At 40.9% G+C, this 60,948-nt stretch overlaps 1 protein-coding gene across 3 annotated transcripts; it reads left to right on the forward strand.

Annotated features, from left to right (window-relative positions):
- The first annotated feature begins 37,864 nt into the window (after positions 1 to 37,864).
- PRDX4 (peroxiredoxin 4) lies at positions 37,865 to 60,611 on the forward strand. 3 transcript variants are annotated; one of them, XM_035288476.3, is made up of 7 exons: positions 37,865 to 38,292; positions 45,423 to 45,540; positions 48,885 to 49,001; positions 52,778 to 52,900; positions 55,369 to 55,499; positions 56,644 to 56,678; positions 60,502 to 60,611. In XM_035288476.3, the coding sequence occupies exons 1-7, from the start codon at positions 38,094 to 38,096 to the stop codon at positions 60,550 to 60,552; spliced, it is 774 nt and encodes a 257-aa protein (XP_035144367.2). In that variant the 5' UTR covers positions 37,865 to 38,093; the 3' UTR covers positions 60,553 to 60,611. The 3 variants fall into 3 exon arrangements, with proteins under 3 accessions (XP_035144367.2, XP_002762771.3, XP_078218668.1); XM_002762725.6 differs by lacking the exon at positions 37,865 to 38,292 and adding an exon at positions 41,041 to 41,362; XM_078362542.1 differs by lacking the exons at positions 37,865 to 38,292; positions 60,502 to 60,611 and adding exons at positions 41,041 to 41,362; positions 60,208 to 60,273.
- The last annotated feature ends 337 nt before the right edge of the window (positions 60,612 to 60,948 follow it).

Genomic DNA, 60,948 nt, shown 5'->3' on the forward strand with positions numbered 1-60,948 from the left:
TCCTTAGAACTTCCATTTAGAATCATGCCATCCATGTAATAGTACCAAGACAGCTCTGGTAAGGTTTCAGTCTTTTCCACGTCTAGACTATATCCACTTGTGAAAAATCCTAAGAGAGTATAGATTCTCTGTGGCACCACGGTAAACATATATGTAATCCAAGGCCCATGAAGTCAATTGGACTCTGATCCCACGGATGCAGTGGTACTTGAATAAAGCATTAACATGTCCACCACCATTAGCCAGGAATCCCAGTCTTTGCAATGGATGAGAGAGCATCTTGATATCAGGAAACAAGTACAAAAAAAGTACAAGTAGAAAACAAGACTACTGTACAAGACTACAAGTACAAAAAAAACAAGTACAAGTACAAAAAAAGACTACTGTCAAATTAAGCTGATGGTACCAGCACAGTGAGGTGCGAAGAATCCTTGGCTTTTCCAGGGACATATAGGGCTACTGTAAAGTCATATAGTCTCATTAAGCACCTCTGCCTCTATTACGTCCTTGATCTGTATGGGAACCTCCTCCTTTCATCCTCCTCCCCCTGTCCCTGCCACAATGTAGTATCCTACACTGCTTTACTTATACTTTATCCATGGCTAAGCTGTGGAAACCTGGTGGGCTCCTGGTTGTCCACTAAACTTACCACCACTGAGATGGAGTAGTGACCGTGTTTTTAGGGACCATTTTCCAAGCATGGAAATAAAGGAAAATCCTGAGTTCCCTTAAGGGAAATTCCAGGCACCCAGCTAGCCCTGAGAAGTAAATAAGCAACCTGTTAAGCAAAAAGGTAATAGAAGCCTAAAACAACACCCAAGGAAGTTAGAGTCCAGAGATGTTTGATTCCTCTATAGAAATTAAAGATAATGTCTTAGCTGGGCACTGTGGCTCATGCCTGTAATCCCAGCACTTTGGGAGGCCAACGCAGGAGGATTGCTTGAGCTCAGGAGCTCGAGACCAGCCTGGGCAACATGGCAAAATCCCATCTCTACCAAAAGTACAAAAAAATTAGCCAGGCATGGTGGCACTTGTTTATAGTCCCAGCTACTCGGGAGGCTGAGGTGGGAGGATCGCTTGAGCTTGGGAGGCAGAGATTGCAGTGAGCCAAGATTACACCACTGCACTCCAGCCTGGGTAACAACTCCACCTCAAAAATAAAATAAAGATAATGTCTTAACATATGTACCTAAGTTGTCTTTCAAAAACTTGGACCCCTCCACACACATACTGAGGACACCCCACCAAATGGATCCACTGGCACACAGACTTCAAAATAAAGGGAAATTGAAGACTGTCCAATGGTGAATTCTGACTACTGTTGTCTGTTCTAAATTTCTTCCTGACAGGCTTGGAGTCACACTCCAAAGCCAATTAACACTTCTTTCTACTGACTCCAAACTTTTAAACAAGGCTTCTCTTCCTTAACCAACTGCAAATCAGAAAACATCTGAATTTACTTACAACTTGTAAACCCACTTCAACATATCCCACCCTTTTAGGCCAAAACCAAGTGTAACCTCAAGATACTGATTAATGATTTTGCCTGTAGCTTCTGCTTTTTTGAAATTTACCCCTACCTTTAAAAACTCTTATCTGCAAGCCATCAAAGAGGTCAGGATTTGAGCAATAGCTGCCTAGTTCTCCCTGCTTGGCATCCTGGAAATAAATGCCTTCTTTTCTATTGCTGCAAAAACTTCAATGTGGCCATCTGGCTTCACTACATCGGGCAAGCAGACTCCAATTTGGTTCTATAACACCGCTGTCTCAATCACGGCATTTCCCCATTGGAAACATCATTTATAATCAAGGGAAGAATTACACACACTTATCACAGCTCTTCCTACAATATACTCAATACTTTCAACATCTTGCATATACTGTTCCATAAGAGCCCACCCATACACTTACATCAGTCTAATTTGAGACTTATTTTCACATCCAAAGTGAAAATTTTACTCTGCCCATGGAGGCTTCAAGGCATTACAGTGACTTGTGCCTCAGCATCCATAAGAACTGAAAAAGTTTGGAAAGTGTTGTCAAGCCTCCAACACACTTTGACCAGTGGATAAAGCCTCTGGTTGCTATTAGAGAAGAATGGCCCTCCGCTTTACCCTAGACCTATTTGTTTTGGGGGGTTTTGTTTTGTTTTTGTTTTGTTTTTGAGATGGAGTCCCAGGCTGGAGTGCAATGGTGCAATCTTGACTCACTGCAACCTCTGCCTCCCAGGTTCCTCCTGCCTCAGCCTCCCAAGAGGCTGAGATTACAGGCATGTGCCAGCACACTCAGCTAATTTTTTTATTTTTAGTAGAGATGGGATTTCACCATGTTGGCCAGGCTGGTCTTAAACTCCTGACCTCAAGCAATTCGCCCACCTCGGCCTCCCTCCTAAAGTGCTGGGACTACAGGCATGAACCACCGTGCCCAGCTATTTGTTCTTGAAAGAGAAAAAGTCTGGGTATAAATGTGATATTGAAGGTGTTAGATCAATAACATTCCAAACAGCACAGACATTACCAAGGTTTCCTAGGTCTTCTTGGTCTCCCTCATATCATCAGCAATGTAGTCAAGGCCAGGTAAGCTTAAAATACTTGGTAGGGGGCCGGGTGCGGTGGCTCAAGCTGGTAATACCAGCACTTTGGGAGGCTGAGGCGGGTAGATCACGAGGTCAGGAGATCAAGACCAGCCTGGCTAACATGGTGAAACTCCGTCTCTACTTAAAAAAAAAACACTGGGTAGGTGATAAGGCAAAACAATGATCTCCACTCATTCCCTCCGACATGACTGCCAGTGCTCCCTCATCTGTTTGCTGAGGAGGAAACCTCTACAGACTCATTGGACTTTTACTCAAACCTATCCTTCCTGTCCCTTCCATTCCATTCATTGTAGAAGTAGACCTCAAAACATCTCTATATAATTGACTGCAATCTATCATCAGCTACTATTTTATGTGTGGTCATAGGTAATGGCCAGAGTAAGGCAGTTTCAATTTCCTGGTAACACAGATAGGTACTCAACAAATAGGAATTGCATTTCTTAGATTTATGTCTAACATGAACTATCAACTCAAGACAACACATGTCTCAGACAAAGGTGAAAGATCACATGGCCCTTATCATCAAAGAATTTATCAGTGTGGTCTATGAGTACCAATGTTGTGAACACTAAGGTGTTTTCTATTCTGCAGCACTAATCTGGTGGTGGGTAGGCAGCAAAAACCCCCATCCCAAAAGACCATGGAGAAGATGAAAAACTTCCTCATAAAAACTTTCAAGGGAGACAGGTAGGTGAGTGGAAGATGGCCTCAGCAATTCCTCACAAGCTTCCTATCCTCATGCATTCTGAGAAGATTGCAAGACATTCTGACACATTTAGATGAACCATGCTGAAGCTCTGCCCTATGTGGCCTATATGGATATGCATAGGGTCACCAGGACAAAATGTATATGCAGGCTGGGCGTGGTGGCTCACACCTGTAATTCCAGCACTTTGGGAGGCCAAGGTGGGTGAATCGTTTGAGGTCAAGAGTTCAAGACCAGTCTGACCAACATGGAGAAACCCCATCTCTACTAAAAATACAAAATTAACCGGGTGTGGTGGTGCATGCCTGTAATCCCAACTACTCAGGAGGCTGAGGCAGGAGAATTGCTTGAGGTGGAGGTTGCAGTGAGCTGAGATTGCATCATTGCACTCCAGCGTGGGCAACAAGAGTGAAACTCCATCTCAAAAAAAAAAAAAAGTACATGCAGTACCCTACACATGGATAACATCTGAGTGTTCCTCCTCCTGGAACATCTGTAAGTCAAAATATCTTCTCATTCATGGTGGAAGCTGGTGGTGTCCATTATCCACCATGTGTCCCTCTATAGAATTCTAAGTCGCATAACTGGAGATCCACCATGATGAATGAGGGGATGCAGGATGGTTTGAATGACACTAGTGAAACAGCATCAGTAATTTTCACTCACAGCCCTAAGTTATAGGAAAATCAGATTAGTGTCTGACTCATTAGAAATAGAATCTGGGGCTAGATCTACTCTTACCAGAATTTACATAAGGGGGCTAGTTGGGTAGTGACTTCTATCTCCTGTAGAAGAAAGGTTTATGTTCTCCATGTGGAAATATGGATGGTTAGAAAGGGAGTGGGATGGGATTTTCTCTACCATCAAGAGGAAAGGATGAAAAGAACTTGCTCTTTGCTTCAAATGTCAAAGACCATCTGAAGCCTTGTCTTACATGCCTGGAGTGTTAAAACACAAGGGTTAGTAATAAGTTCATACAAGTGAAATCAAGAACCTGGAGTTTAAGCTTCCCTGCCAGAAGATACAATAAGAGACTGGCTTGAGAGCAAACTATACCTTTGCCACATGCAGAGGAAAAGGCTGTAATTTCCAGTGTCACATGTGGAGGCTACAATACTGAATGGCTTCAAACTGTATTAAAATTGAAGTACCCAAGAGGAGCCCTTGGAAATAAAAGAGGAAGCCCTACAGAAAGGTGGGCCAAAAATTCCTAGGGACTAGGGCACATCTAGTGGCCAGGAAGAGGGAAAAAAAATTCCTGAAATCCTACCTTAAACAAGTCCTCTCATTTAAGAGATTTTTCAGAGGCTCTGTTATTGATTGTATCGTGTATTTCAAAAATTCAGATGTTGAATACCTAACATCTAGTATTTAAAAGCATAAATTTATTTGGAAACTGGGGGTTACAACTATAATCAAGATAAAATAAGGTTATTATAGTGTCCTTATTCTAATATGAATAGTGTCCTTATAAGAAGAAGAAATTTAGACGCAGACACAAATACAGGAGAATGCTATGTGAACATGAAGACAGCCATCTACAAGCCAAAATGAGATGGCTGGACCAGATCATTCCCTCATAGCCCTCAGAAAAAATAAACTCAGTCGATACCTTGAATTTCAACTTCTAATCAATGTACACATATAAGATTTGAGGGGGAGAGAGAAAATAATTATTAGAGAGTTGTTTGTATGATGAGTATTTTCTCCACATGCATCAGAGAGGATCAATGATTGCTTCCCACTTGATGCAAACCACTGACAATGAGATTCAGACAAGTTGACTGATGCTTATAAAGGTTGAGGGACACAGGAACTAGTATCTGACTTGCACAAGGAAAAACAAAAAGCTGAGACTGGTGGTGCCCCTGGAGTACAGTAAAAGTTCACCTAGTAAGTGAACAGCAATTCTACCATTTACAAAAGAAATATACTTGATTTCCAGAATCCATTTGTGAACCTGGGGGGAGAAAAAGAGCCTGAGAATAACTTTAAAGTAATATCAGCCAAGAGAACCACATGGAGGTTAAAAAAATAAAAGAGCTCGATACTGGTAGATACCACAAAAGGCCAAGGAACTATGTGGGGAGGGATGCAGTTAAGTCACCAGAGGAAAGACCCTGTATGGGGCAGGGGCATGATATCTGAAGTCCCCATGAGATCTCCACTCAGGACTTCTTATCCTGGAACCCCATACACACATTACAAAGCCAATCATGCAAGAGTGTGACTGTCTCCCTAAGCCTTTCTCTCACTCTCTCCAGATCCCATTGGAAGATAAAAATAAGCAAATACTCAACTAGGGTATAGACAGAGAAAATAAAGGCAAAAAAAATGGCTGCCATTTCCACTCCAACCCATATATGCACATCACTTGCAGGATTCCAATATTCAAGCAAGCCTCAGCTGGGAGTAGAAGATACTTCCCAAGATTCAGGAAATGATGTATTGATTATTATACTAGAATAAGCTTCTTACAAGATGGAAGTAGCCACAGGACATTTGGCTTTATGAGAGTAACAAGAAAAGCTATGAAAACAACCTGGGCTTTTTTCCCCAGACATGGAAAGAACAGGTTGGCAACATAGTTTGCATAGGAAAAAGAATGAAGTTGCTTTCTTTTCTTTTTTTTAGACTTCATTCACATGAGTTCAACAGGACTTAAATGAAGAAACAGTGATCAAATTCCAATCTGACTACGCTCCAAAGTTATATGACAACCTAGAAGTCATATTCGGGACTGCAGGAGAGTCATCCACTTTGCCACTTTTGATAGCAAAATCCCAGAGATAACCACACACTGTGACCTTTCAACCCTCCACAAATACATTTTTCTATTATTTTCTAAGGGACCTTTAAAATTACAAAAGAAATCACCTAGAACCCTGACATGTCACATTATAACAGGAAAATGAAGTAAAAATACAGAAACTGGTGTCCTGTGAAATGAAGGGCTCCCCACTAGTCTAGCCAGCCCTCTTTGACTAGATACCTGAAACTGCAGTGAAATCAACAGCTAACAAAAACTAAGTCTTTTTAGGAGACATTTAAATATAAAAAACAGGCTGCCTCCCAAAACCCACAAGTCCAAACATCACATATTCTCCACATTCATGAGAGAGAACAATAATTGCTTCCCCCTTGATGCAAACCACTGACAAAGAGATTCAGAAAAGTCGACTGATGCCCATGAAGGTTGAGGGGGACAGGAACTAGCATCTGAACCAGGCTTAAAAGTATGGGTCTATGTTCATCATGGATATTGGCCTGAAGTTTTCTTTTCTTGTTGAGTCTCTGCCGGGTTTTGGTATCAGGATGATGTTTGTCTCATAAAATGATTTGGGAAGGATTCCCTTTTTTTGGATTATTTGGAATAGTTTCAGAAGGAATGGTACCAGCTCCTCTTTGTGTGTCTGGTAGAATTCGGCTGTGAACCCATCTGGACCTGGACTTTTCTTGTGTGGTAGGCTCTTAATTGCTGCCTCAACTTCAGACCTTGTTATTGGTCTATTCATAGTTTCGGCTTCCTCCTGGTTTAGGCTTGGGAGGACACAGGTGTCCAGGAATTTATCCATTTCTTCCAGGTTTACTAGTTTATGTGCATAGAGTTGTTTGTAATATTCTCTGATGATGGTTTGAATTTCTGTGGAATCTGTGGTGATTTCTCCTTTATTGTTTATTATTGCATCTATTTGGTTGTTCTCTCTTTTCTTTTTTATCAGTCTGGCTAGTGGTCTGTCTATTTTGTTGATCTTTTCAAGAAACCAGCTCTTGGATTTATTGATTGTTTGAAGGGTTGTTCGTGTCTCTATCTCCTTCAGTTCTGCTCTGATCTTAGTTATTTCTTGTCTTCTGCTAGGTTTTGAGTTTTCTTGATCTTGCTCCTCTAGCTCTTTCCATTTTGACGATACGGTGTCAATTTTGGATCTCTTCACTCTTCTCATATGGGCACTTATTGCTATATATTTTCCTCTGGAGACTGCTTTAAATGTGTCCCAGAGATTCTGGTATGTTGTGTCTTCATTCTCGTTGGTTTTGAAGAACTTCTTTATTTCCGCCTTCATTTCATTGTTTATCCAGTCAACATTCAAGAGCCAGTTGTTCAGTTTCCATGAAGCTGGGTGGTTCTGAGTTAGTTTCTGAATTCTGAGTTCTAGTTTGATTGCATTATGGTCTGAGAGACTGTTTGTTATGATTTCAGTTGTTTTGCTTTTGCTGAGGAGTGCTTTACTTCCAATTATGTGGTCAATTTTAGAGTAGGTGTGATGTGGTGCTGAGAAGAATGTATATTCTGTGAATTTGGGGTGGAGAGTTCTGTAAATGTCTATCAGGTTTGCTTGTTCCAGGTCTGAGTTCAAGCCCTGGATATCCTTGTTGATTTTCTGTCTGGTTGATCTGTCTAATATTGACAGTGGAGTGTTAAAGTCTCCCACTATTATTGTGTGGGAGTCTAAGTCTCTTTTTAAGTCGTTAAGAACTTGCCTTATATATCTGGGTGCTCCTGTATTGGGTTCATATATATTTAGGATCGTTAGCTCTTCTTGTTGTATCGATCCTTTTACCATTATGTAATGACCTTCTTTGTCTCTTTTGATCTTTGTTGCTTTAAAGTCTATTTTATCAGAGATGAGAATTGCAACTCCTGCTTTTTTTTGCTGTCCATTTGCTTGGTAAATCTTTCTCCATCCCTTTATTTTGAGCCTTTGTATATCCTTGCCTGTGAGATGGGTTTCCTGGATACAGCACACCGATGGGTTTTGGTTTTTTATCCAATTTGCCAGTCTGTGTCATTTGATTGGTGCATTTAGCCCATTTACATTTAGGGTTAATATTGTTATGTGTGAATTTGCTACTGCCATTTTGATGCTAGCTGGCTGTTTTGCCCGTTAGTTGATGCAGATTCAAACTATACTACAAGGCTACAGTAATCAAAACAGCATGGTACTGGTACCAAAACAGAGATATAGACCAATGGAACAGAACAGAGGCATTGGAGGCAACACAACATATCTACAACCATACAATCTTTGATAAACCTGACAAAAACAAGCAATGGGGAAAGGATTCCCTGTTTAATAAATGGTGTTGGGAAAACTGGCTAGCCATGTGCAGAAAGCAGAAACTGGACCCCTTCCTGAAACCTTACACTAAAATTAACTCCAGATGGATTAAAGACTTAAACATAAGACCTGGCACCATAAAAACCCTACAAGAAAATCTAGGCAAAACCATTCAGGACATAGGAGTAGGCAAGGACTTCATGACCAAAACACCAAAAGTATTGGCAGGAAAAGCCAAAATAGACAAATGGGACCTTATCACACTCCACAGCTTCTGCATGGCCAAAGAAACAGTCACTAGAGTGAATTGGCAACCAACAGAATGGGAAAAAATTTTTGCAGTTTACCCATCTGACAAAGGGCTGATATCCAGAATTTACAAAGAACTCAAACAGATTTACAGGAAAAAAAACAAACAAGCCCATTCAAAAATGGGCAAAGGATATGAACAGACACTTTACAAAAGAAGACATATATGAGGCCAACAATCATATGAAAAAATGCTCATCGTCACTGGTCATCAGAGAGATGCAAATCAAAACCACATTGAGGTACCATCTCATGCCAGTTAGAATGGCGATCATTAAAAAATCTGGAGACAACAGATGCTGGAGAGGATGTGGAGAAAAAGGAACACTTTTACACTGTTGGTGGGAGTGTAAATTAGTTCAACCATTGTGGAAGACAGTGTGGCGATTCCTCAAGGACCTAGAAATAGAAATTCCATTTGACCCAGCAATCCCATTACTGGGTATATATCCAAAAGACTATAAATCGTTCCACTATAAGGACACATGCACACGAATGTTCATTGCAGCACTGTTTACAATAGCAAAGACCTGGAACCATCCCATATGCCCATCGATGATAGACTGGACTGGGAAAATGTGGCACATATACACCATGGAATATTATGCAGCAATCAAAAATGATGAGTTCATGTCATTTGTAGGGACATGGATGAATCTGGAGAACATCATTCTCAGCAAACTGACACAAGAACAGAAAATGAAATACCGCATATTCTCACTCATAGGCGGGTGATGAAAAATGAGAACACATGGACACAGGGAGGGGAGTACTACACACTGGGGTCTATTTGGGGGAATAGGGGAGGGACAGCGTGGGGGGTAGCTGGGGAGGGATAGCCTGGGGAGAAATGCCAAATGTGGGTGAAGGGGAGGAAGGCAGCAGAACACACTGCCATGTGTGTACCTTTGCAACTATCTTGCATGTTCTGCACATGTACCCCAAAACCTAAAATGCAATAAAATTTTTTAAAAGATAAATAAATAAATAAAAAGTATGGGGACGGCTAGGCACAGTGGCTCTCACCAGTTATCCCAGCACTTTGGGAGGCCAAGGCAGGCAGATCACGACTTCAGGAGTTGGAGACAAGCCTGCCAACATGGTGAAACCCCCATCTCTACTAAAAAAAATATACAAAATAAATTAGCTGGGCGTCATGGCACGCACCTATAATCCCAGCTACTTGGGAGGCTGAAGTAGGAGAATCGCTTGAACCTAGGAGGCAGAGGTTACAGTGAGCAGAGATCATACCACTGCACTCGAGCCTGGGCAACAGAGTGAAACTCTGTCTCAAAAAAAGAAAAGTATGGGGATATTATCACACTGGATATAATTCAATATATAAATTCTCACTAGAATAACCAAGAGAACTCAGGCCCAGAGAGAGTTAAATGTAATCACATATGTGGAAGGTGTGCATGATCTCTGACTACTCCTACCAGGATGGAATAAAGAAACACAGGTTTTACCCCACTTTACTCAACCTCATTTTCTCTCATGTATTCCTCTTTTCTCTGCTCCTTCCTCAATTTTCCCCTTGTTGTCTACTTTCCCCACATCTTTCCCATCATCACTCATTCTACTAGTGTTGTTTATAAAGAATACAGTGGTTCTCTGACTGCATTAATAGAGATGGGGTATTTATACAGAATTCAGTGGTTCTCTGACTCAGGTTAGGTCCCCAATGCTACAGGAGGCTTCTTAGGACTATACGGGTAGAGAGATTCTAAAAGAATCCCTTTTGTCATTCTTATCTTCTATGTGTATGTGTTCCTAAGTAATATCCACCTATAAAGAACCTGAGCCTCAACCAGTTTCTCCTCTCTTGCTTTTCATGATCTCCCTTTTCACTTTTCCTACTTAGCAACCATAAACGTCTCAGAAGGACAAATATTTGTAAATATTCACAAAAGTGCATTACATAAGAGTTTCACAAGTATAACACCAGGAGCATCAGAAACCATAAAAAATATCTGAATTGGGAATCAACATAATTAAAATCTTTTGTGCCAAAGGACATTATCAAGAAAGTTAAAAGACAATCCATGAAATCAGAGAAAATAATTGCAAATCATACATGTGATAAGGTTGTAACCAGAATAAATAAAATACTCTTAAAACTCTACAATAAAAGACAACCCAATTTTAGAATGGGAAAGTTTAGGAATACACATTTCTTCTAAAAGGATATACAAAGTCCTAAAAAGCAAATGAAAAGATGTTCAACATCATTAGTCATTAGGGAAATATAAATCAAAATCATACCACTTCACACCTGCTAAAATGGCTATAATCAAAAAACAGGGCCAATAACAAATGTTGGCAAGGATTTAGAGAAATTGAAAGCTTCATACATTGGTGACATGCAAATAGTGCAGCTGCTGCATAAAACACTTTGGCAGATCTGCACAAAGTCACAGAGTTACCATACCCCACAATTCCAGTTCTAGGTAACTACACAATAGAATTGAACATGTGTTTATAGAAAAACTCATTCTCAAATGTTCATAGCAGCATTATCTACAATAGCCAAAAGTGGAAACAAACTAATGTCCATTAACTGATAAATGTAGAGAGCAAATGTTTATACAATGAAATATTATGCACCCATAAAAAGAAATGAAGAATCAACACATGCTACAACATGGATGAACCTAGAAAACAATTATGTTACATGAGAAAAAGCCACTCACGAAAGGAGACACATTTTATGATTCCATGTATAGAAAATACCCACAATATGCAAATCCATAGAGTCAGATAGAAGATTAGTGGTTGTGTGGTAATGGGAAGTAGGGGCACTGAGAGTGACTGCTAATATGTACGGGGTGTCATTGCTGGGATAATGGAAATGTTCTGGAATGAGACAGTGGCAACTGTTGCATAACACTGTGATTATCTAAAAACCACTGAACTATACACTTTAAAATGCTGAACTGTATCTCAGAAAACTGCAAAATAAAACAATAAACATTTATCAAACTCATAGTTTATGTGTGGATCATGAATTCAGGAACGGCTGAGTTGAGTGGTACTGGCACAGGGTATCTCATGAGGTTACAGTCAAGAGGTCAACCAGGGCTACAGTGATCTGAATTGATTAGGGGGAAAATCTGCTTTCAAAATGGTACAGTCACAGGCTGGGAAGAAAGTGCTGGTAGGTTGTGGGAGACCTTAGATTCTTCCCACATGAGCCTCTCTGGGGGTTGCTGGAGTATCTTCAATGACTTGGTAGATGACTTTCCCCAGAATGAGTAATCCCAGTGAGAGACAGAGAGAAGCTATTCTTTTTATAATCAGGCCTCCGAAGTCACAAAACATTACCACCATCTTATATATTTATGAGAAGTGAGTCCCTAAGTCTGACCCACACTCAAGGTAAAGCATATTTATCCTATCATTCCAACTTGATCACATAAGGAAGGTATTATTCTCTCTCATCTACAGATGAAGAAACTGAAGCTCAGAGAGATCAAATAAATTTCCCAAGGCCACAAAACCAATAGGTGCTAGAGCTCATTTTTTGTTTTGTTTTTAATGTATTTTTTTTATTTTTATAGATTTAGAGGTGTATTAGATCTCACACTCTGTAAAGAAATACCTGAGAATGGGTAATTTATAAAGAAAAGAAGTTCAATGGCTGGGCGTGGTGGCTTACACCTATAATCCTAACACTTTGGGAGGCTGAGGTGGGCAGATCACCTGAGGTCAGGAGTTCGAGACCAGCCTGGCCAACATGGTGAAATCTCATCTCTACCAAAAATACAATAATTAGCCAGGCATTGTGGTGCATTACTATAATCCCAGCTACTCAGGAGGCTGAGGCAGAAGAATCACTTGAACCCAGGAGACGGAGGTTGCAGTGAGCCGAGATCACACTCCAACCTGGGCAGCAGAGCAAGACTCTGCCCCCCCCCCAAAAAAAAAAAGTTTAATTGGCTCACAATTCCACAGGTTGTACAAGAAGCATGAATCTGGCATTCTGTTGTGCTTCTGGGAAGGCCTCAGGAAACTTACAATCATAGCAGAAGACAAAGGGGGAGCAAGGAATCTCACATGGTGGGAGCAGGAGCAAGAGAAAGACAAGGAGAAATTGCTACACACTTTTAAATGACCAGATGTCTCGAAAACTCACTCATTATCACAAGAACAGCACTAAGAGGATAGTGCTAAACCATTTATGAGAAACTGTCCCCAAGGATCCAATCGCCTCCTACCAGGCCTCACCTCCAACATTAGGAATTACAATTCCTAATGACATGAGATTTGGGCAGGGACACAGATCCAAACCATATCAAGGGGGTACAAGTGCAGATTCCTTACATGCATATATTGCATGGTGGTAGAGTCTCGGCTCTTAGCATACCCATCACCCAAACAGTGAACATTGTATCCAACGAGCAATTTTTCAGCCCTCTCCCCTTCCCACCCTCGTATCTTCTGTAGTCTCCAATGTCTTTTATTCCACTCTATATATTTATGTGTACCCTTTGTTTAGCTCCCACTGAAAATGAGAATATGGGATATTTGACTTTCTGTTTCAAGAATTATTTTCCTTAGGATAATGGCCTTCAGTTATATCTATGTTGCTGCAGAAGACATGATTTCCTTCATTCTATCTATGGCTGACTAGTATTCCATGGTATATACATACCACATTTCCTTTATCCAATCATCCATTGATGGACACTTAGGTTGATTCTGTGTCTTTGCTGTTCTGAATGATGCTGCAACAAACATAATGCAGAGATCCTTTTTGAACATACAAATTGCTGACTCAAAACCTGTGCTCTTAACCTACATCAGTGATATTTCTTAAGCAGACATGCTATATGTGAAAGCAAAGATGCATGTGGCCCAAAGGACCAGTTAAATATTCATCTTTGGGGCTGAGGACCAAGCACGTGAATGGTTTTGAAGATCCCTTGGTGTTGCTGAGGTGTATCTTGGAACTGCCCCCTCTAATCCTGATAGGTTTGTATTACTCATATGGGTAGCTGATTCCAGCCAGATGCTATGTACCTTGATGGCAGAGTTCCCACCTTAACCTTCCTTGTAGAACCTACTGTGACAGTACAATATCTGCCCAAAGGAAGCAGGCACTTCTTAGAAGGATTCTGAGCAACCACCACCCAGGAAGACAGTTTCTAGGAGGTGCCAAGGAACTGAAGGAATCACTAGAGATGGCTGACCTGGATACTCTCTCTAGTAGGCAGGAGGCTCACCAGGGCCCACGTGGGGTCAGTACCTGCCACAGTCAGGGGCATCTCAATCCAACTCAGAGCAAAAGAGTGTCAGAAAATAACGCCCAGCACAAGGTTTCCCTCTCAACTCCCAAGTGGGTCCTTGTCTGTGAGTGATTTGAGGCCCCCTACACAACCAAATCCTCATCATAGCCAAAGAATATCAAAGAGTTTCAAAATGTTCACTAATAGCTAACCCCCTTTGGTGTTGTATGTTCCATAGTGGCCATGCAGGTGCTCTTCTGAAGCCTCTGCACAAAGATGTGTCCAGAGTAATGCACTTTGGACTTAAGACTTTTAGAATGAAAAATTTTATCAGCAGCGAATGTTTCTACCTGAAATCTTAGCCTCTTGGCTGGGAGGGGTGCCAGATCATTGGCTCCTCCTGGAAGAAGGCACTAGGACAACTGAAAGTGAAGGAGTCCTTACACCACCAACAGATGTCAATTGTTGACTGCTCAAATAAAGTGCTTTTCCAGCCCTGAGACTGGTGTTTTCTTGCCATTTGAACAGAGACTATTTTACTGAGAAAACAACGTTTATCAGCACTTTCTTTTAGACGTTTGAACCCAGTGTGTTTACCCTCTCCAAAGGAACCATATTTCAGATAAAATTTTCACTTTTCCAGAACTGTTTTACTAATTTTAAGGATGTTATCAATAGCCCGGTCACTGTGAAGATACAACATGTAACCTTTTGCTACCATCTAGTGGAATTACTGAACTTTACACTGAAACACTTCCTGCTTTAATACAGTCGTTCTACTACTTCATTACCTTTCCCCATTATGAAGAAACACCCCTAACAAAAACAGCAATATTTGTCCCCAGTGCCTTATCCCCTTTGGTGCTCTTCAATGAACACCATCTCCATATAGCATTTTGTATAAATGTAAAAGGTACAAGTGTAATTTTGTTCCATGCATAGATTGCATAGTGGTGAAGTCAGGGCTTTTAGAGTATCCATCACCCAAATAACATGCACTGTACCCATTAAATAATCTCTCACCATCCACCCCGTCCCACCTCCATAGTAGCTTTGAACTGAGCTTACAATAAACAAGTAGCATAAAGTTTACAAATCTATAAAATAACTGGGATACTTAAAGTCACTAGGAGAGAATGACAGAAAGATCAAAAGGAACTACAAGAAAGCTAGCATTGCAATGTGATGACTTTTCAGACTTCTCTGTCCTGAGGACATGATGTCAGCTAATGGAGAGAGGGCAGCTCCAATAATTCTCTATGCTAATCTACTCCAAATTTGATTACAATACTAAATTGCTATATGATGAATAGTAAAGCTATCTTACAGAGAGAAGGCTAGCTATTGATCAACATTCATACTCCCCTTCTTTTACAGAATTGGAAGTTTCACCTGAGGAAATGTCCAGCCTCCCTGCTACTGACTTTAGCCCCTTGCCCTTGCCTTTCCTCCTAGGGGCTGGCATGGTGGTGAGCAATCCCCAGCAGCGTGAAGGAAGCCAACAGTTTAATATGGCAGAGTAACAAGATAGCAGCCTGATGCCAGTCTGGAGTTCCCACTCAGAATTTTACATGAGAGAGAAAGGAACAAGTAGAGAGGTTAGGGCAGAAAGCTAGAAGCAATAGGAGAGGTCAAGAGGGAGATATTGATGGAGACATGTTCGCACTTGTGAGACTTCGCAAAGGAGGGACCTGAGACAAAGAGTTTAAAGACATATCCTTGGAAAACACCAAAACTTAGACGATAGGAAGAGAAAGACTAGTCATAGAAGGAACAATCAGAGCAACAAGATGAACAACAGAGAAGCACCAAAGTCATAGGCGTAGGGGACCATTAGTCTAAAAAGGCTTGAGAAAAGACTCATGGATCTATATATAACTGTGGGATGTCAGTATGACCGCTCCCTGTAGCTTTCCACCTTTTATAATCCTCCCATCACCTTACCTACACAGTATGCCCAGATCATCCTTATGTGGCTCACCAATTCCTTCCATATATACCTTGTACCATCTAAGAACATCTCCCACCCTCAGACATACTGGTCACACTAGGAACACATTATTATTCATCACCTTATAGTCACCATCATTATCACAATGTTCCATAATTGCCCACAGCCACTGAGCATGGCAAGGTGGAATAAGAAGTAATCAGGTCACACTATGAATAGAGCATCTAAGAGAGAATACTGGAATTCAACAGAGAAGTGACAGGAAATACCCAAGGTATGGAAGGAAAGGAGAGGTACGCAAACCAGTTCAGCCAGGATCAGATGGGAGCCCAGAGGCTACCCAGTGTGGAGAAAGGGTAAGTGAGAGATTCCCAGTGGTTCACATTCCCACTACAGACTCCTATAATGCTAGCCACAATAGAGCCCTACAACCCTCACAGGCCCTAAGACTAGCATGGGGAGCTGCCTGGAGACTTTGTGATGGCATTGCTCTAGAGAAGTTGCTCACGCTGGGTCCCACACACTCCCCAAGTCCTAAGCAGTTGTAACATGGCACCATTTTGAGAGTCCAACCCCCACCATACTGCATTCTCCCCTGGTACCCAACAGCCCCTGCATCTGCATATCCCTGGAGCCCCACTAACATCCCCTCACATCCACCCAGAGGTCTGTAGCAGCATGATACCAGCTAGACCCAGGAAAGCAGCAGGTTCCCCAGAACTATGGCACACACACTGCCCTGTACCCCAGGAATCAGCAGTGCAGTACACCCAGGAGGCTGTCCCCAAGACAAAGGGAGCCAAGTGACGTGCTCCTCAGAGCCTGAAACTCATCTGCCTGGAGCAACAGCTATTGATGGCAACCCCGCTCCCACCACCAGCAGGACTGCAGGGTACTTAAATGCACCCTGAGGTGATATTCTCCCCCACAGCAGCCACTGCCACTGCTGTCACCAAGGACCAAAGCATGTACCACTGACAGTGACATGGTCCCCTCTTCCCCCCTCCATCAGCAGCAGGGCCAACACACACTTGCATGCAGAGGACTGGCTCCCCTAGCTGCTGCTTATGCCACCACCATGGCAACCACTAACAGAACTGAAGCACAGGCTCCCCAGAGTCTAAGAGCTGCCTGCCTGCAGCTGGTGTCACTGACAGCAAACCCATCCTCCCCACAAACAGCAGGGCCACAGTGCATTTGCACATACTCTCTGATGATGGACTCTCCTCGCTTGCTGCCACTACTGTGCCACCATCCAAGCACATTGCTGGGGAACCTAGGGAATCCCCATGCCCTGCCCACCACAGCCTGTGTCCATTTGGACCACTGGGGAGGGCCTGAAGGCAGGCCTGCCCAGTCTGGCACCACCCACTTCAGTACCCAAACATACCACCTGGGGGCCTGCTCCCTCCACTACTGTTGGCATCTGTGTACTCCTCTTGGATACATGAAGACAGGCCCACCCAGTCTACTACTACCATCATAGCCAGCACCTACCTGCACACACCAACTAGGGGGCTGGGGATTGGCCCACCCAGCCTGTCATAGGCACCACTATCACAAGTGTTTGCCACGTAAGAGCCCAAGGGTTGTCTCACCACTGCTACAGCCACCATCCACGCCACACAATGAGTGGGAAAATGAGTGGGACACGGCCTATGAGTAATTTCTCATAGGCCTCACATTCACTCATGTTTCAGAACAATCTCCAGGCATTTCACCACACTCAAATGAGCCATGCTGCAAGATTGTCCTGACATGGCCTATATAGATACATGAAGCTCACCAAGACAAAATACACATGCCCCTATACATGGATAACAACAGAGCTTCCTCCTCCTAGGATATTCATAAGTCAAAAGGTCCCTCATTGTTGCAGGAAGCTGGTGCTATCTATCAACCACTATGTTTCTCTATAGAACTCTGATTTGCATGACTGAAGATTCATGATGGACTATGGGATGAATGATGGGATGGATGACACAAACGTAACAGCTCCCACAAGCTTCACTCATGGCCCTGAGTTACAGAGATACAAAGACTAATGTCCAACACATGTAGGAAGAGAATAGAATCTGGGGCTGGAGATGCCCCTGCCAGAATATGCAAAAGGGAGCTAGCTAGACAATGACCTGCACCTCTATCTCCTGCAGAAAAAAAGGCTTATGATCTCTATGTAGACATGTGGACTCTGAGAAAGAATGACAGGGTTTTTCTCCAACCAGAGGAGAAAAGACATAGAGAACTTCCCCCTTCCTTCAAGCAAATGGCAGAGTTTTAGAAAGCTTTTCTTATCTCACGTTCAGTCATGCATAGAACATCCAGGCAGAAAACCAATAAGGAAACAGCTGACTTGAACAATTTTATAGACCAAGTGGACCTAACAGAAATATACAGAACTTTCCACTGAACAGCAGAAGAATACATATCCTCCTCAAGTGCACGCAGAACATTCTCCAGGATAGATCACATGTTAGGTTACAAAACAAGTCTTAGAAAATTTAAGAAGATTGAAATCACACCAAGCATCTTCCCAGATCACAGTGGAATAAAACAAGAAATTAATAACAGAAAGAAAACAGATCAGGCATGGTGGCTCATGCCTATAATCCCTGAACTTTGGGAGGCCAAGGTGGGAGGATCACTCGAGGCCAGGAATTCAAGACCAGCCTAGGCAATATAGTGAGACCCCCCCATCTCTAAAAATATATATTTTTTTAATTAACAATTCACTTTTTTTAAATAGGAAATTTCACAAACACATGGAAACTAAATAACATACTCTTGAACAACCATTAGACAAAAGAGGAAATCAAAAGGGAACTTTAAAACTACCTGGATACAAATAAAAATGCAATTTACGAAAATCTAAGAGATAAAGCTAAAACAGTAATGAGAGGTAAGTTTATAGCAATAAACATCTACATTAAAAAGAATAAAGATGTTAAACAACCTAACTTTATAACTCAATGAACTAGAAAAAGAAAAAATTAAGTCCAAAGTCAGCAGAAAGAAGGAAATAATAAAGATTACAGCAGCAATAAATGAAACAGAAAAACAATTTTAAAAATCAATAAAATTAAGAGTTAGTATTCTGAAAACGATAAACAAAATTGACAAACCCTTCAATAGACTAAGAAAAAAGGGAGAAGACTCAAATAAAATCATAAATGAAAGAGGTATAATACAACAAATGACACAGAATATAAAGGATTATAAGGGATTATTATGAATAATTATACACCAACAAATTGGACAACTTAGAAGAAATGAATAAATTCTGAAAAATATACAACCTAGCAAAACCAAATCAAGAAGAAACAAAAAGCCTGAAAATATCAGTATCAAATAAGGAGACCGAATCTATAATCAAAAACCTCCCAACAGAGAAAAGCCCACGAGCAGATGGTTTCATGAGCGAATTCTACCAAATACTCAAAGAACAAATGCCAACCCTTCTTAAACTCTTCCAAAAAGTAAAAGAAGAGGGAATGCTTCCAAACTCATTGTATGAGGCCAGCATCATCCTAATTCCAAACCCAGCCAAAGACAACACAAGGGGGAAAAAAAACTATAGGCCAATATTCCTGAAACATAGATTTAAAAATCTTCAATAAAATACTATAAAGCCAAATTCAACAGTACATCAAAAGGATTATATACCACAACTAAGTGGGAGTTGTCCCTAGGATGTAAAGATGGTTCAATATACGAAGTCTAATGTGATACACCCCATTAACAGAATGAAAGATAAAACCACATAATCATCTCCGTAGATGCAGAAAAAGCATTTGACAAAATTCAGCATCCTTTTCTTTAAAAAAAAACTCAATAAAATAGATATAGAAGGAACTTATGTCAACAGGATAAAGACCATTATGTAAAACCCACAGTTAAAATCATTTTCAATGAGGAAAAACTGACAGCTTTTCATCTAAGACCCAGAACAAGGCAAGGATGACAACTCGTGCCACTGCTACTTGACAGAGTAATAGAAGTCTTAGCCACAGCAATCAGGCAAGAAAAAGAAATAAAAAGCAACCAAATCAGAAAGAAAGAAGTAAAATTATCTCTGTCTGCAGATGACATGACCATATACCTAGAAAACCCTACAGACTCCATACACACATACACACAAAAAAAAAAAACTCTTAGAACTAAAAACAAATTCAGTAAAGTTGTAAGATACAAAATCAACAATAAAAACAATCACTGGAGTTTCCATACACTAACAACAAACTATCCAAAAGGAGAATTAAGAAAATAATCCCATTTATATTAGCAAAAACATAAAGTAAAATACTTAGAAATTAACCAGAGATTAAAGACTTGTACACTGAAAATTATAAAACACTGATAAAAGAAATTGTAAAATACAAATAGAAAGTCATCCCATGTTCATGGATTGGAAGAATTAATATTGTTAAAATGTTCATACTATACAAAGCAATCTACAGATTCAGTGCAATCCCCATCAAAATCACAATGGCATCTTTATAGAAACAGACAAAACAACTCCAACATGTATATGGAGCCATAAAAGAAACTAAATGTCCAAAGTAATATTGAACAAGAAGAACAAAGCTCGAGTCACTTCTTGACTTCAAATTCTATTGCAAAGCTATAATAATCAGCTGGGCGCAGCAGCTCATGCCTGTAATCCCAGCACTTTGGAGGCCAAAGTAGGTGGATCACCTGAGGTCAGGAGTTCAAGACCAGCCTGGCCAACATGGTGAAATCCCATATCTACTAAAAATACAAAAATTAGTCAGGCATGGTGGTGGGTGCCTATAATCCCAGCTACTTATGGGAGGCTGAAGTAGGAGAATTGCTTTGAACCCAGGCAGCAGAGGTTGCAGTAGGCCAAGATCATGCCAGTGCACTCCAGCCTGGGCAACAGAGTGAGACTCTGCCTCAAAAAAAAAAACTATAGTAATCAAAATAGTAGGGTACTGGCATAAAAATAGATATATAGACCAAAGGAACAAAATGGAGATCCAAGAAATAAACCCATGCATATATGCTCAACTAATCTTCAAGAAAGGCATCAAAAATACACAATAGGGAAAGGATAGTCACTTCAATAAATGGTGTTGGGAAAACTGGATATCCACATGCAAAATAATGAAATTGGACCCTTATCTTACACCATAAACAAAAACCAACACAAAATGGATTAAATACTTAAATATAAGATCTAAAACTATAAAACTCCTAGAAGAATACAGGGGAAAAACTTCTTGACATTGGTTTTGGCAATGATTTGTTGCATATGACACCAAAAACATAGGCAACAAAAGCAAAAGTAAACAAATGGGACTACATCAAACTAAAAAGTTTCTGCACAACAAAGGAAACAATCAATAAAATAAAAAGGCAACCTAGAGACTGGTAGAAAATATTTACAAACCATATATGACAAGGGGTTAATATCTAAATTATATAAGCAACTCTTACATCTTAATGGGGGGAAAAAACTCAGTTTAAATACGGGCAAAGGGCCGGGTGCGGTGGCTCACGCCTATAATCCCAGCACTTTGGGAGGCTGAGGCGGGTGGATCATGAGGACAAGAGATAGAGACCATCCTGGTCAACATGGTGAAACCCCGTCTCTACTGAAAATACAAAAAAAAATTAGCTGAACGTGGTGGTGCATGCCTGTAGTCCCAGCTACTCGGGAGGCTGAGGCAGGAGAATTTCTTGAACCCAGGAGGTGGAGGTTGCAGTGAGCCAAAATCGCACTTGCACTCCAGCCTGGGTAAAAAGAATGAAACTCTGTCTCAAAAAAAAAAGGGTGGGCAAAGGATGTAAATAGACATTTTTCCAAAGAGGACAATACAACAGGTATATGAAAAGGTGCTCGACATCCCTAATCATCAGAGAAGTGCACATCAAACCCACAATGGGATATCACTTCACTGTTAGGAGGGCTAGGACCAAAGAGTCAGAAGATACATGTTGCTGAGGATGTTACTGTTAACGGGAATGTAAATCAGTACAGTCATTATGGAAAGTAGTATGGAGGTTCCTCAAAATATTAAAAATAGAATTACCATATGGCCCAGCAATCCCACTTCTGGGTATATAGCCAAAGGAATTGAAATGAGAATTAAAAGAGATATCTGCCCTCCCATGTTCACTGCAGCATTATTCACAATAGCCAAAATATAAAAACAACCTCAGTGTTGGTGGATGGATGAATGGATAAAGAAAATGTGTGTGTGTGTGTGTGTGTGTATGTGTGTGTAATATTATTCAGCCTCAAAAAAGAAAGGAAACCCTGCCATTTGTTGACACAGAGGGGAAACTACTGCATGATCTCACTTATCTGTGGAATCTAAAAAAGTCAAACTCACAGAAATAGAAAATAGAAGTATGGTTATCAAAGGATGGAAGGTAGGGGAAAGGGGATGATATTGGTCAAGGGATACGAAACCTTCAGTTTTCTGAGATGAATAATTTCTAGAGATCTCATTTACAGCATAGTCACAATAGCTAACAGTACTGTACCCTATACTTGTAATTTTCTATGAAAATGTATCTTAAATCAAATCTTCTCAATACATACACACACATACACACAATGGTAACTCTGTAGAGGTAATTAATATGTTAATTAGCTTTATTGTGGTGATTATTTCATACTTGTATATCAAAACAAGTTATATACCTTAAATATATATAATTTTAATATATCAATGATATTTCAATAAGGCTATTTTTTAAAGTTTGTCTTATATCCTCCTGGAATTAGCAAAAACAGGATTAATATCAGACTCCCAACAAATGAAGTCCAGAACCTGTGGCTGGAATGCTCTTGCTAGAAGATACAATAAGAGACTGACTTGTGAGTGAACTACACTTCTATCCCATGCACAAGAAAGAACTGTGCTTTTCAACGTCTACATGTGGAGGCTGTAATGTTGTGTGGCCTGAGATTGTATTAAAATCAAAGCATCCAAGAGGAACACTTGGAAAGAAAAGAGGAAGCACAACAGAGAGATGAGTGACAAATCCTAGGGACTAAGATGCCCAGACTGAGAAAAGGCACATTCCTGAAAACCTGCATTGAATGGGAAGTCAAATACACACTGTCTCAGGTAAGCAATTTGGCAGAGGCTCTGTTACAGATTGAATTGTGTCCTCCAAAACGTTTATATGTGAAGTCCTAACATTCAGTATCTCAGAATGTGACACTATTTGGAGATAGGGACTTCACAGAGGTAATCAAGTTAAAAGAAAGACATTAGGTGGTTCCGTTCCAATATGGCAGGCGACCAAAGACCTGGAACCAAACCAAATGCCCATCAACGATAGACTAGACAAAAAAAGTGGCACATATACACCATGGAATACTACACAGCCATAAAAAACGATGAGTTCTTGTTTTTTGTAGGGACTTGGATGAATCTGGAGACCATCATTCTCAGCAAACTGACATAAGAACAGAAAACCAAACAAACACTGCATGTTCTCACTCATAGATAGGTGTTGAACAATGAGAACACGTGGACTCAGGGAGAGGAGCATCACACACTGGTGGCAGTTCGGGGGGTGGCTAGGGGAGGGCTAGCAGGGGGTGGGGAAAATGGGGAGGGATAAAATGGGGAGAAATGCTGGATATAGTCAAAGGGGGAATAGAGGCAGCAAACCACCTGGTTATATATGCACCTATGAAACAACCCTGCATGACCTGCACATGTACCCCAGAATCTAAAGTAAAATTTAAAAAAAAATGAAGAGGAAATTTGGACATAGACACATATATAGAAAAAATGCCAAGAAGAAAGGAAGACGGTCATCTATAAGACAAAGACAGAGGCCTAGAACAGAGCCTTCTCTTGCAGCCCTTGGAAGGAAACAACTGCCAACACATTGATTTCTGACATAGCCTCCAGACTGCGAGACAAATTTCTGTTGCTTAAACACTGAGTTGGTGCTACTTTATTGTGGCAGCTTTATCAGACTAATACAATGTCCAAAGGCCAAGATAATAAACATCAAATGCTCCTATAATCTAAAGTGAGGCACTGGGACACCTTGGGAAGAAATGGAAACAAACAGGATCTGCTGGCATTACTTATCACTTCACTTATATGTGGAATCTCAGTAAGTTGAACTCACAGAATCAGACAGTAGAAGGGTGGTTACCAGGATGGAGTTACTGGGGAGATGCTGGCCAAAGGGTACAAACTTTCCATTATAACCTGAGTAAGTTCTGGAGATCTAATGTACAGCATGATGACTATAGTTAACGTATTATTCTAGATTGGATTTCTACCTGCTTAGAAGAGACTGCAGGACAGTTCCTTAAGTTTAGCCAGATAACTATGGGAACTTCCTGAGATTCCTTCCCATACAAGCGAAGAACTGATTCTCAAGCCAGTTGTTACACATAAAAAGAAAGTTACTTTCTTTCTGTTTCCATGAAGGCAGCTCAACAATAACACAATTGTGGACACAGTGAACGAATTTCTATCTGAATATGCTCCAAAGAAATCAGACAGCCAAGAAGTCATAATGAGGACTGCAGGATGGCACTCGTCTCTGGAATATTTGGTAGCCCCAAGGTAGAAGATATGGAGTGACTTCTCAGCTATGCACAGTCCTACTGTTCTAGTGTTTTTCATTGGATATTGAAAATATGAAAAAATAAAGAGGCTCCCTGAGAAAACCAACTAGTATAAATTCCCCGGCTTAAAGGAGGGAAGGAGAATTTCATACTGGAGATGATCCTCTGGGAATAAAAAGGAGGCTACAAACCCAAAAAGAGCTGGAGGCAGTCACATATGTGGCAGTCTGCATGCACCCTGACATCTCACAGAAAGATGAGATAAAGGGATATTGGGCTATACACACATTATTTGTGCCCTGTCTTCCTGGATTTCTCCCCATTCAACCCCCTTTTATCCCTTTATTCCCCTTTTTAATCTTTCTCTATTTTTCCCCATGTTTCCCATGCTCTTATTAAGCTGAATAGAATCTATGAAAAAAAATACAATGGTACTCACAATGAAGACCGGACCCCAATCATTCAAGGACACTTCCCTAGCCACAGCTGACCAGGGAGTATCCTAATAACATTTATTTCCACATGCCAATCTCCCATATATATTGTTTCCTAAGTGAGATCTATTCTCCGATGACCATGATTGACCAGATTCTCCAATGACCAGATTCTACTCCTACCCTTTTCACTACCAACTGAATTTTTCCAAAAGTGCACTGTGACCTTAGGTGCCTCTGGAATTAGATATCTTCGGTTAAAAATTCCATCACGTAAATTTGTAAAAAAAAAAAAAAAGCTGGGGCCTTGAAAATCTGCTCTATGTAGGAGCTGAGGCCCAAGGCCAACACGGAGATAAGGTCCCCTGAGGGCTGCCAACCACCTCATTGCAAACTTGGGATTACAGTTCCTAGCCTAACAAATGGATACACAACATCTCATAATCCGAAAGGCAGAAAGAATACAAATTGGAGGAAATGATTTTGCAAAATTATAGGACTACACATGTGGATTTACTAGGTACCAGAAGGTACAGTGAATTCAAAAGCCAACAATCACCAAGCCTTTTCAGGGTACCTTGAAAAATACAAAAGAGGTTCCCAGAGAATAACCATTAGTCTAAATACCCCCATTTAAAGATATGGAGATAATCCAATATAAAAATTATCTCTGAGAACAACCAGAAGGCTTCAAGTCTAGAGAGCAGAAGGAAGTCAACCTGTGGCAGGATCTGCATGCATGCTGACATCTCTCAGAATGACAGAAGGAAGGAATACTGGCTTACATTCACTTTTGAAATATGTAAACTAGGTAACTAAATGTATCCTCAGACCTACAATTAAGGCTGCATTGAGGCAAGATGCTGTGGGTCAGACAAGTCCCTGGAAGTCTGTCTTGAACAGGATATTGAAAGCAATATGCTTTTGGATGTAAGTATTTTGTCAGAGGCTCCAAAGGTCAAAACAATAAATGTCTAGGACCCCATATCCTAAGGTGACGTACCATACTATCCTGCCAAAACCCTGAGCAAAACTGGGTCAGCTGACATTAGACCATTTCCAACCCTGGAGATGTGAAAAGTGAGGTGGAAGAAGGAGGAAAGAAATTATAAAGAGAGTTGTCACTGTGGTAGGCATTTTCTTCTGTGTCCTGAATAAAAGCCTTCACTTGCTTCCCCTAATCTCATAAACATTTAATTTAAATGGAAGAAAACTGCTGGGAAAATGCCACACTTAGAGACCAAACTGACTTTCTTAAGCCTGTGCTCCACTGGAAGCTAAGCATCAGCTGTCTATTTCACTAAAGTTGGTTGTTGTTATTTTTTATCCATATATAACAGTTGTACATATTTTGAGGGTACATGTGATATTTTGCTATATGTATAAAATGTGTAATGATCCATTTTCTTTTCTTTTCTTTTTTGAGATGGAGTCTTACTCTGTTGTCAGGCTAGAGTACAGTGGCATAATCTCAGCTCACTGCAACCTCCACCTCCCAGGTTCAAGCCATTCTCCTGCCTCAGCCTCCCAAGTAGTTGTGACTACAGGCATGCGCCGCCATGCCCAGCTAATTTTTGTATATGTAGAAGAGATGGGGTTTCACCATGTTGGCCATGATGGTCTCGATCTCTTGACCCTGTGATCCACCCACCTTGGCCTCCCAAAGTGCTGGGATTTCAGGCGTGAGCCACTGCCAATCCATTTTCTTTAAGAATTTGAGTCGTTTTTCAACAGCACCTGCTGCCTGTGGATGGCATGTGAAGTAAATAGTTCACTGCAGGGAGTACTTTTTGCTATAAAGGTTGCACCAATGTGTAACTGTATGTAGTTGGTGAATCCAAATATTAAACCAGTCCAACTAACAGTTATTCTAAAGAATTCCTCATCTGCTGTGTGCATAGGATTGACAATGCCTTTTTAAAAAAGGGATCTACTGCAGCCCATGCACAGTGGTAACCTTGAGAAAGGGTACAGCACCAGGTCTCAACTATCTGCATGTGGGATCCAGAGATCCTCTTTCTACTCCACTAGACAGCTGGCACCCTGGGCACATTTGCCAGACTCCCTTGGTCTCATATGCTGGAAACAGTAAATCTTAATTTGGGTCTAGATCCTGAATTGTAGATGGACTACTGCTGAGAAATATCAAGTTTACCCTGCCCCCCATGACTCCCTTGTGGAGAATATCTTTTAGTTTGTAATCAGTGGTAAGTGGGTAACAGCTGCCTACTTAGTATATTTTTGAGTTTTGCAAAAACACAAAACACCTGATGGTTAATAATAATCACCTGTGCAGAGAGAATACATGGATCAGAATCTGCTCGAGGCCTTCAGCCTGGAATGCTGTCAACCCCTGAGGCTATCAGCTTGGTAGGCTGCTGGTCCCCTGGATAGACCCAATTTGCTATTCTGTCTGGGTGTGTGCCTCTCATTTCCTTCAGCACTGCCTGGGTGGAGGGTCTCCCAGCTGGGCTGGTACTCAGTAGACTACCATGCCTTGTTGCATAGTCTATCAAGGTGGCCATTATCTCAACATGGGCAGGACATGTCTGATGAGCTTATTAATTCCACTAATATTCATCCCCAAATGGACTTTATCCACAAGAATTGACATAAGGCAGGGACAGGAAGTATGTATAATCATGCAAATACCTGATTATAGTTGCCACCACTGAGACTGAGACTTGATCATATAGTCGTCCCCCTGCCAGGTATTAGTCTACACTGTCAGCCCATGAGCACCTTTACAGGAGTGATTCAAAATATGACAAGGTGCGTTGGGGGGCCATTTCTAAGGCAAGCACTGCAGCCCATATCTAAACCAATACATCAGAATTCCCTTTTCATGCACAGAAGCAAGCAGGTTTTATACAGATAGTACAACTTCTGCAGTCTACTACACCCTGTCTGCCTTCAACTTAGTAGATGGGTCCATGAACAAGACTCAGGAACACTCAGGAACCTGGATGCACCATAGCCACCAGGAACATCAAGGTGGCACAGTCCCTGCATCTGAGACAACCACAGCTAGAGGGTGACTGGACACTTTCCTGTACCTCCAAGAGACTTTTACTACCTGATGTACTTCTCTGGAAATACCTTTTTCCCTTTCAGGTGACGGTTTCTTAGCCAAAACTCACTTTGATAGCGTTCTTGTTTGGGATTCATCCTGTAATAAAGAATTCAGGGTGTAGCAAGACCTATTTTTGTCTTGTTACTCTGTTGATGTCCACCAACACCAACTAACAAGCCATCAAAAGTCTCTAAAGTAACATATATCAAGGGATGGTTTCAGACAAGGACCACAAATAAATCCCAAAATGTGCTATTACCTGTAGCAAAAGGGGCAACCCCTTTTGCTAAAAGTTTTTGTCTGTATAAATAACAGTTACTGACACTTTCTTTCCAAATGCCTCTGGGTGACTTGCCTCAGCGGCAAGGTGGTCTAGACAACTTGTTGGAGAGTTTCTAAGGCAGGCTATTGGTCAAGTTGAATGCCTTTCAAACAATCTTATGTAATAAGCTGACAGAATCTCTATGTAATGTGTATGAAATAGATCCAATACTAAACAAGCTTGTAATGTTCTGTGCCAAATATGGTTTTAAGGCAGTTTTAAGACCACTGGTTTTTTCTGAACAGGATCAAAGATTGTACTCTGGGCATCAACCCACATGGTTAACCAGAACTATATCTAAATGACTGGTTGTTGATTCTTGTCAGGGTTAATCTTCCAGTGCTGGTCACTCAGATATTGGACTATTAACACAGACAATACAGTGTCCATAGCCCTTACAATCAGAATAATGTCATCATTTAAAGGTACCAGTACACCTCTGGTTAGATTTCAGTCTTTTGTAGATTTCATCCTATCCATTGATAAGAAATCACATGTTTGAGTTACCATGAGGTAGCAGGTAAGCATACATTGTAATCTATAACCCAAAAAGGCTCTCAAAAAATAATGCAGTGATACTGAAGAAAGCATTAGCATGTCACCACACACCAGGCCATTCTTTCTCATCAATTAACTATGTGATCACTTTGATATTTACAAGTGGAACATTAAAGAGGACTGTTGCCATATTGAACTCGTTATATGGTACAGGAAAGCATCAAGTACTACAGGGTTTTTTGATCAACTTAGGGAACTCCTTTCACCTGCCCCCAGCATGAAACCCTAAACTGCTTTACTTATGCCCCATGGCTGGGTTGGAGAAGGCTGGCAGGCTCTGGGTTACCTATTCTACCAACTACTACTACTCAATCATGGCATTTCCCCCAATGGAAACAGCCCTTACAATCAAGAGAAGAATTACATATACTTAACACAACATTTTCCACAAAACACTCAGCAATATCAATTGTAATATATTGCCTATGTATTGGCCCAAAAAAGGCCCACCCATAAACTCACATCAGTCCACAACCTGAAAGTTATTTCCACATCCAAAGTAATTTTTTGACCGTGCCCTTTGGGACTTCTTAGAGCCATAGTGACTTGTGCCCCCATGCCCATAAGGACTGAAAAGGTTTGACTACTTTAAGTCCCCAACCCTTGACTACATCAAGTTCCCAACATACCTTGATTGGTGCATAAAGCCTCCAGTTCCATTTAGAGAAGGAGGGGCAACATCCTCTGCCATAGACTCATATGTTTTTACAAGGAGAAAGATCTAGGCCGGGTGCGGTGGCTCACACCTGTAATCCCAGCACTTTGGGAGGCTGAGGTGGGTGGATCACCTGAGGTCAGGAGTTCGACACCAGCCTGGCCAACATGGTGAAACATCATCTCTACTAAAAATACAAAAATTATCTGGGTGTGGTAGCTCACACCTGTAATCCCAACTACTTGGGAGGCTGAGGCAGGAGAATTGCTTGAACCCGGGAGGTGAAGTTTGCAATGAGCCGAGATCCTAACACTGCACTCCATCCTGGGCAACAAAAGCAAAACTCTGTCTCAAAAAAAAAGAAAGGAGAAAGATCTAGGTAGAAAGGTGGTGTTAAATGTGATAAACGTCAGTCTGAAGAGTATGTATCTCAGCAAGGGAGGATAAGCCTCTCAGTCTTCTCCTGTGATTAGCAATGTGGTCATGACCAGACTGGCTTGGAACATAGGGCAGGTCATAGATGATGGAATGATCTTTACCCCTTGTCCTCTAGCACAACTGGCAGTACTCCCTCATCTGCTAACCAAGGAGTCAAACACATATTGTCTCATTGGGCATTGGCCCGTCCTCAATATCACTTCTTTCCTATTCACTGTAGGAGTGGACTGCAGTACATTTCTGCATAACAGTCTCTGTTACCACTTTATCAATGAGGTCTGCTACTGTTCCTCAAGTCCGATTCCATACTTGTCCAATAAACCTGTGGGATCTCACTTGTATTTTTTCCAAAAGGGCACTATGACCTTATCAGCCCACAGGAAAAGGGAGTTTAAAATATGATGGAATCAATGTGTGAAAAAGCAGGTATAGGCCAGGCGCAGTGGCTCATGCCTGTAATCCCAGCACTTTAGGAGGCCAAGGGGGGTGGATCATGAGGTCAAGAGATAGAGACCAGCCTGGCCAACATGGTGAAACCCCATCTCTACTAAAAATTCAAAAATTAACTGGGCATGGTAGCATGCACCTATAATCCCAGCTACTTGGGAGGTTGAGGCAGAAGAATCGCTTGAGCCCGGGGTTGCGGAAGTTTCGGTGAGCTGAGATAGCACCACCGCACTCCATCCTGGTGACAGAGCAACACTCCATCTCAAAATAAAAAAAGTTTTTAAAAAAGCATGTGTGACAGAGTCCCATGTAGTTTTCCCTCTTTTACTTTGAGATAAACAGGTCAACTTTTGCAGCCATTTTGTAGCAACAACTGTTCTCTCAGGAGCACACAATACTTTATTTGGTGAAAGACAATAGTTGTTCTTTGACTACAAATGGGATTCAGTGAGCAAAACCACTTACATTATTTCAAGTATCATAACTGGCAGGTCAGCCCTGTATTTTGTTAAGTTTTCCTTGCTGGTATGCATCTGAGGCCACAGGGAATGACACCTTCAATTTAACAATAGAGACATCATAACACAGTGAAGGCACTGGGCATAAGAGGAATTTTTCAGGTCAGGTGTGATGGCTCACGCCTGTAATCCCAGCACTTTAGGAGGTCAAGCCAGGTGGATCATGAGGTCAGGAGTTTAAGACCAGCCTGGCCAACATCGTAAAACCCCGTCTCTACTAAAAATACAAAAATTAGCTGGGCATGGTTGTGCACACCTGTAGTCCCAGCTACTCAGGAGGCTGAGGCAGAAGAGTTGCTTGAACCCAGGAGGCAGAGGTTGCAATGAGCCAAGATCACACCACTGCACCCCAGCCCAGACAACAACCCGATGCTTGGTCTCAAAAAAAAAAAAAAAAAAAAAAAGAGGAATTTTTCACTGATACAATATAAGCATTCGCAATTCAACATGTAACACATTTCAAAACTAATTACACATTAGTAAACAGTGCATATAATGAATCAGTTCACAGGCATCTCCATGACAAAATCACTTTTAATATAGGTGAAGGGGAGGAAGGTAGCAAATCACACTGCCATGTGTGTACCTATGCAACAATCTTGCATGTTCTTCACATGTACCCCAAAAGCTAAAATACAATAAAAAAAATTTTAATTAAAATAAAAACTTTATCTTTTCATTACAAGTTCTACCAGCTGCATTCAGACACTTTTTATGGAAACAAAGATATAAACAATTTTTACACAGATACTAAAATACCAGATTCCAGGAGACCATCTACCCTCCTTGGCTGGAAGCCCAGAAAATAAGCAGGTGGGAAACAGACTGGGGAAAAAACTGGCACCAGTAAGCACAAGTTTGTACTTGCTTTCAGCCATTCTCTGGGGGGGTCACAAAAAAAATGTACCTTTAACAATAATTAGGCACCAATTAAACAGATGATTAATTTAATCTTACCTCTTGCTGCCTAACCTGCCAAACTTTCTCAACAGGTGACATATACTTTTGGATCAAAAAGCAGCTATCTTATCTTACCCCTAACTTGGCCCACACACAGGAGGCCCATTGACCCCTAACTTGGCCCACTGTTGGACAATGGGAGAACCCCTGCACTCCCCACTCGCCCACCAGGTAGACAAAGATTCCAGGAGGCTTGATCTCTCCTAATTCACCCTATCTGTGTTACACAGTCATAAGAATCTCATCTCATCCAATGGCATGACCTCAGTAAACCCAGTGCCATGGATCCCTGACAGCTTATCCATCCTAATATGAAATTTGTAATCTCCTAGAGGAGGAACCCTACTGTCCCTCTTGCCTACCACTTATGTGAGAAGATGTGTCTTAGAAACAAACCTGACCAGTGTGCTGTCTTGTCTAACAAAAGGGCCAACGTTTTCAGCTACACATTCCAGACCAAATATGTAATCTCATTCACAGAGATATGCAAGGACAAGGACAAGGCCCAAATTATTATTCCACAAAAACATGCTTTTTTTTTGTTATTAATCAATGAGAGCTTGTTTTGTTGTTCAGGTTGGCCTTGAACTCATAGCCTCGCCTCCTCAAGCGCCAGGACAACTGGCCGGAGCCACCACGGCTCCCGAAAAACATGCTTTAACAGCCAGCTGCAGTGGATCACGCCTATAATCGCAGTATTTTTGGAAGCCGAGGTGGGTGAATTGCTTGAGGTCAGGAGTTCAAGGCCAGCCTGGCCAACTTGGTAAAACCCCATCTCTACTAAAAATACAAAAATTAGCCAGGTGTGGTGGTACACATCTGTAGTCCCAACTACTTGGGACGCTGAGGCAAGAGGATCACCTGAGCCTGGGAGGTGGAGATTGCAGTGAAGAGAGATTGTGCCACTGCACTCCAGCCTGGGTGACAGAGCAAGAGCCTGTCTCAAAATAAAAAGAGTGGTGGTCAAGGGAAGAGGAGATGAAGACAGGAAAAGCAAAAAGAGTTACTATAGCTGGGTGCGGTGGCTCACGCCTATAATCCCAGCACTTCGGAAAGCCAAGGCAGGCAGATTACCTGAGGTCAGGAGGTCGAGACCAGCCTGGCTAACATGGTAAAACCCCATCATTTCTACTAAAAAGACAAAAAAGTAGCCAGGCATGGTGGCGTGCACCTGTGATTCTCAGGAGGCTGATACAGGAGAATTGCCTGAACCCGGGAGGTTGGAGGTTGCAGTGAGCCGAGATTGCACCATTGCACTCCAGCTTGGGCAATGACAGCGAAACTCTATCTCAAAAAAATATATATAGTTACTATATCCATCCTATTACACATATACACACATCACTGACAGGATGACAAAACCCATGAATGCTCCAGTTTAGAGTTCATGGAAATGGGCTGGGTGTAGTGGCTCGCTCCTATAATCCCAGCACTTTGGGATGCTAAAGCGAGAGGATAGCTTAAGGTCAAAAGTTCATGACCAGCCTGAGCAACATGGTGATACCTTGTCTCTACCAACAAAAATTTAACAAGTATAAATAAATAAAAAATAGAGTAGGCAGAAATGCCTCCGTCTTTAGGAGCATGGGGCTTTGACTGATATAGTACGTTGGGCTTCTAACTGCTTAGAAGTGACAACAGGATAGTTGGTTTTTTAAAAGTAAACAGATGTCTATGGGACCTTCCAGAGATTTCCTCCTAGACATTGGAAGAACAGATCCCCAAGGCAGTTTCCATGTTTAAGTAGGAGAAAAAAGTGGTCTCCTCTTTATTATCATCAAAGGCTTCTCAACAAACTGCTGATATAAACATGTTCTGGAAGAAAGTCCACTGTTTAGCAAAGGGTCTGCCTTCCCTCCAACAATTGTGGATCAGCAATATCAAAAATGTATCTCAAAAAAGAAACTATGCCTAGAAAAGGCTAGGCAAATGTAAAGAGATAACCTCTGAGACAGGAGTTGATAATGTCTCACTTCAAAGCTATGATGTTCAAATAAGAGCATCCTATTTCAGCTTACAGGGTCTCACCTGCATTTTTCCAATAGAACATTATGGCCTTAACAGCCTCCGAGAGTAAGGAGTTAAAATCCCATGGAGTCAATCTCTCAAAAGCTCTGGACCAATGACCACCCAGTCCCTGTGAAAGCTCAACAGCTCAGGCCAGGGGCCTACATAAAAACAAACTACTTAAGATGTTTCTACTGCCTAACACACAAACTCGGGCTCAGGCTTTCTGGACTGGAATGGAGCTAGTCCACGCCATGCATAGAGCATAGATGACTGACATATTGCTATATGAATAGCAAAAGGAATATAACAGGAGAAAGTGGTGATCACCAAAATGAAGCACTACCTATACTGATCAGTCACGTTGTCTAGATGCATGAAGCTGTAGTGAAATCAATATCCAACATATACCAAAACATTTCTAAGTGGGTATTTAAGTTTACAAAACAGACTCCCTGAGAGAACCCGCAAGACTAAACACCCCAGGCTTAAAAGTGTGTGGACAATATCACACTGGAGATAGTCCAGTATGAAAATTCTCTCTTGAGAATAACCAGGTGGATTTGAATCCAGAGAGACCTAAAGACAGTCACATATGTATGGGATCTGCATACAAATAATGCTGCTATGAACATTTGAGAATAAGTTTCCATGTGAACCTATGTTCAATTCTGTTGTATATTTACCTAGGACTGGAACAGAATTGAACATGGAAACTTATTCTTAAATATTAAGCAGCATGATTCCATCTATAAGAAACATCCACAATAGGCAAATCCATAGAGTCAGATAGCAGATCAATGGTTGTCAGGTAACACAAAGCAGGGAGAACTGAGAGTAACTGTAAAAAGTATGGGGTCTCATTTTGGGGTGATGGAAATGTTCTGGAATGAGATTGTGGTAACTGTCAAATAACAAAAAAACTAAAAATCACTGTATTTTAAATACACTTTAAAATAGCAAAGTTTATGTGTACTAATTATATTCCCCCAAAACTGCAAAATTAAACAATAACAAATATTTCTCAAACTCACAGTTTGTGTGGATCACGAATTCTGGAATGGCAGAGCTGGGAGGGTCTGGCCCAGTGCATCTCGTGTGTAGTCAAGATGTCAGCTGGGGCTGCAACATCAAAGTTGACTGGAGGTAAAAGATCTACTTTCAAGGAGATACAGTCACAAGGCTGGCAAGGTGGTGCTGGTAGTTCGTGAGAGGTCTGTTTCTTCCTTCATGGGCCTCTCCAAAGGCTGTTTGTATGTCCTCACAAGCTGGTGGATGACTTCTAGAATGAGAGAGGAACAAATGTTGCTTCCCCATTACCTCAAGCAAATGACAAAAAACTTCAGAAAGCTCCATTTATATCTCCTGCAGGTTAAGGATTTCAGGAAATAGTATCTGACTCGTACAAGTCAAGTCAAGAGGCTGGGGCTGGAGCAGCTCCTGGCAGAAGGAACAATAAAAATGGGAGGCTTGGACATAACCTGAACTACCAGCGAATGCAGAAAAATCTGTGTTTCCAGGAAACAAAAGTGCATTCCTGGACTAATGGGCCATCCAACATAGGGATGGGCTACAAAAGGCCTATGGACTGAGGGGAAGCCTAAATGGCTAAAGGAAAGACACTGAACATGGCAGGGTCCCGTACTTTCTGGTCCCTCAAGGAACCTGCAAATGTCCCCATGACTATGTCAGACAAGGATTTCCTCCATATCACCAAGCCAAAGGTATGCCCTACTCCCACAAACCTTATATTTTCTGGGCCCCCACTGTAGGTCAGAAATAGTGTGTGGTGAAGTCAAGTTTACATATGAACACTTAGGTGACGATTGACTAATATTTGTGAGCATCAGTGGAATTCTAGTTTGATGATAGCGGAAACATGTCTATTTTGTTACTGCTGCCTCCCAGTGACAGTGTCTGGCACATAGTAAGCGTTCAAAAACTATTCCTGATCCCTACCTCACACATTACACAAAATGAACTCAAATGGACCAAATACCTAAATATAAAAACTATAACTACAAAACTCTTAGAGGAAGAAAACAGATGTTTATCTTCAGAACCTCAGATTAAGCAATGGCTTTCTAAATATGGCACCAAACATACAAGCAACAAAAAAACAGAGATACCTTGTACTTTAACAAAATTAAACTTTTTTGCATTGAGGACCCTAGTAAGAAAGTTAAAAGACAATTCACAGAATAGGAGAAAATATTTGTAAATCATACATCTGACAAGGATTTAGTATCCAGAATATATAAAGAATTTGTATAACTCAACAACAAAAAGAAAACAACCCAATTATAACAAGGGCAAAAGATTTAATTGGACATTTCTCCAAAGATGATATACAAATGACCACAGAAGACATAAAAAGATGCTCAACATCATTAGTCATTTGAAAAGTGCAAATCAAAACCACAATGAGATATAACCTCACACCCATTAGGATTATTATAACCAAAAAAACGGGGTAATAACAAGTGCTGAAGAGGCTGTACAGAAATTGGAACCCTCAAACATTGCTGCTGTAAGTGAAAAATGGCACAGCTGCTGTGGAAAACACTTCGGCAGGTCCTCAAAAAGTGAAACATAGAGTTACCATAGGTCCAACAATTCCACTCTAGGTACATACCCAACAGAACTAAAAATATATGTTAACACAAAAACTTGCATGAGAATGTTCATAGCATCATTGTTCAAAATAGCCTAAAAGTGCAAACAACACAAATATCCATCAGTTTATCAATGGACAAACAAAATTGGTATATCATCAATGGAATATTACGGAAGCCGTAAAAAGGAATGAAGTGCCAATACACACTACGACATGGATAAACTTTGAAAACATTAAGCTTAAGTGAAAGAAGCCAGACACAAAAGGACAAATATTATATGATCTTACTTAAATGAAGTACCTAGAAGTACTCAAATTTATAGAGACAGAAAGTAGAATATTGGTTTCCAGGGCCTAGCAGAAAGGGAGATAGAGATTTATTGTTAATTGGGTAGTTTCCATTGTGGAAGATGAAAAAATTCTGGAGGATGCGGTGATGACTACACAACAATGTGAATGCACTTTAGGTCACTGATCTGCATACTTAAACACTGTTCAAATGGTAACTTTTATGTTACATATATTTCACCATAATAAAAAAGGAATGAAGTACTAACACATGAAACAACATGGATGAATGTTGAAAACATTATGCTTAAGTAAAAGAAGCAAGACACAAATGATTCCACTGAAATAAAATGCCCAGAATAAGCAAATCTAGAGACAGAGAAAGTAAATTAGCTGTTGCATGGGGGGATGTTGCTAGTTGGATAGGAGGAAGGGAGGAACTGAGAGTCATGAACAGGTATGAGGCCTCTTTTTGGGGTGCATATATGTGTTCTGGAATCAAATAGTGGTGAGCACAAACCACAGCACTGTGACCATACTAGCAATCACTTTATATTTTTTTAATTCTTTTTTTTTTTTTTTGAGATGAAGTTTCACTCTGTTGCCCAGGCTGGAGTGTAGTGGCTCAATCTTGGCTCACTGCAACCTCCACCTCCCAGATTCCAGCAATTTTCCTGCCTCAGCTTCCCGAGTATCTGGGATTACAGGTGTGTACCACCACGCCCAGCTAATTTTTGTATTTTCAGTAGAGACAGGGTTTCACCATGTTGGCCAGGCTGGTCTTGAACTCCTGACCTCAGGTGATCTGCTTGTCTCAGCCTCCCAAAGTGTTGGGATTACATGCGCAAGCCACTTTGCCCAGCCAAAATGGTTTTAAGCTCCCCAAGTATTTCTGAGGTACATCCTTGGTTTGGAACCTGCCCCCTGTCTCTGATGGTTTTGTATTATTAATATGGGCTACTGACTCAAGCTGGATGGTGAGTATCTTGAGGGCAGGGCCCCCACCTCAGACTTCCTTGTTGATGTCACTGTGACATCACAATGTCTGCACAAATATTATTGGATGAAAGGAGTCAGAGCAACTGCCACCTAGAATGTCAGTTGCCAGGGGGCTCCAACAGAACTGAGAAGGTGCCTGAGAACTGGCCTATCTGGCCACTCTCTCCAGTGGGCCACTGGGCCCCACTTGGTGGGCAGTCCCTGCTGCCAGCTAGGGCATCTCAGCTCAGCCCAGAGCAAAGAGGTGTAGGGACATAACACTCTCCTCAAGCGTCCTTTCTCAGGTCCAAATTTAGAGGCCCCCTTTTGGGCCTAGAATTCACTGAGGCTTGCGGCTGTTTGTCCAACAGTCACCATGGATCACCGAAGCCGACTCCGGGGCATAGGTGTGAACCGAATCCCCGGGACTCAGTCCCGAGCCTCCCGGGCCCCAGTCCCCTTCCACGTGGAACAGGAGGCCAGGGAAGGAGAAGACTGGGAGCGAGAGCCACCTCATCAGAGACCTCCTGTCTATGAGCCACCAGAAAGTGAAGGACCAACAGATAATGTTATGGGTAAGGACACAACCTCCCTCCACAGAAGGAGGCTGGCTTCACCTTTTTTATCCTTTGCCTCCAGGAAGCAGGGGGCAGGAAGCAGAAAGCAGAACGTACAATGGGCAGAACAAGAGTGAGGGATGAGTTTGAAAGGGAGAGATTTTCTATCTGCCAAAAAGGGTTGTTGTCACAAAGAGCAACTTGAAACTGAGGGTGTTTGGAATATTGTTATTTACAAAATCGGGTGTTTGCAATGGCAAATGCTTACTGTGGGCCAGGTTCTTTGGGAAACAAAGACCAATTAGACATTGATTTCAGCCACAGAGCCCACAGTCTAGTAGAGGAGAGACAAACTTAGGACAGTTTCTGCAGGATCCAGAAAAGTAACAACAGGTGCTTACAGAAAAACAAACTTCACATGTTCTTACTTAATTGTGGGAGCTAAAAATTAAAATGATTGAACTCATGGAGATAGTAGAAGAATGGTTACTAAAGGCTGGGGAGGGTAGTGGGGGGCTGGGGAGGAAAGTAGGGGTAGTTAGTGGGTACAAAAATATAGTTAGAATAAAAAAGACCTAGTATTTGATAGCACAACAGCGTGACTATAGTCAATAATCATTTAATTGTATATCTTAAAATAACTAAAAGAGTGTAATTGGATTGTTTCTAACACAAAGGATACATGCTTGAGGTGATGGATACCCCATTTACCCTTATGTGATTATTACATATTGTATGCCTGAATCAAAATATCCCATATACCCCACAAATATATATATATATATATATATACACCTACTATGTAACAACAAAAAATTTTTTTTTAATTTAAAAAGAAAGATAAGCACTCACAGGAAGACAGAGGACACCCTGGGAGCATACAGGCTCATGCCTGTAATCCCAGCACTTTGGGAGGCCAAGGTGGGTGGATCACAATTAGCCTGGCATGGTGGCACGCACCTGTAGTCCCAGCTACTCGGGAGGCTGAAGCAGGAGGACCGCTTGAACCCGGGAGGTGGAGGTTGCAGTGAGCCGAAATTGCACCACTGCACTCCAGCCTGGGCAACCGAAGGAGTTGACTCAAAAAAAAATACACACCTAACGCAGGGTTAAGTTGCAGCATTGCCTGTTTGCCCTATAGTTCCTTCCCAGCTGGAAGGGATACGGCTTTTCAGGTTAGATTTTTCTTCTCCAAGTTTTCTGGGGACCTGAAAAGGGCTCTGACTCCAGAGAGGAGTCATGGCTGTTCACACAGATTACTGCAAGGCAAAGAATAAGAAACACTTGTTAGCGGGAGAAAATGCAAGCTATTCAGAGGCAGAAAGGTTAGCTTCCCTTTTGAGGGGCACAGGGTGGCGTGGATGAGTAGGCTTTGTGGGAGAGATCGGCTTGGAAGGATGTCTAACAAGTGCTGGGGACAAGGGGCGTTGGCAGGAGGCCAGTCGCTTCAATGGTGGGAAGCTAGCCATGGACGAAGCTGTGTGGAAGAAATAGGTGTCAAGGATGAGACGCCCTAAAACAGTGCTGAGGGCGCGAGGCCAGTCACCTGTGAAGTTTTGTGAACAAGACGGGCCCGGAAGGATGCAGGGTCTAAAACAGTGCTGACGGTGGGAGGGCAGGAGGTCAGTCACAGGTGACGACACAAGGTGGTCTTCATCCAGTTGGTGGATGCTCGGTGGCCTAGGCCTGCTCCCAGGGCGCAGGCGTACATGGCAGGTTGCAGAGGGAAGGTGGGCAAGTGCCCACGGCTGGCAGGGGCCATGGAAGATGGGTGGGGAGAGCAGGGAAAAGCCCAGGGGTTGGGTGATGGGGTAATTGTCAGAAGAAGGAACAACATTGTGCTAGGAGAGTTTTCTAGTAACTTTTCAAGTCTTCATTTAAGTTTTTTTTAAAAAAAACTGTATTTGAAACAATAGATTAGGTCACCAAAAACTGCCTGTTCGCCCCTGCTGCTGTAATGAGAGTAAATGGTTAGACCTATCCTCTCTAAGTTTTTCCAAGACTTAAAAGAGCTGCAAGTAGTAGGGAGAGTCAGGGCACTGTTCACACAAATGACTTCAAGAAAAAAAATCAGTAAATATCTATTAGATCTCGAAAAATATATTCCTGTCTGTCTGGAACTTGATAACCTTTGACCAACAACTAACTCCCCATTCCTTCCCTCTCTCCCCACCTCCCCTACTTCTCAGCCTCTGGTAAGCAGCAGGGTAAATACAGTCAATAATACTGTATTGTATATTTCAAAATAAATAGGAGTACATTTGAAATGTCTCACCATAAAAGTCATAGGTAAAAAAGGCAATGGATAAGTTAATTAATGTGCTGTAATCATCCTACATTGGATACATACTTCAAAATACCATATTGCATCCCACGAATGTATACAATTATGATTTGTCAATTAAGCACAATTTTTAAAAATGTTAAGTGACTTTTAAAAAGCTTATTAGAAGTGTAAAATGCAAGCCATTCACAAGCATATAGGTCAGATTCTGCTTGTGAGGGGCTTCTGTGCAGTGGTGAGGCTTTGTGGAAGGATGTCTAAAACAGCACTGAAGTCAAGAGACGTTGTCGCAGCCTTCGCAAAGTTGGGCGATGCGCCAGGTCCTGGCCCGCTGCGCCAGGTCCTGGCCCGCTGCGGGGCGCAGGCGCAAATACAGGCTTGTTGGGGTGGGGCGGGGCCGGCGCCCACGTGGCGGGGAGGGGAGCGGAGGGGGGAAGGGGGCGGAGCAGGTCTCGCGAGGCCGCGCCCCGGCTCGCGCGGGCGTAGTGCACGCGGTTGTGGCCGCCTGGCGGCGGGAGAAGCCACACTCGCGCCAACGGACGTGTTTCTGCGCTCGCGTGGTCATGGAGGCGCTGCAGATGCTAGCGGCAACGACTCCGGCCCATGGCCGGCACTTAAGGCTGCTTCTGCTGCCGCTCCTGCTGTTCCTGCTGCCTGCTGGAGCTGTGCAGGGCTTGGAGACAGAGGAGAGGCCCCGGAACCGCGAAGAGGAGTGCCACTTCTACGCGGGTGGACAAGTGTACCCGGGGGAGGCATCCCGGGTGTCAGTCGCAGACCACTCCCTGCACCTAAGCAAAGCCAAGAGTAGGTAGTGTCCCGTCAAGCGGAGGGGGGAGGGGAGACTCCCGAGACACGTGTATTCTGGTTACACCTCGGGAACCTGGGCTTGGGCGGCACCCCCTGGGCTGCCTCCGGGCCCTGGGCGGGCCTGGCACTCTCCTAGGAGGGCAGGGAGGGGATTAAAGGGTGGTTCTAGCTATGAAGAAAGGGATGGTTTCCACTGATCAGATTTTAGAAGAGGTAGTGGTTACCCCAAAAGCCGCAGCTGAGGGAAAGTGGGTGGCCCTAGTCCCGGGTTTGCATCGAGGATGTTGTGCAAACTGAAACAGTTCCTGAAACATCTCAAAGTGCCTGCAGCACATCCCGTCTCTTTCAGGTACTATTTCAGTGAATGAAGGAAGACACTAATGGGTTGAATAATGATTCACAGAAAGTTTCATTAAACAAAAGTTGCTAAACACAGTGCTGGGGAGGTCAGATATTTCGGTTTTTTGTTTGTTTGCATCTTACAAAGATTATTAGTAAAAGCCACCTTCCCCAAAGCCTGTGTAATTAATGGATATTCTTTATCTCGGATAGGAAGAACCAATTAGACTGCACGTCTGAGGGAAATGGGGCAAAAGAAGGTTAGAAGGAATGCATTTGGGTTGATGATAAACCTCGTGGCAAATTTTTGTGTCCTGCCAATTTGGTTTTTGATTATTTGCATTTCAGTCCAATGTACAAAATGACGCGTCACTTTCAGGAATGACACGTCAGACGAAGTAGATACTGTGAAAGTTGTGGCCTGCCACATCTGGATGTTAAAATTAACCAAAAATAAGTGAACAGTAGCAATAGATAGAGGCTGTCTCTTGCTTGCTTTTCGGTAACCTGCTTTTCCTACAGACCATTTGATATTCTGTAGGTGTGTAGTTGGCTTTTGCCGTTCAGTTACAGCATGTTCCATGCCAGTATTCAGTGAAAAAAGTAATGCTTCACAATTCTGAATCCCTAGAGTTAAATGGAATGTTGTTATGACTTTTGGATGTGGTGGGAGTGATAAATGAGAAAAACTGTTTTGTCCTCTTAAACATTTATAGTTCTTACTGAAAGTTAACTACTTTGAGATTTTTTTTTTGTGAGACGGAGTCTTGCTCTGTCACCCAGGCTGGAGTGCAGTGGTGCGATCTCAGCTCACTCTCAGATTCAAGCAATAATTCTGCCTCAGCCTCCCAGGTAGCTGGGACTACAGGCACAAGCTACCACATCCAGCTAATTTTTGTATTTTTAGTAGAGATGGGGTTTCACCATATTGGCCAGGCTGGTCTCAAACTCCTGACCTCGTGATCTGCCCACCTCGCCCTCCCAAAGTGCTAGGATTACAGGTGTAAGCCACCACACCTGGCCTACTTTGAGATTTTTAAGAAAACCGGTCTTAAAATTTTAAATCATAGTATTTCCAAGTCTCACTGGTTTTACTTGCCTGGGGAATATTTTAAATATATCAGCCAGTTAAGTGTTTACTTACATTACATGTATTTCCCATAAGAAACAAATCCATTTCAAAGCTTTCCCTTTACCAGCAAAACTTAAAATTTTAGTAATTTACTACATTTCTCTGTCACATGTAGTCTTATCTAGAATTAAAAATACAAAGACTTTTATTAGTAAAGACTATGGAGCCATTAAGTCCATATTTTCAAATAATTTTTAGTAATGTCAAAAACTGTTCATAATTTACTGTTTCCTTCAAGGAGAAAAAAAGAAAAGGGGAGGATGCAACATGGCAAACTTGTGTTTAAAAAAGAATGGAAAGGCGCAGTGTCTCACTCATATAATCTCAGCACTTTGGGAGGCCAAGGCAGGCAGATAACCTGAGGTCAGGAGTTCGAGACCAGCCTGGCCAGCATGGTAAAACCCCGTCTCTACTAAAAAGACAAAAATTAGCCAGGCGTGGTGGCACATGCCTGTAATCCCAGCTATCGGGGTTTGAGGCATAAGAATCCCTTGAACCCAGGAGGCGGAAGTCGCAGTGAGCCCAGATCACACCACTGCACTCCAGCCTGGGTGACAGAGTAAGACTCTGTCTCAAAAAAAATAAATAATTAAAATTTAAGAAAATAAAAAAGACTGGAAGGACAGACATCAGAACATTAACAGTAGTTAAGCTGATGGGAGTGATGGAGAGAGGGGGTTTAAGTATTCTTTGTACTTCTCTGCATTTACCAGAATCTTCATGTTAATTACATAATTTATATTCAAGACCATTTTTGTTTTTTTAATAAATGCAAGGGGTTGCTTTGGGAATTGCACTTGTAGATCTTAGCAAAGTAACTACCATTCTTCACCAAATATTTCCAAAATCAATTTTCAGAACAAAATTTTTTTTTTCAAATACAGTTTTTCCAGTATGCTAAAATCATTAAGGCATGTCATTGTAACAGATCATTACAATTATTATAACCTCTCACTTGAGTAGCATTTTAAGTAATTTATTTAAACTTTATATAATTGAAAACCCTTCTGCTGTCTATTTCTCCCTCCTGGCCTTTACCTAATCGGATCAGGATTATATGTATGAGGTAGGCTCCTGGCTCAAGATAAGTAATCATATGTCATATATTAACTTTTCAGAGAAATTTATGCTATCTAGCTTTATTTTGGAGTGACCATAAATGGTGGCTGTTATAGAAAAGTATAAGCCTTACTTTCTAGGAACCTTAGCCAAACTTGGAAGCAGCTGTTGACATCAATGTATGTAAGGGGTCTAAAAGTGTGAGTGCTATCTGAATGTATTAACAGAGCATGAAGGTCATTATTATCTAAGTGTATTGGCTAAAATTACTGTATGTGCTTACAAGAGAGCAGCATGAACTGTTCAGTTTCCATTGGGTCACTTGAAACCTGTTCAAGGGAGTCTTCTCTCAGAGCCCTCTTGGAAAATGTAGCCTCATCTGCAGCAGGTCCTCCATGTGTATGTCAGAAGCTGGCCAAACTAAATTAGTCCATCTGGAAAACTGCCATTAGAAAAAGGAAAATCTAATTATTTGAAATGTAGGAAGTTGACAACTTGAAGCGGAGCTATAGTGAAGTATCCAGGAGAGTTTAGTGCAGGGTGGAATTTAAGAGGTCTGTGAGCATGAATAGGAGAAAAAGGTATTTATTTTCACTAACCCCCCAACTGAAATTTACTGTTTCCTTCTATTATGAACATCAGCAACAAACTACACTAGCTTCAGCAGTACTTGCTTGTACCTTTCACCAATGGAATCACAGTTACTTTCTTTTTTTTTTTTTTCTTTTTGAGACAGGAGTCTTGCTCTTGTTGGCCAGGCTGGAGTACAATGGCGCTATCTTGGCTCACCGCAACCTCTGCTTCCTGGGTTTAGGTGATTCTCCTGCCTCAGCCTCCTAAGTAGCTGGAATTACAGGTGCCTGACACCACGCCCGGCTAATTTTTTTGCATTTTTAGTAGAGACAGGGTTTCACTATGTCAGTCAGGCTAGTCTTGAACTCCTGGCCTCAGGCAATCCACCTGCCTCAGCCTCCCAAAGTGCTGGGATTACAGGAATGAGCCACCGTGCCTGGCTGATTCACGGTTATTTTCTTGCTACATTGTGGTTATTGCAAGTAGCCTGAAACACCATTTTTACTCACCGTTATCTTAGGTAGTTGTCAGATCATGACTAGATCTTGCAGTTTTGAAGTGTTATAGAACACATGTATTATGATAGCACCAATTTTTTAATATTTTGATAATTACATTTAAATACAGTTGGTTTCGTTTGTAATTATATGTATTTTCCTTTTTGCATTCAATAACACTCTTTTAAGAAGTCTAGCCGGGCGCGGTGGCTCACGCCTGTAATCCCAGCACTTTGGGAGGCTGAGGCAGGCGGATCACCTGAGGTTAAGAGTTTGAAACCAGCCTGACCAATATGGTGAAACCCCATCTTGAAAAAAAAGTCTGTAAGCTTCACCAGACTGCCAAAGAGATCTAAATAAAGGTAGCCCTGATTTTTAGTGATTTTCTAAAGATGTCCTTCTGCCATTCCACCAACTTTCTCAGTGTTACAGAACATCATGTATTTTTCTTTCTTAGTTTCCAAGCCAGCACCCTACTGGGAAGGAACAGCTGTGATTGATGGAGAATTTAAGGAGCTGAAGTTAACTGATTATCGTGGGAAATACTTGGTTTTCTTCTTCTACCCACTTGATTTGTAAGTAATACATGTAAATTGCAGCTAGTAAAATCTCGGTCTTTATCAATTACTTTTCAGGAATATCAAACAAATTATTTTGTTCAGCTCTTGGTTTTTAAAAAGGCAAGCTGAAGTAAAGAAATGTATTTAGAAAGGTAACATCTACCATATATTTCAGAGTCATAACACACTGACCTCAATACTTATATCTACATGAGTATGTTTTAGTAATAGAATAAGTAGAGGAAAGCTGCAATATATTTATTAAGCTATACCTAATAAGGCAAGAAAATGGACTGATAATATTTTAGAAAGCATTTAATAGCAAGACTTATGCCATAATTCTTTTTAATGTATCTCTGTTAATTAGAAAATCAATTAAGCCATTTTCTCTAGTGAGACCATGTAATGGTGGTTCTTCCATTTTTATTCTTTGCTGCTTCTATTGCTTTCCTGGGATTTGAACATTTTGTTGAAAATGTTCTATACTCAAGGAATAAGGAATAACCTATTCATATGTTATGGTTATTATGGGGTTTCTTGTCTGTCTTTAACTCTGTAACAGTGAGCATTTTTGTATATGGTCAGACAGTTGACTTAAAGTTGACTCTTAGCTTTATTCGCATTGAGGATTTAATTTTATTTTGCACAACACTATTTTGAGTGCTTTTCAAAACTCATGAAAGTGAAAAGAGACCAAAAAGAGTTATGTCCATTTTTATCTTTTATTCTCTTGGAACTTACATTTTGGTTACAAAAAGTAACTAAAAGTTTCCTCCTCTTATCTTTGCTACTGTGCCTTTTTCCATTAGGACTAATCTAGAACTGCATAGATCAAATTTAAACTTGCAGGGAGGGTATACTTAAGCTCATTTCTATAGGTTGTTTGAGGCCAGGGATTAACATACTTTTTCTTATGGATATGGCCTATTGACCGGTTTGCCAACCCCACTCTAAGCCAAATAGGAAGAATTCTCATGAAAATTATTACACTGAGACTAAAGTTATGAGTCTGCATAATATACAATCTTTTAGTAAGAACTTGTTTCTTTCTAATCAACTCATACTGTGACTTGATTTCAGTATAGCTTCATTTCTAATAGAAAGCAGAAGTAGAAATTTCAATAGATATAAAAAATGACTGGCCTTCTAAATTCATGTTGTTATAAAACCAGAAAGTTAACATGTATGTTAAATATATATGACTAACACCCTGAATTTGGAAATTAGTTGAATGTAGCAGAAAAATATGTTCTGTTTCTCCATTGTTATTCAAAACTCCATAATGGACAAGAGATAGTTAATTGGAGTATGGTGTTAGCAATGGTCTTCTGGGATAAGGAGCTAAGATAGCTTCTTCCTGTTTTCATGTAATGCTGGACTGGGCCTGGTTAGAGAAGGAAAAATTCTGAGGCATTTGCCACAGTCTACAAGGAGGAAAGTTACAAACATAACCCTTCAGTTTCCTGCCAAAACTTTTTCACTAAGAAGTTGGTCAAATGTGTCTCTAGGTAGCATTCCTTGAAATAATAAGAAGGAAGGCAGAGGCTGGGTGCAGTGGCTCACTCCTGTAATCCCAGCACTTTGGGAGACCAAGATGGGCAGATCACCTGAGCAGGAGTTCCAGACCAGCCTGGCCAGTATGGTGAAACCCCATCTCCACTGAAAATATTAAAAAATTAAGCCAGGCGTGGTGGGTGCCTATAATCTCAGCCATTCGGGAGGCTGAGGCAGGAAGGAGAATTGCTTGAACCCAGGAGGTGGAGGTTGCATTAAGCCAAGATCACACACCACTGCATTCCAGCCTGGATGACAGAGTGAGACCCTGCCACTGAAAAAAAAAAAAAAAAAAAAAAAAAAAAGGAAGGCTGAGACTGACTATTCCTACCCTTTAGAAACTATTAAAAATACATAGTATAGCCCAGGTCTCCAGGGACATCATCCTAGATTAGCACTGTCTATTTGCACATGACTAAAATAAAACATGTTAAAATCCTGTTTTGGGCTCTGGTAGGAATCTGTCCTCTATGCTTTTCAAACCTTCTTGACCATGTCTCACAGTAGGAAATACATTTTTTATTACTAGCCAGTACACAGGCATATATATATATACACATATACATACAGTAACATTCAGTCTTTATGCACCAACGCAGCCATGCCCCTTGAAATACTGAAATACCCTCAGATCATGTGGTAAATAGCCACTTCCCTTCCCTCCCCAACAAGTTAGTCCTCCTGCCTGGTACCTTGCAGAAACCTCCAGAACTAAAGCCAGCTTTGAGTTAAGATTGTTATATATTTTGAATATCACTGTTGAATACAAACACATATATGTATTTGTATATACAAACATGTTTCATAATTTACCCTTACTGTGTATGGTATAGTCTCATATTTTCTTATTCAATTTCACTTTTTTAAAATGTTTAGAACTCAGTTGATTTAAGGAGTCCCTACCATGGTTGAAAAATATCACTCTAGTATTCTCTAAACATGTCCTTCTGACATGAGGGGAGGGTATTAAGGCATAAAATCCCTGGCTTCACAGGACTGGCAGACAAGGTAGGAGAGAACCTTATCAAGCAAGGAAGGGGAGGGCCAGGCATGGTGGCTCACACCTATAATCCCAGCACTTTGGGAGGCCAAGGCGGGTGGATCACAAGGTCAAGAGATCGAGACCATCCTGGTCAACAAGGTGAAACCCCGTCTCTACTAAAAATACAAAAATTAGCCGGGCATGGTGGTGCGCGCCTGTAGTCCCAGCTACTCGGGAGGCTGAGGCAGGAGAATTGCTTGAACCCAGGAGGCGGAGGTTGCGGTGAATCGAGATCGTGCCATTGCACTCCAGTCTGGGTAACAACAGCGAAACTCCGTCTCAAAAAAAAAAAGGAGGGGGAGTACTAGAAAACATTGCCTTCTCTTCAGAATACAGATAGATGCATCCAGCTCATAGGGTTGGTGTAGGAATATCAAAAACAACAGTAAAATGATGTAAAATTTGTACAGATCCTTTGAAAGCTGTAAAGTACTATGTACATAAAATGCATTATTAAGTAACAGCTAATAAAATGGGGGTTGGCTACTGCTATAAGGGAGGAGGGAATGTTGGTTGACTACTGATCTATTGAGTTGTAATAAGAAAGTTTATTGAGATGTAGTTGGGAACTCTGTAATATGTTTGTTATTGAATATTTGATCAAATGACAGTCTTTTAGACTACATTTTGAAAAGGTTCATATATAAAATTGTTCTTAATGTCCATTTTTATTGCTAAAAGTATTTGTAAAAATTATTGTTTGAAAGTTTAGATATATGCTTATTTGGAGAATTCTGATTTTTGTTTTCTTTTTACCTTTCAGCACATTTGTATGTCCAACTGAAATTATCGCTTTTGGCGATAGACTTGAAGAATTCAGAGCTATAAATACTGAAGTGGTAGCGTGCTCTGTTGATTCACAGTTTACACATTTGGCCTGGTCAGTATCTTAGACTTACAATTGTAGAAAAAAAGAATGGATTTACTCTTAAAGTATGGGCAGATAACTCTTGGTATGATATAATAAGAATATAGTCATTTATCATACAATTCAGGAATAGATTTATCTAAGAGTAATACATGCATCTACACGTTTTCCAGGTTTAAAAAAAAAAGAAGAGTAACATAGTCAGCTGCTATAGTAAAAATGCTTAAGGATTTTATTCTAAAATTAGGGGAAGTTAAATGCAATAGATATGATTTCCATAGCAAAAAACGCTGAATTATATGATTACTTTATTATGATAAATGGGTTACCATAATCTGGAGGAAAAAAAATCTTTAAGATATGCCATTTCTCTATTACACAGTTACATAGTCAAACTCAGCTTTTATGATTTTCAAGAAACAATTTTTTTAATTTAAAAAGAAATTTTTAAAAATGTATTAATCTTTAAAAGGGGGTCTCTACCTAAATTCGTTGTAAAGAATTGCAAATTAAAATGACAGGAGATGACAATTTTCCCTGTTTCGTTGGCCAAGATTTAAAAGATTGAAAAAATTTATCCACTGTAGACAAAAATTTAAGAAATGGTACTCACACACAGCTGTTTAGCATTTCTGGAGAGCAGTTGGGCAACATGTCTCAAAATTGGAAATTTACATGTTAATGTGAGTTTTTAATAGTGTCCACAGTCTTGTGCAGAAAACTTTGTGCACAATAAAGACTATTCGGAATTATTTTGGTTTTAAAACATAATGTTCAATTTATGAAAGTTACAAATTTATAACACAAGTTTTTTTATTTATAATCATGTGTATGTGTATATAACAAATTTTCATTGGTTGGGGAGCTACAATTAATTACATTTCCTTAAGAAATTAATTCCTCTAAGTATTTTTAAATGCAGTTATATATTTAATATATTTGAATTCCTAAAGTATCTCAATTTTCAGACAAACCTTCCCAAATACTACAGTAGTTCTAATGTGCCAAATTCTCTTAAACATTATAAATAACTTATGCAAACAATATGTATGGCATATTTGGGGACAATAAAAGAATAAAAAATAACTTAGTATGTAAATGTGTACTGGTTATTTGTTAATATAAAAATATTGGCCGGGTGCAGTGGCTCAAGCCTGCAATCCCAGCACTTTGGGAGGCCGAGGCGGGCGGATCACGAGGTCAAGCGATGGAGACCATCCTGGCCAACATGGTGAAACCCTGTCTCTACTAAAAATATAAAAATTACCTGGGCATGGTGGCATGCACCTGTAGTCCCAGCTCCTTGGGAGGCTGAGGCAGGAGAATTGCTTGAACCTGGGAGGCGGAGGTTGCAGTGAGCCAAGATTGTGCCACTGCACTCCAACCTGGTGCCTAGCGACAGAGTGAGACTCTGTCTCAAAAAAAAGAAAAAAATAGCCTGGCATGGTGGCTCACACCTATAATCCCAGCACTTTGGGAGGTAAAAGGAGAATCATTTCAACCCAGGAGTTGAAGACCAGCCTGGGCAAAATAGTGAGAACCCCATCTATAGAAAAAATGTAAAAAATTAACCAGGTGTGGTAGCACATGCCTATGGTCTTAGCTACTCAGGAGCCTGAGATGGGATGATCACTGGAGCCTAGGTGGTTACAGCTGCAGTGAGCCAAGAGCATACCACTGCACTCCAGCCTGGGCAACAGAGTGAGATCCTGTCTCAAAAAAAATTAAAATATAGGCTTAATTTGCTTTATTATTTCCTTTTTTAAAAAAAAAAGAGACGGGGGTCTTAACTGTGTTGCCTAGGCTGGAGTGCAGTGGCACAATCAATCCTAGCTCCCTGCAGCCTTGAACTCCTGGGCTCCAACAATCCTTCTACCTCCCCAAATAGCTGGGACTGCAAGCTTGCACCACCATGCGTGACTATTTTATTTTTACTTTTGTAGAGATGGAGTCTTGCTATGTTGCCAGGCTGTGCTTCATCACTTCTATGTAGTAATTCTAAATCTTCCAAGGATCAAAATGCGTATCCACTAAGGAAAAAGTTATGTCATCCCAAATAATTTGGAATTTCTTTCCCAAGGAAATTTGGGGATATATTTTCATCTGGATACGTTTCACATCAACCAGAGATTTCTACTTGGGTGTCAGAACCGGGGCTACAGATACCTGGAGCAATGTTGGTTTGTTTCCTAGCTGCTGTGTCAGTACCCTCCTGTTAGGGCATAAGCCTATGTCTCCTGGTTTCAAGTTACAGGATACAGATTGAGCATCCCTAATCTGAAATCTGCAGTGTTCCAAAAGTCGGAATTTTTTGAATGCTGACATGAAGCTCAAAGGAAGTGCTCAGTGAAGCATTTCAGAGTTCAGATTAGGGATGTTCAGCCAGTAAGTATGCAGATATACCACAATCAGAAAAATCCTAAATCCAAAACACTTCTGGTCCCAAGCACTTCCGATAAGGGATACTTAGCCTGTACTGAAATCTGAAGACTGATGCATCTGATACTATAACTAACTTCCTTCACTGCTTCAAGTGGACTTTGCATTTCTTTGTCTCTCAGAATATTAAAATGTCATCCATTTGTATCCTGCCTATCTCTTCAAGGCTTTGTCTTATGATCAAACTACTAAGGTTATGCTTATGATGCTATGTATCTTTTGATCTCTCAGTTTCACTTTCAGAAATTAATTAGACAAGTGTACAAAAGTAAGAATACAAGGATGTTTCAGCAGTGTTTACAAAGCAAAAAAAAAACAAAGGTAAATGGTTTAAATCTCCATCATGGAGATTAGTAAGATGTAGTACAGATGGTCCCCACTTATGATGGTTCAACTTATGATTTTTTAACTTACAGTGGATTTATGAGATAGTAAATGCATTTTTAGCTAACGATATTTTTAACTTATGTGTTTATCAAGATATACCCCATCATAAGTTGAGGAGTATCTGTGTATCCATACATTAAAAATGTGTTGTAGGCCGGGCATGGTGGCTCACGCCTGTAATCCCAGCACTTTGGGAGGCTGAGGAGGGTGGATCACCTGAGGTCAGGAGTTCGAGACCAGCCTGCCCAACATGGTGAAACCCTGTCTCTACTAAAAACACAAAAATCAGCCAGGTATGGTGGCACATGCCTGTAATCCCAGCTACTTTCAAGGCTGAGGCAGAAGAATCACTTGAACCTAGGAGGCAGAGGTTGTATGCAGTGAGCTGAGATCATTCCACTGCACTCCAGCCTGGGCAACAGACTGAGACTCCATCTCAAAAAAAAAAAAAAATGTTTTGTAGGCTGAGCACAGTGGCTTACGCCTATGATCCCAGCGCTTTAGGAGGCTGAAGCAGGAGGATTGCTTGAAGCCAGGAGTTCAAGACCAGCCTGGGTAACAAAGCTACACCTTATCTCTATATAAAAAAAAAAGTTTAAAATGTTAATCAGGTGTGATGGTGTGCACCTGTAGTTCCAGCTTCCCAGGAGGCTGAAGCAGGAGGATCACTTGAGCCTAGAAGTTCTAGGCTACACTGAGCTACAATCACACCACTGCCCTCCAGTCTGAGAGACAGAGCAAGACCTTTGTCCCAAAAAAATTAAAATGTGTTATGTATGTATATAAAGGATATGAATATGTTAAATGGAAAAGCAAGAAAATAGAAAGTATATTAGCCTGTTTTTGTTAAAGAAAGAGTGTCTTTTGTTCAAATGTGTGCATGTGCATGTACAGAGAAAGAGTGCTATTTTAATATATGCCGTTTACTTAGCTCTGAGAGGTAAGTGTTCTGTTTGTTACAGGATTAATACCCCTCGAAGACAAGGAGGACTTGGGCCAATAAGGATTCCACTTCTTTCAGATTTGACCCATCAGATCTCAAAGGACTATGGTGTATACCTAGAGGACTCAGGCCACACTCTTAGGTACCTTTCGGTAGTTTCACATTATGACAAATCCAAGTGTTTATAATCCTCCTTGAAATAGATGTTATTTATGAAATAGAAGAACAAATTTTGATCAAGAAATATTATTTTGAGGCCAGGCACAGTGGCTCAAGCCTATCATCCCAGCACTTTGGGAGGCCAAGGTGGGTGGATTATTAAGGTCAGGAGTTAGAGACCAGTTTTGCCAACATGGTGAAACCCTGTTTCTACCAAAAAATACCAAAATTACCTGGGCATGATGGCATATGCCTGTAGTCCCAGCTACTTGGGAGACTGAGGTGGGAGAATTGCTTGAACCCAGGAGGCGAAGGTTTCAGTGAGCCTAGATCATGCCACTGCACTCCAGCCTGGGCAACAGAGTGAAAAAAATATATTACTTTGTTCTATTTTTAAAATCTTGTAGACACTTTAAAATAAACTACTAAACTTAAACTATGTTAGTTTATATTAGTCCTACTTAAACTACGTTAGCATTATAGACTGTTAGAGCTGGAAGATTATTTAGAGGTCTTTGACCAACCCTGTCATTTTACAGATAAAAGAGATGGATTTATAGAGTTCGGTGATCTTAGCCAAAGTTATATAATTACTTAATTGCAGAGCCCAGACATAAATACAGGTCCCCCAAGTCCTTGTCCATTTCTTTTTCCTTTTTTCCAAACTGACTCCGGTAATGTTTTTTTCTAAATACAAATGTCATACTACTTAGCAAACCTGTGTCTTTGGAGTAGGAAAAATGAAGGAAATATTTTACCTAGACGCTCTCACTGGGTTACTTGAGCTAACAAACACTGATAGAATTCTTTGAAAAGGAGGCAGTTTTAGCTTGAAACAGTTGTAATTTGGTTGTATTACTGATTTGCTTTTTAATGCCAATAATTTTTCTTGTGTTTTCTGTGAAAGTGTCAGTATTTTATAGTCCTGTGTTTTTTTATGACAACTTTACTGGAATATAATTCACTTACAATACAATACCCACTTAAAGAATACAATTCAGCTAGGCTTGGTGGTTCATGCCTGTAATCCCACCACTTTGGGAGACCTAGGTGGGAGGATCTCTTGAGCCCAGGAGTTTGAGACTAGCCCAGGTAACATAACAAGACCCTTGTCTTCTACAAAAAAATAAATAAATTTTGTTTGTTAAATTAGCCCATTGTGGTGGCACATTCCTGTATTCCCAGCCTACTCAAGAGGCTGAGATAAGAGGATCGCTAGAGCCTGGGAGTTCAAGGTTACAATGAGCTATGATCACACCACTGCACTCTAGTCTGGGTGACAAGAGTGAGGCCCTGTCCCTAAAAAGAAAATTAAAAATAAAGAATACATTTCAGTGGTTTTTGTGTATTCACAGAGTCATGCAACCATCACCACAATTTTAGAATGTTTCATACTCCAAAAAACCCCATACCCGTTAGCCATCACTGTTTCCCCAACCCACTTCCCCCAGCTTTAGGCAACCACAGATCTACTCTATGTCTCTGTGGTTGCCTATTCTGGACATTTCATGTAAATGGAATCCTACAATATGTGCTTTTATGACTAGCCTCTTTGACACAGCATAATGTTCTCAAGGTTCATTGTATTGTATCATGTATTGCTACTGGTAGTTTCCCTTCTTTTGCACTTGTTAAGTCTTTATTGTCGGCTTTTATAAAGTCTGTTGCTAAGTCAATTCCCAAGCATAAATATGCTCCCTAAAAGACCGAGACAGTTTTAAAATGTGGAATCATTTGAACATTAACCAAGTAAAATTACCTAATGTTAGCTATATTGTTTGATTTGTGCCAGTAGTTTATTTTTTAAATTATTTTTTAAGGTTGGGCACAGTGGCTCACACCTGTAATACCGGCACTTTGGGAGGCCGAAGCACGTGGATTGCTTGAGTCCAGGAGTTTGAGACTAGCCTGGGCAACATGGCAAAACCCTGTTTCTACAAAAAAATACAAAAATTAGCCGGATGTGGTGGCACACACCTGTAGTCCCAGCTACTCAGGAGGCTGTGGTGGGAGGATCACTTGAGCCCAGGAGGTTGAGGCTGCAGTGAGCTGAGATCATGCCACTGCACTTCAGCCTGGGCAACAGTGCAATCCCATCTCAAATAAATTATTTTTTATTTTTCAAAATGATACATGCACACATGCACATAGTTTTTAAAAGTCAGATAATCTTCAACAACTATAAATACATGATACATTTCTTAGCAAAAAACAAATTTTTAAAGCTGCAATTTTACAGTGATAATTCCAAATTACACAGTCAATTGGGGGAGTGATGTCTGAACATGTGCGTGCATACGTGAGTGTGCGTGTGTGTGTAACAATAGAGTAGATAGGTAGTGTGGTGTTTGTTCTGCATAGCATCCTTCTGTGTGGATGGTATAGGAATGGAATTCACATTAATACGTAACTGAGAAGAAATGGCCTCACCTCTACCATTCTGTTTTACAGAGGTCTCTTCATTATTGATGACAAAGGAATCCTAAGACAAATTACTCTGAATGATCTTCCTGTGGGTAGATCAGTGGATGAGACACTACGTTTGGTTCAAGCATTCCAGTACACTGACAAACATGGAGAAGGTACCCCTCCCTTCTAACCTTTCGATTTTTTACTTTGAAGGACAGGTCATTAGTTTCTTATCATAAAAGTAATCTGGATATTTCCAAAGTTTTCTGATTATTTACAAATTATTAGCAGATCTTTTTAGCAGACCAAATTATAATTTAAAGTGCTTTAACAAAATATCAGGCCAGGCATGGTGGCTCACGCCTGAAATCCCTGTATTTTGGGAGGCCAAGGCGGGAGGATCGCTTAAGCTCGGGAATTCAAGACCAGCCTGGACAGCACAGTGAAACCTCACCTCTACTAAAAATCAAATATGTACATGTAACTAATATATACTGCTTACTAAATAAGATGCAAAAATATTCATTATTTGCATAGTCCTTTTGGAGAAGCTCAGAGAGAAAAGTTTCTGCTATTGCAATTTTTAAAATTACGTTTCTGCAAGCTTACAGTGTGTCAATCTGGCAATATTTAGTGATGTAGGTTTTATTTGCCTGTTTGCATTATTGAATTCAGCTTTTTAAATACTGTAATCCTTGATCACTTCTCTGCCTTTCAGCTCAGATGAAGTATAATAATGTAATCCCTGGGCTTAGTCAGTATCGTACTTGTAATCTACAACTTCATCATTTTGCCAAAATAGAACATATTATATATTTCTTTTAAAAATGCTACTGAGTCACTGAGTCAGCATGCATTTGACAAACAGTGAGTCTCTTTTGACAAACAGTGAATCATGTCATCAGTAGAAAATACTGCAGGATACATGGCAAACAAGCTTACTGGAAGTTTATGTAAATTTGGAGGAATTTTTGCCATGCCTAGGCCTTTCAGCTCACCAGATTCCCAAACTTTCTAACTATACTAAAACAAACTTTCCAACTAAAACAAACTGGCAATCAGTTTGTTTTCTCATAGTTTAAATGTAACTAAACATAATCAGTAAAAATGAAAGTAGCTGCCTGCTGATAAGCTCCATGACTAAAATTCCTTGGTGTGAACAGACAGGCTAGAAGTCACGTGCTCAGTGGTCTGGAAGTGTTCTTACTAGTGTATTCTGTTAACTTCAGTTTCATATGGAAACAGAAAAAGTCAGGAGTTACTGAAGATAACTGAATTTTGTTTTTAAACTGTCTTTGCCTATTTTTGTTCTTTTAGTCTGCCCTGCTGGCTGGAAACCTGGTAGTGAAACAGTAAGTGTATTTTTTTTTCCGTTGAGATGATGGCTAGAGTCAAAAAAAAAAATGCTAACCTTAGAATAATCTTTCCTCGTTACTAGAACTGTCTTGATAAGTAAACATTGCTAAGCAGAAATCACAGAGTACAGACATTCTTTGGCCTGTAGGAAGAGTAGCTGAAACTGGAGAAAGTAGAATGTGGGGCATGATGCCGTGAATGGTAAAGCCAAATATACTGGGAAATATACATTCAACAAAAAGAAGTCACAGTGGAGACTTGGTAGAATAATTCAGAGGTCTTACTGGTCATGTATCGAATTTCCTCCTGTATTGTGGACAGAGAAAACAGTCGCAAGCAGAACCTTTCTATGCATAGTAAAAAGCTTTTGAGAAAATCTACGTCATTACTGAAGATAATGATTCTCTTTTTGTCATGAAGAAAGAAAAGATTGAAACATTGAAACAGGTATATTCTTTCATTTAGGAGGCTTTTTTTTTTGAGACAGAGTCTTGCTCTGTCACCCAGACTGGGGTGCAGCGGCATGATTTGGGCTCACTGCAACCTCTGCCTCCAGGGTTCATGCGATTCTCAGCCCCGCAAGTAGCTGGGTCTACAAACCTGTACCACCACACCCAGCTAATTTTTATATTTTTTATTAGAGACAGGGTTTCACCATGTTGTCCAGGCTGGTCTCAAATTCCTGGGCTCAAGTGATCCACCCTCCTCAGCCTCCCAAACTGCTGGAATTACAGGCATGAGCCACTGTGCCCGGCCAGGAGGTTGTGTAATTTATAGATAATCCCTAAAGTAGTCTCCTGCCAAAATACAATTTAGAGACTTGCTTGAACCTTTTTAGGAAGAACATGTTTATCTTCTAAAAATCAGGAGTTTTACACAAACTGCAGTTGGGAAACTGGATGATACTAGAGCATTAGAGGAAAAAATCATTACCTTTGGGTAAAAGAAAAATACAGACTCCTAAGACTTTCTTCCTTAGTAAACCAAAGTCCCATTAGTCATAGAGAACCACTGGTAGAAACCTGCACTGTAACCTCAGGTGTGCCCCTTTCTGGTCCTTGAACATGCTCAGCTGACTCCTGCCTCAGGGCCTTTGCCCCTGCCGTTCTTTCTCTACTCCATCTGCATGACTGTTTCCCTCTCTTTTCTCACCTTTCAACTCAAATGGCATCTTAGAAGTCTTTACTTACCACTTTACCCCCACCCTAGATATCCTCCAACCAACTTTTTAATTTTTTTGAGATGGAGTCTCACTCTGTCGCACAGGCTGGAGTGCAGTGGCCCAATCTTGTCTCACTACAACCTGTGCCTCCCAGGTTCAAGGATTCTCCAGCATCAGCCACCCAAGTAGCTGGGATTACAGGCATGCCCCACCGGGCTAATTTTTGTATTTTTAGTAGAGACAGCGTTTCACCATGTTGGCCAGGCTGGTCTCTCTGGTGCGTGCTGCATCTTGCACTGCACAAGGTTTCAAAGACCTAAGAGGGAACAGTGGGGGATAAAGAAAGACACAAAAACAGACATAGAGAAGAAAGCTGGGCCAGGCAGTCTGGGAAAGTGAGGATGTCAGTTTCTCCAGCCCCAACCTGTCTCAAAGTACTTTATTTTATATGTTCACAAAGCACATAGCAGAGGGAGGGTACAGTTACTTAGAACAGCCTGTGGTTATAATTCTCATACTTCAGTTAACATACTTCAGCTAACAACTACCTTGCAGCAAGGTCAGCGAAAGCTGGTTCTCTCTCTAGGTCCTTCTGCTCTTCTCCAAGACATACACATTCTCCTATTATGGTTTCACTTCTCTGGAGTTCACCAACGTTCACAGCAGTCTTGCTGCTGATCTCCCCAGAGCGGGTGGGCTACTCTGGCTCTCTACAGATCTCAATCTCCTGACCTCAAGTGATCCACCTGCCTCAGCCTCCCAAAGTGCTGGGATTATAGGCATGAGCCAGTGCACCTGGCCCAACCAAGCTATTTTTAAAAGTATTTATTACCACAATCTAAAATTCAAATTAGGATATAACTCCCAAGGGCAGGGAGTTTTCCCTGTGTTGTTCACTAATAAATATTGCCTAACTTAATACTCGGAATAGTTTTCATATAGTGAGTCTGTTGAAAGAATGTCCAAACACATATACAACTATTATTTGTCAATCAAAAATAAAATTAAAAAGAATGACCACACACAGTATGTGATAATACATATGCATTTTTCCGGAGGGACAATCCGTAGTTTTCATCAGATTCTCAAAGAGATTTGTGGCCCCCAAAAGTTAATTATGTAAATAGTCAACATGTTTTCTGAAATGTCCAGTACTCATCCTACAATACCTTTCAGAGTTAATTTGTACTTCTTGGGAGCTCTCACTGATCTCTGGGAACTCAGACACAGCACATACCTGTGATTGGTGGTGATGTTTTTCATCAGTCACAGCTGGTTTTGCTGCACCTCCAGGGGAAGTGCCCTCTACCTTGACGGTGTCTGAAATGCTTTTTAAGGCTTCTTAAGCTGCTACCTAAGCCAGCAGCTTCTGATTCATATTTCTTTCTATAAGCCTCATAATCAGTAAAGGTAAAGTAACCTAATGACTGATTTATACTTTAAGGTACCTAGTGCTCAAGGTACCTTTTTTTTTTTTTTTTTTTTTCCTGAGACAGTTTCACTCTTGTTGCCTAGGCTGGAGTGCAGTCACAAGATCTTGGCTCACTGCAACCTCCGCCTTCCAGGTTCAAGCAATTCTCCTGCCTCAGCCTCCTGAGTAGCTGGGATTACAGGCCTGCACCACCACGCCCAACTGATTTTTGTATTTTTAGTAGATACTGGGTTTCACTGTATTGGTCAGGCTGGTCTCAAACTCCTGACCTCGTGATCTGCCCACCTCAGCCTCCCAAAGTGCTGGGATTACAGGCATGAGCCACTGTGCCAGGCCTCAAAGTACCTTTAATGTATAATTTCAAATCCCCTTTGAGATCCATTAGATCAACATATGGATGAGTAAGTTTGCTATTGTAACACTAACTGTGACCTCAAAGGCAAAGCTGTTTTGCACACCCATCAGAAATTGATTCAGAATCAGTGAATTATAAACATTACAATAAGTTGTTTTTCTTTTTTTTAATGTTATTTTAAAAGTCGTGTGTCACATTGGTCCCAAGTTGTTTTTATATATATAAAGATAGACGTACCTTACCTATAACTAGCAGGTAACATAGTTAATGTGAGGTCAAATTACACTGGAAAATTTTTTTTAAGTGTGACAGGTTTCTAAAGCTCTATTGCTCTTGGAGGGAGCACAACAGTGTTTATTCATTAACTATTGATAGTAGTGCTTGATGTATTTGAGTTTGGGGGGTTTACTTTGCAGCTTGAGATTTAAAAGTTGTATTCTAGACTTTAGTAAGCCCTTAGTGAATACCTGCCCGCTTTACAGATAATTGTGGCATACCATCATTTTATCAGCAAATGATTTTAAAAGTACATTAACATCTGTAGCCATGCTCTCTCAATGTGTTTGACTTAATTAGATCAAACCTGAAGGTGCCATGAAAGCCTGGTGGCCAAGAGAAGAGCTGTAAGTAAGTTTCGGGGTGCTTGAATACAGATGTTAATTTATTCTTAAAAAAGAAATGAAAATAGTTGTCTTTTGGAATAGCTGAAATTAGTAGGTAGGACAAATCCCATTTTTTTTCCTCTAAATATACAATCTGATATACAAAAATAATCTTTAGTCAAGGCATGGGCAACTAATGTCAGACTACTAATGAGGTACTTTGGCTTTAAAATGAATAATTGCCTTTTTTTGTTTTGTTTTTTAACAGATAATCCCAGATCCAGCTGGAAAGCTGAAGTATTTCGATAAACTGAATTGAAAAATACTTCAAGTTATGATGCTTGAAAGGTCTCAATAAAGTTCACGGTTTAATTACCACATTGTGCTGCAGTAGTAATTTCTTGGAGAATGTAAAAATCCACATCAGAGTCCAAAGATATTTAGTGTTCAAGTTAGACACTGATGCCAAAAGACAAGCAGTTCTTCTCTCTCTTTCCAAAGGAAGAAATGTGAGATTGAATCAAACTGGGTAACAGCAATAATAACATTTACGGCGTCCATGCTATGTGCCAGGCACTGTGCTAAGCAGGTTAGGGGCATTAATTAACACTCACAGCAACTCATTGAGTTCTGTCTTTATAGATGAGGAAAGTGAAGTGCAGGTAAATTACTTACCCAAAGTCACATAGCCAGCTAGCAAAGGCAAAATCCGACC

Source organism: Callithrix jacchus, chromosome X (assembly GCF_049354715.1).
Source record: "Callithrix jacchus isolate 240 chromosome X, calJac240_pri, whole genome shotgun sequence".
NCBI lineage: Eukaryota > Metazoa > Chordata > Mammalia > Primates > Cebidae > Callithrix > Callithrix jacchus.

Coding starts and splice junctions, on each gene's coding strand:
- PRDX4 (XM_002762725.6), top strand. CDS start 41,122: ATGGAGGCGCTGCAGATGCTAGCGGCAACGACTCCGGCCCATGGCCGG. Junction 41,363..45,422: donor GCACCTAAGCAAAGCCAAGA/GTAGGTAGTGTC, acceptor TTTCTTTCTTAG/TTTCCAAGCCAGCACCCTAC. Junction 55,500..56,643: donor CACTGACAAACATGGAGAAG/GTACCCCTCCCT, acceptor TTGTTCTTTTAG/TCTGCCCTGCTGGCTGGAAA.